We start from the raw sequence: 65,318 nt of genomic DNA on the forward strand, positions 1-65,318 counted from the left end.
ACACACCCATAACCCTCACACCCATAACCCACACACTCACACACCCATAACCCTCACACTCATAACAAACACCCATAACCCTCACACCCATAACCCTCACACCCATAACCCACACACCCATAATCCACACACCCATATCCCACACCCATAACCCTCACACCCATAACCCACACACCCATAACCCACACACTCACACACCCATCACCCACACACCCATAACCCACACACCCATAACCCTCACACCCACACACCCATCACCCACACACCCATAACCCACACACCCATAACCCACACACCCATCACCCACACACCCATAACCCACACAACCATAACCCTCACACCCACACACCCATCACCCACACACTCATAACCCACACACTCATAACCCACACACTCACACACCCATCACCCACACACCCATAACCCACAAACCCATAACCCTCACACCCACACACCCATCACCCACACACCCATTACCCACACACTCACACACCCATCACCCACACACCCATCACCCACACAGCCATAACCCACACAAGGACACACCCATCACCCATAACCCACACACTCACACCCATGACCCACACACCCATAACCCACACACTCACACACCCATCACCCACACACCCATAACCCACACACTCACACACCATAACCCTCACACCCATAACCCACACACTCACACACCCATAACCCACACACTCACACATCCATCACCCACACAGCCATAACCCACACACTCACACACCCATCACCCACACACCCATAACCCACACACTCACACACCCATAACCCTCAGACCCGTCACCCACACACTCACACACTCATAACTCTCACACCCATAACCCACACACTCACACACCCATCACCCACACACCCATAACCCACACACTCACACACCATAACCCTCACACCCATAACCCACACACTCACACACCCATAACCCTCACACCCATAACCCACACACTCACACACCCATAACCCACACACTCACACATCCATCACCCACACAGCCATAACCCACACACTCACACACCCATCACCCACACACACATAACCCACACACTCACACACCCATAACCCTCAGACCCGTCACCCACACACTCACACACTCATAACTCTCACACCCATAACCCACACACTCACACACCCATCACCCACACACCAATAACCCACACACTCACACACCATAACCCTCACACCCATAACCCACACACTCACACACCCATAACCCTCACACCCATAACCCACACACTCACACACCCATAACCCTCACACCCATAACCCACATACTCACACACCCATAACCCTCAGACACATAACCCACACCCATAACCCTCACACCCATAACCCTCACACCCATAACCCACACACCCATAACCCACACACTCACACACCCATCACCCACACACCCATAACCCACACACTCACACACGCATAACCCTCACACCCATAACCCACACACTCACACACCCATAACCCTCACACCCATAACCCACACACTCACACACCCATCACCCACACACCCATAACCCACACACTCACACACCCATCACCCTCACACCCATGACCCACACACTCATAACCCACACACTCACACACCCATAACCCACACTCTCACACACCCATAACCCTCACACCCATAACCCACACACTCACACACGCATAACCCTCACACCCATAACCCACACACTCACACACCCATAAGTCTCACACCCATAACCCACACACTCACACACCCATAACCCACACACCCATAACCCACACACTCACACACCCATCACCCACACACCCATAACCCACACACTCACACACGCATAACCCTCACACCCATAACCCACACACTCACACACGCATAACCCTCACACCCATAACCCACACACTCACACACCCATAACCCTCACACCCATAACCCACACACTCACACACCCATCACCCACACACCCATAACCCACACACTCACACACCCATCACCCTCACACCCATAACCCACACACTCATAACCCATAACCCACACACCCATAACCCACACACTCATACACCCATCACCCACACACCCATAACCCACACACTCACACATCCATAACCCACACAGCCATAACCCACACACTCACACACCCATCACCCACACACCCATAACCCACACACTCACACACCCATAACACTCAGACCCGTCACCCACACACTCACACACTCATAACTCTCACACCCATAACCCACACACTCACACACCCATAACCCTCACACCCATAACCCACACACTCACACACCCATCACCCACACACCCATAACCCACACACTCACACACCATAACCCTCACACCCATAACCCACACACTCACACACCCATAACCCTCACACTCATAACAAACACCCATAATCCACACACCCATTTCCCACAACCATAACCCTCTCACCCATAACCCACACACCCATAACCCACACACTCACACACCCATCACCCACACACCCATAACCCACACACCCATAACCCTCACACCCACACACCCATCACCCACACACCCACACACCCATCACCCACACACCCATAACCCACACAACCATAACCCTCACACCCACACACCCATCACCCACACACTCATAACCCACACACTCATAACCCACACACTCACACACCCATCACCCACACACCCATAACCCACACACCCATAACCCTCACACCCACACACCAATCACCCACACCCCCATGACCCACACACTCACACACCCATCACCCACACACCCATCACCCACACAGCCATAACCCACACAAGCACACACCCATCACCCATAACCCACACACTCACACCCATGACCCACACACCCATAACCCACACACTCACACACCCATCACCCACACACCCATAACCCACACACTCACACACGCATAACCCTCACACCCATAACCCACACACTCACACACCCATAACCCTCACACCCATAACCCACACACTCACACACCCATAACCCTCACACCCATAACCCACATACTCACACACCCATAACCCTCAGACTCATAACCCACACCCATAACCCTCACACCCATAACCCTCACACCCATAACCCACACACCCATAACCCACACCCATAACCCTCACACCCATAACCCACACACCCATAATCCACACACCCACACACCCATCACCCACACGCCCATAACCCACACGCCCATAACCCACACACTCATAACCCATCACCCACACACTCACATACTCATCACCCACACTCCCATAACCCACACGCCCATAACCCACACACTCACACACCCATCACCCACACACCCATAACCCACACACTCATAACCCACACACTCATAACCCACACACTCACACACCCATAACCCACACACCCATAACCCACACGCCCATAACCCATAACCCTCACACCCATAACCCATAACCCTCACACCCATAACCCATAACCCACACACCCATAACCCACACACCCACACACCCATAAACCACACAGCCATAACCCACACAAGCACACACCCATCACCCACACACCCATAACCCACACGCCCATAACCCACACACACACACACCCATAAACCTCACACCCATAACCCATAACCCTCACACCCATAACCCATCACCCACACACCCATAAACCACACACTCACACATCCATCACCCACACAGCCATAACCCACACAATCACACACCCATCACCCACACACCCATAACCCACACACCCATAACCCACACACACACACACACCCATAATCCTCACACCCATAACCCATAACCCTCACACCCATAACCCTCACACCCATAACCCACACATCCATAACCCTCACACCCATAACCCACACACCCATAACCCTCACACCCATAACCCACACACGCATAATCCACACACCCATATCCCACACCCATAACCCTCACACCCATAACCCACACACCCACACACCCATCACCCACACACCCATAACCCACACGCCCATAACCCACACACTCATAACCCATCACCCACACACTCACACACCCATCACCCACACATCCATTACCCACACGCCCATACCCCACACACTCACACACCCATCACCCACTCACCCATAACCCACACACTCATAACCCACACACTCATAACCCACACACTCACACACCCATAACCCACACACTCACACACCCATAACCCTCACACTCATAACCCACACACTTATAACCCATAACCCACACACCCATAACCCACACACTCACACACCCATCACCCACACACCCATAACCCACACACTCACACATCCATCACCCACACAGCCATAACCCACACACTCACACACCCATCACCCACACACCCAAAACCCACAGACTCACACACCCATAACCCTCAGTCCCGTCACCCACACACTCACACACTCATAACTCTCACACCCATAACCCACACACTCACACACCCATAACCCTCACACCCATAACCCACACACTCACACACCCATAACCCTCACACTCATAACAAACACCCATAACCCTCACACCCATAACCCTCACACCCATAACCCACACACCCATAATCCACACACCCATATCCCACACCCATAACCCTCACACCCATAACCCACACACCCATAACCCACACACTCACACACCCATCACCCACACACCCATAACCCACACACCCATAACCCTCACACCCACACACCCATCACCCACACACCCATAACCCACACACCCATAACCCACACACCCATCACCCACACCCCCACACACCCATCACCCACACACCCATAACCCACACAACCATAACCCTCACACCCACACACCCATCACCCACACACTCATAACCCACACACTCATAACCCACACACTCACACACCCATCACCCACACACCCATAACCCACAAACCCATAACCCTCACACCCACACACCCATCACCCACACACCCATTACCCACACACTCACACACCCATCACCCACACACCCATCACCCACACAGCCATAACCCACACAAGGACACACCCATCACCCATAACCCACACACTCACACCCATGACCCACACACCCATAACCCACACACTCACACACCCATCACCCACACACCCATAACCCACACACTCACACACCATAACCCTCACACCCATAACCCACACACTCACACACCCATAACCCACACACTCACACATCCATCACCCACACAGCCATAACCCACACACTCACACACCCATCACCCACACACCCATAACCCACACACTCACACACCCATAACCCTCAGACCCGTCACCCACACACTCACACACTCATAACTCTCACACCCATAACCCACACACTCACACACCCATCACCCACACACCCATAACCCACACACTCACACACCATAACCCTCACACCCATAACCCACACACTCACACACCCATAACCCTCACACCCATAACCCACACACTCACACACCCATAACCCACACACTCACACATCCATCACCCACACAGCCATAACCCACACACTCACACACCCATCACCCACACACACATAACCCACACACTCACACACCCATAACCCTCAGACCCGTCACCCACACACTCACACACTCATAACTCTCACACCCATAACCCACACACTCACACACCCATCAACCACACACCCATAACCCACACACTCACACACCATAACCCTCACACCCATAACCCACACACTCACACACCCATAACCCTCACACCCATAACCCACACACTCACACACCCATAACCCTCACACCCATAACCCACATACTCACACACCCATAACCCTCAGACACATAACCCACACCCATAACCCTCACACCCATAACCCTCACACCCATAACCCACACACCCATAACCCACACACTCACACACCCATCACCCACACACCCATAACCCACACACTCACACACGCATAACCCTCACACCCATAACCCACACACTCACACACCCATAACCCTCACACCCATAACCCACACACTCACACACCCTTCACCCACACACCCATAACCCACACACTCACACACCCATCACCCTCACACCCATGACCCACACACTCATAACCCACACACTCACACACCCATAACCCACACTCTCACACACCCATAACCCTCACACCCATAACCCACACACTCACACACGCATAACCCTCACACCCATAACCCACACACTCACACACCCATAAGTCTCACACCCATAACCCACACACTCACACACCCATAACCCACACACCCATAACCCACACACTCACACACCCATCACCCACACACCCATAACCCACACACTCACACACGCATAACCCTCACACCCATAACCCACACACTCACACACGCATAACCCTCACACCCATAACCCACACACTCACACACCCATAACCCTCACACCCATAACCCACACACTCACACACCCATCACCCACACACCCATAACCCACACACTCACACACCCATCACCCTCACACCCATAACCCACACACTCATAACCCATAACCCACACACCCATAACCCACACACTCATACACCCATCACCCACACACCCATAACCCACACACTCACACATCCATAACCCACACAGCCATAACCCACACACTCACACACCCATCACCCACACACCCATAACCCACACACTCACACACCCATAACACTCAGACCCGTCACCCACACACTCACACACTCATAACTCTCACACCCATAACCCACACACTCACACACCCATAACCCTCACACCCATAACCCACACACTCACACACCCATCACCCACACACCCATAACCCACACACTCACACACCATAACCCTCACACCCATAACCCACACACTCACACACCCATAACCCTCACACTCATAACAAACACCCATAATCCACACACCCATTTCCCACAACCATAACCCTCACACCCATAACCCACACACCCATAACCCACACACTCACACACCCATCACCCACACACCCATAACCCACACACCCATAACCCTCACACCCACACACCCATCACCCACACACCCACACACCCATCACCCACACACCCATAACCCACACAACCATAACCCTCACACCCACACACCCATCACCCACACACTCATAACCCACACACTCATAACCCACACACTCACACACCCATCACCCACACACCCATAACCCACACACCCATAACCCTCACACCCACACACCAATCACCCACACCCCCATGACCCACACACTCACACACCCATCACCCACACACCCATCACCCACACAGCCATAACCCACACAAGCACACACCCATCACCCATAACCCACACACTCACACCCATGACCCACACACCCATAACCCACACACTCACACACCCATCACCCACACACCCATAACCCACACACTCACACACGCATAACCCTCACACCCATAACCCACACACTCACACACCCATAACCCTCACACCCATAACCCACACACTCACACACCCATAACCCTCACACCCATAACCCACATACTCACACACCCATAACCCTCAGACTCATAACCCACACCCATAACCCTCACACCCATAACCCTCACACCCATAACCCACACACCCATAACCCACACCCATAACCCTCACACCCATAACCCACACACCCATAATCCACACACCCACACACCCATCACCCACACGCCCATAACCCACACGCCCATAACCCACACACTCATAACCCATCACCCACACACTCACATACTCATCACCCACACTCCCATAACCCACACGCCCATAACCCACACACTCACACACCCATCACCCACACACCCATAACCCACACACTCATAACCCACACACTCATAACCCACACACTCACACACCCATAACCCACACACCCATAACCCACACACTCACACAGCCATAACCTGACACTCTTTCCAGACAGTTCTCTTCCACTAACAGGGAGAGCGAAGTTGGGCCTATTATCCCTGTGTCCCAGATTGTGGCCCTGGTCCGCTGGGGTGTTGAGAAGGCTGTCCGACAAGCTCAACGCCAGGACCCCGGTCCTGGGATGGGTCCACCTGGTCTCTTGTACATTCCACGTCAAACTCAGGCCAAGGTTCTCCAGTGGGGTCATTCGTCCCCTCTCACTGCTCACCCGGGGGCCCGGAGGACCCTGGATTTCTTGAAGAGACGCTTCTGGTGGCCAGACATGGAGAAAGAAGTGAGGTCATTCGTCCTGTCCTGTGAAGTGTGCACCAGAAGCAAGAACCCACAGCAGCGTCCCCAGGGTCTCCTGCACCCTCTGCCCATTCCTCGGCGTCCCTGGTCCCATGTGGCGGTCAACTTCATCACAGGCCTTCCAGCTTCACAAGGTAACACTGTCATTCTAGTTATAGTCGACAGGTTCTCAAAGGCCTGTTGTTTTATACCCTTATGCAAGCTCCCTTCTGCCCTTGAGACTGCCAAATTAATGTTCACTCATGTCTTCCGAGTCTTTGGACTCCCACAGGACATCGTCTCCGACCGGGGGCCCCAGTTCTCCTCCCGAGTGTGGCAGGGGTTCTGCAAGCTGATCGGGGCCACTGCCAGCCTCTCCTCTGGGTTCCATCCCCAGTCTAATGGCCAGACTGAGAGGCTCAACCAGGACCTGGAAACCACCCTGCGAGGCCTGGCTATGGACAACCCGACATCATGGAGCACCTGGTTGCCATGGGCAGAGTACGCCCATAACATCCTTCAGTCATTGGCCATCAGGTTGTCTCCATTCCAATGCCAATTCGGGTTCCAGCCACCTTTGTTTCCTGAACAGGAGGAGGATGCTGGGGTGCCATCGGTCAATCACTTCCTGAGACGGTGTCACAAGACCTGGAACAAAGTTCGGAGGACTCTCATCCATACTTCCAGGGCCAACCAGACTCAGGCCAACCGCCACAGACAGCCTGCCCACAGTTTTCGCCCTGGGCAGCGGGTTTGGTTGTCCGCCAAAGACCTTCCTCTATGGGTGGAGAACCGCAAACTTGCCCCTCATTTTGTTGGCCCCTTCAAGGTGAACCCAGGGTGAACCCTGTTGTCTACCGGCTCCAGTTGCCCTGGTCTCTGAGAATCAATCCCACAGTCCACGTGTCCCTGTTGCAGCCCGTACTGTCGTCCCCTTATGCCCCTGCCCCTAGGAATCCCCTGCCTCCCCGCATCCTCCGTTTTCAGACTGTGTTCACTGTGCACCGCCTGCTGGACTCCTGCCTGGTCCGCAGCGGTCTCCAGTACCTAGTTGACTGGGAGGGCTATGGGCCTGAGGAGCACTGTTGGGTCCCCGCTCGGGACATTTTGGACAAAGGACTTTGTCGGGACTTCCATCTGGCCCACCCTGATCACCCTGGGAACGTCAGGAGATGCTCCTTGGGGGGGGGTCCTGTTAGGCTTTGTAACTATCCTGGCCTCTAGAGGCCGCTATGGTATCTTTGTCATGTCATGTTTGTTTTGACAGCTAGGGGATTTGTGTTTGTTTTGACAGCCATGTGCTTCTTTGTTTTGTTAGTCATGTGCCTCGTGCCCCACCTGTTCTTAGTTAACTGTCCCGCCTAGTCTTAATTGCCAATTCTGACCTGGTCATGTGTTCTATTACTTTGGGTATTTATACTACCCCATTTTGTGTTTTCTAGTCACTGAGTCTTTGTGCTGTTTGATGGTTAGTCACTTTTGTACTGCGTACCTTTGCCTGTTGACTTTTATTTTTGGAATACTGCTCTTTTGGGACATTTGGACTGTTTTTGTTTTCTTGGAACTTTGCCCTTTTTGTATCTTCTGAGCGTTTGGATTTTCTCTCCCTTGGTGTTGGATTTTTTGGACTGTTGGAACTTTTGGATTTTTTTTCTTGTATCTCCTGTGTGTTTGGATTTGCCTGACTGGAAGATATTTTACCTTTGTGGATTTTGCTTTATCACAAGCTGTGGATTTATCTGGACTTCTGAACTTTGGCAAATAAACTTTATTGAACTCTAGCTTTGATCTCACTCCTCTACACTTGAGTAATTCCTCTGCTTAGCCTAGTGGGTGTTTGCTGGGTTACTACACCAGTGACCCAGGTTCAATTCCCAGCCTAACAATTATAGTACTCGAACTATAGCATTACTATAGTCTGGTGAACTATAGCATTACTATAGTCTAGAGAACTATAGTTTCTATAACTATAGTCTGTAATACTATAGTCTCCAGAACTATAGTATTACTATAGTATAGTCCTATAGTGATGAAAATACCATCAAAATACTATAGTCACGATGACTATAGTATATAACTATAGGATTTTTTCATAAGGGTCACATGAAGCCAGCTGGGATTGGCTCCAGCTTCCCTCACGACCCGTAATGGATAAGTGGCATAGACAATGGATGGATTTATTCCTTTAAGCTTTTACAGTGACTCGAGAAAGTATTGACCCCCTGTGATTATTAATCTTTTTAATTTAAGTGTATTAGTATAGGATTTTTTTCTTGCTCCTTCAGAAATGATTCTCTACAGAAACAGGTTTAAATAAATTATTTTATCAAATCACTGGATTTTTTTTTCCATTTCCGGTTGAGAGTACGTCGTGCGCATTCTGGCTGCCGCTTCTCACCAGAGCTTTTTTAATTTTATTTTTCTTTTCTTTTTTTTTCAATTTTTCATTTTATTTATTTATTTTTTTTTTTCTGTGTGTTTGTCTAGTTTGATGTTTGTTTGAGTGTTTTGTCTGCCGGTTGTGGTGTAGTTCTGGATCCAGTTTTGGGCGTTGGTTCCCTCTACGCCTTGGTTCGCCGTGGGCGATGCCTGCACTCCCAGCTGTGGACTGCAGTGAGCTCGTTGCTCATTTAACATTCGTGGTTGTCCAGCGCTCTGTGCTTTAACGCTTGGCGTGATGTTCCGAGCGATGTTGCTCGGTGGCATCGCGGCAGCTGTGCAGGCGGTTTGGGACACACCAGCGCTCTGCGTGGCGGAGCTTCTGTGCTCGCTTTGTGGATCCACGGCATGGTGTTCGCACGATGTGGCTGACGACGTCACGGCGGCTGTGCTGGAGATGTGGGACTCGTTTTCATGCGCCTTTTGGTGGGACTGTGGCTGCTCCACCACTGGAATTACATCTTGACCCCTACTTGGTGGACTTTTTACTTTTATTTTTTATTATTTATTCATTTATTTATTTATTATTTTTTATTGTTATTTTTTTTTCTTTCTCTATAATTGTAAAGCGTCCTTGGGTTTTTTGAAAGGCGCTATATAAATTGAACTTATTATTATTATTATTATAATTATTATCTCCTCAGATTTATTTGAATATAAAACATAAAAATGGCTCAGTTGATTTTTCTTCACCCCGTCAGTGTGAACTGTGCTTTTGCACTGATTATTAATGAGATGTTTCAGATTTGTTTTATTTTTAAATATAGAAAAGTTGCAAATTGTGATTTTGGTATTTTCTTCCATAACTCACTGCAAAATTCCAACTCTGAAAAGGAAATGGAGAATGTTGTTGAACAGAAGGTTTTCAGTTCATGCCGCAGAGTCTCTCCTGGATTGAAGTCCAAACCCTGGTGTCCTGTTCACTGCTGGACACTGATGATCCACTTTAACATGAATAAGGGCAGGTGATGATGATCACAGAGATCCGCTTCTCATCATCAGGGAGGCAGAGACAGGGCAGGGTTCGGGCAGGTGCAGATGTTAGTTTAGGAGAATGTGATCTTGACTTTTGTAAGAATCTGTTATCTTGTTGGATCTACAGAATAAAGAACATTTAGATGTTTAGATATTTTTTAGGATTTGCAGGATTGCCAAAGGTCTGAGATGCGCTGTTTTTTAAAGATGAAATGTGTTTCCTCAGTGAGGGAATGAAGCTAAAGATGTGTGGAGAAGAGCTCGACAGGAGCACTGACACTTCTGGGAGTCGCTTTTGGTTCTCGGTGAAGAGGAGCTGCCCACAGGAGGAGAACTGAGGAGAACTGCAGAGAGTTATAAAGGTGATGAGCAGTGGCGGCTGCTGGTTTTTAAAACAGGGGAAGCCCATTTTACGCATTCATCGTAAAACCTGTAGGCCGGATATCAAAGCATAGAAAGGTGTGCCCCATTAGCATAGTGAACTAGACAACCCCACCTAGTGGCAGAAAGTATTTTTGCTTGTACATTTCATGTTATAGGCCCAATCCCAATTCTAATTTCTACCCCTACCCCTCCCCCTTCCCCTTCCCCTTGGCCTTTCCCCTTGAAACTGAGCTACAAGGGATAGGGCTTGAAATTCAACCCTTACGTATTGGGATAGCCCTTCAACGATCGCATACGTCATCGCGTACCTCCGTCAGCGTTTATGTTAGCAAAACGCGACCAAATGCGTCATTGGCTGCGACCAGCCACTACAGTCAGAGCCAGAACCAGAAATCTCTGCTGGCAGGGTGTGATTTGTTAACTAACACCACTGAATGGGATATCTTTGGCGCTTCGTGCACCACATCCGACAGAATGAGGTGTCAGAACACTCATGTAAACAATAAAAGCGAGAATAACAGAACAAAACGTATGTAGTCAAGCAACCGAAAACAATACTCACTCCCAAAGCTTTTTAGCAGCAGCTTGGATTTCAGAAATCGCTGCTCATTCTCAGTTCGAAAGCGAATCAAGCGGCGTGTTTCCTCTGGATAACAACTTAAAACACGTAAATAATGGAGAAAATACATTTATGACAATCTTTCGCCGCGGGAACCGCCATCTTTCTGAAATCCGCATGAAATCTCGCTGAAATCCGCATGGCATTGTGGGAAATCACTCAAACCCCTTCGTTCTGAGTCAGCTCCAGGAAAATCTCCGTTTGGAGGGGTACAGAAGCCCTACCCCTTCCCCTACCCCTCCGCGTTAACTGGGATTGGGATACCCCTACCCCTTCATGTGAACGCGCAAAATGGAGGGGAAGGGCCAAGGGGTTGGTCCAAGGGGTGAAATGGGATTCGGCCATAGTCTGGCTTGCCAGGCTAGTGCCTCATATCCTTAATCAAAAATATCAAACATCCAAAAATCACTGGCTATTCAACGAAGAGCCTTGAACATCATACCCTGATATGCAACACAGAGTCTTTAACACAACACCCAGCTGTGCAACACATCCTTGACCATCTTCTGCAACACAGTCTGGAAATTCATAACCAGGTAGGCTATGCAACACACAGAACCTTGAATATTATACCCAGGTATAACCTATAACACAGAGCCCACCATTCTCTTAACATTACTGAACAATATACACACTTCACATTCATGAACATTATATGATGCACACTATTTATACACAAATTCTGCCCTCCGCTCCTTTTCCAGAAAATGGTCTGTGACCCTGTCATACCAGCTGGTTGTGCTTTCCAGAGACTTCACCAATTTCTGTTAGCAGCTAGCACTGCAGATCCCAATAAGGCTCAAGCTAGCCTACAACCAGATTGAACTACAAATGAAATAAACAAGTGAATTCACGAATGATCAAACTGATAGAATGGATGAAAGTTAACAGAGCACAACGAGTAATATTTACATTTATTTACAGAGTAATGTACAGAGACATCAATGAGAAGAAACGTTTATATGAAAAGAAATTCGGACAGCACTTTGGCACACGACTGCACTTTCTCGACATCCGCTAGGGACTGACTGATCATGCTTCCGTGTTCCTCGCCAACGCCGAAGTACAGAGGCTGCCCTCCTCACTACCTCCAATAATCCTTCATCAGCCCGGCTTCTTGCCCCTCCCACTGTCTCGTTTAGTCCCAGAGAAGCCTGGCTTCCCTGGAAGTGACGATTTTGTCGATTTTAACCAATAACAACTAGCTGAAATTGGCTGTTCAGAGCCATCTCATAGACTGCAACGGAAACCTGGCTGCCAGCACATAGAGCCCATTGAAATAAGAAAGGTTACAGCCAGTGTTGCCAGATTGGGCTGTTTTAAGTGCATTTTAGCGGGTTTTGAACATATTTTGGCTGGAAAACGTCAGCAGTATCTGGCAACGCTGGTTACCCAGATAGTAAAAGGGCGTTGATTCGACGGGGAATCATCGGCATGTTCTTCGACCATACGCCGTCAAATCATCGTGGATCACCGGCGTTGATTCAACACCGCTTTGCTCATACGAGTTTGCATTGAAACGACGTTGAAAAGTGGATGGTGGCCGACAGAGAATAGACCCCCTTTCACCCTTTATTCAACTACGGATTTCAGTCGATTTATAGTTTAATTTTCGGCGATGATTCATCCAACTTTACTTCCTGTTTTATGTACAACAGGAAGGCTACAAATTAAGCAAAACAGGCTAAATTAAACTAGCTAACAATAAAGCATCGGGGCTCTTGCCTAGAATGAACACACACATGCATACTTCAACCATGAAAGTGAAACTTAATTTATATCAATGTGCGTAGGCTACGTCCTGTTTAATGTACAACAGGATATAAAAATGCATGCAACAATGCACCTCTCCTAATGTTTGTCAAGCTATCTAATGAGGCATAACTTTTAACATTTATAAGGAACAGAACACACTTGAACAAGTTCTTAGAAACATTTTATGATTTATTTATAATTTATAATTGTGGCCTATATTCCTCCTGCGGCACAGACACCCGTACATGGAAACAGAAAAACATAACCAAAATTAATTTGATGCAGCATTGATAAAGAAAGTCAGCAGTAGGCTATGGGTTTCTAAATGCCACCCTACCTCACGTCTCCTCATCCCTCCCTCTCTCTCTGGCGCATACTTAAGCCACTTCTTGATTGCGTCACTAAAAGTAGCGTGTGTGCTCCCTGGCAGCTGCTTTTGTAGAGCATCTGAAAGAAAAAGAACAAAACAACATTGAGACTTTGCATGGTGATAATTGTTAAAGTTTGAGTTGTTAAGACTATGCACGTCACACTCTAGTGGTAGGTGGCAAGTAATGGTACTAGTACAGAAAATATATGTAAAAATCAGAAACCATAGATGTGAATCTTGTGACAATTTAAACGGGATTAAAAAAAAAAAACATTTTAATTTCCCCATTGACACAAAGCGGAAATAGAAATGCCACTACCTGACCGTTCGTCACTCAGTCAGCCTCCCTGGACTTGCCTGCACACCTGCTTTTTCTGAGTAAGGCACCTGGTGAGTTTCTTAATCCTTTTTAATCCTTTGCATCTTTCACAATATGTTTGTCATTGTCGTTATAATCGTAATGTTACAGTTAGTGAAGGAGTTATCAAAGAACGTTTAGAAGTAGTGTGCAAGTACTTGCGACAGCTTACTATTTTACCCTCTTTTACAGCTTTGTGCACATGCATAACCTACCAAACAGGACATCATGGATCTTGGTGTCCTTAAACGCAGTTTTTTCCCCCTTTCCAGCCCAGTTAAATTGGCTGGCCAAGCTGTTGACCAGGAGGCTACGCAGCATCCGCCTCACTGTGACCCCTACGTCGGTTCCTCCACAAAGGGCTAAGGTAGACACCTGATAGAATAAAATGTAGCATGAAGACAATAATGAGAAAGTATTCAGTGTTTATCATAATATCATTGTGAATCAATGAAACAAAGTATTTGTGTTTCTTTTTGCAGGTGTTGCAGATGACTGGAAAGGAAAGGTAAGACTCAATAAGTACCATTAGCTGCTTTTGTTTGGCATCTTCCTTCACCAGGGCCTCTGCTGCCAAAAACTCCTCCATGGTGGAGAGTGGGAGCTTGATTAGGGGTGATGTCTGGGGTGTGTCTTGTCTCCCCATCTCTCTCCTTAGGGCCCTGACCTCTTGCGCCAGCCTTCCTACTTCCCCCTTCAGCTCCCTGTTTTCCTCCCTCAGCTGGTCAAGGAGAGCGATGACTGTGCTGATGCCCATGTCTGTTAAGTAACACCAAACATTAGGACTTTTATTTCATATTGCTGGTCATTTTTGAACAGTGATTACAGTTGATGACTCACCACGCAGCAACTGATTGTTCCCCTGTTGCGATGGCAGAGGTGTGGCTGAAATATCAGAGAGTACAATTTAGTTCACTTCAAGGTGCGCCTTAATTTAATTTCTGTTCTAAATTCACAATTTTCATGTTGATTGATTGATTTCCTCTTTGACTTACCATGGAAGCGGTGACGTGGCTGGGGTGAATCTGAAAAATTGTATAGTCAGTTGATCAAAACGCATCTACATAGATATTTGTTTGTTGTTTTGTTTTGTTTTTTTAGTCGTTTATGGCATAAATCAAGGCAATGCATAGTTACCATGGGTTAGTGGCTGGCTGTGAAGGAAAGGGCCTGGCGGGGTTTCTGACGACGGTGAATCTGAAAAATAGTAAGCAGTCAGTTGATCAAAACATATCTTCACTTACTCATTGGTATTTTAATTTCTGGCATAAATAAAGGAAATGCATAGTTACCATGAGTTAATGGCTGGCTGTGAAGAAACAGGCCTGGCTGGGTGTCTGAAGACGGAAATGAAAGCATTATTACTTCAGACAACTTCTAGGTCTTTAGTAGAACAACAACAACAAGTGGTACAGATAGTCACCTTCATTAAGGGAGGGGAATTGCCACTCGCTGTCCAGCTGAGTGGCGTCAATAGATGGTGGCCTCCTCCCCCTACGGCTTGGTCCTGCCTCCTCCTCGCTGTCCTCCTCCAAATACCTTTTGTTTGGTCTTAAAAACAAACCCAGGACCTTACTGACACAGCTCAAAACACAAACAAAACCGTAATTGAACTTATAACTGCAAGTTGTGATTTAAAAAAGAAAACATTTTTACCGTCTTTTCCTTGGCCCCATCTCACCATCATCCGATTGCAGGTCTGCTGTAAGGCAGCCTTCCTCAAGCGATTGGGTCAGGTAACGTCTTGCTTTGGCAAAGGTGCCTGAAAGGGAAGGCAGTCTTAATGAAATTGGCTTAATGCAGTATTGAAGTATTGTCACTGGTTTAATGAAGTAGCTATGCAGCTCACCACAGGTTGCCAGCACCCTTATTTTTTGATGGAATCACCATCCTTGTCCCGAGGGGGTGCAGTTCATGGCGGCCTTCACAGCTTTGTTTCCGCCAAAGGGTGGCCAGTAGCATCCCACTTCTCCGTCAACATCGACTACCCAGCTGGACGACACAACTGCTGCACTCCGGTCTTGGAATTCCACAACTTTCCAAATCTGTGCCATCTATAATAAAAAAAAATAAAAAAGTACTCCATGGAAAGGATAGTTAGTGCCTGCCATCCAGCTGGAGTACTCCAACTGTCCAGATTCCTTCTAATGCATAAGTAAAGATGTGTTTCTTTGTGTGTGTGTGTGTGTGTGTGTGTGTGTGGTTTTTTTTGTGTTTTTTTTTTTTTTTCTTCCCATATAGGTTTACGAATGGTGATGAAGAGGGATTGCCACAAAGGTCTCTCCATCTGGGAACAACACACATTTGCCCTGGACAACCTCAAGCTGGTCAACGTTAAGGCAGCTGTCTATGCCAAATACTCTGTAGCAGCCAATGCTTGTGGAGGGGCAAGGATAGTGGAAATATGACTCCCTCCTCTTGAATTTCATGTAAACCACAAAGACAGAGTCACCATGTTTAATTATGTTTTTCACCATTACGATTTCATTTTTAATCACTAGGCAATCATCGCCCTGCTTTGAAGAAAAACAGAAATCATTGAAATGCACTTTTTTAAATTGCTGGCCAGAACTTAAGTGTTGGGGTAATGGGCCCTCCTGGTGTGGGTGTAACAACTGTGGTTGTGTAGGTGGTGGTGGAAATAAACAAACTGGCTCCTCTGAAAGGCATTTGACAACCTGTTGTAAAGGTTGAGATGGCTTGCGTAGCATTTTTTTTTAGTTTACCCAAATAATTCTCGTAAGAAAAGGATGAGATGTTGTCTAGGGAACCATACTGGCGGTACTCATGTGTCAGATGTATTGTTTGATGTACGCTAAACACAATCTCGTCTTTACCATACACCTCTCCAAAATGCTTTACAAAAGCCATTAACAATTTTTCGGAAAAACAAACCATACTTTCAGAAATGTTTGGTGTGAGTAGCAAAAACATGGCCACAGAAAACATGAAGTTTTCATAGAGATCTTGTGGAAGAATGTCCCTCAGAACTAATGGCCCACTGTAAATCATAAATTGGCGCAGCTCTGCCGCTTTCCACCTATCAGTTTTGGCGAGTTCACGGGGTTTCCGTGCAAATTCAGCTGGAGTATAGGGACGAAGCTGTATTAACTTTTCGGAGATGGCTTTAATGGCTCTTGTAGGCTGCCTTGTAGAGTTTTTCCCTCTCATCCAAAAATGTATCAACTTTTTCATAACGCCAAGGCAACATAAATGCATATAATCTATTGGGAAGGCAGACACCATTTTCACCAGACCCGTCAGAAGACTTCTGTTGATGTGGTGGTCCTCATCTACCATATTTTCAAACTCCTCGTCTGACCTTAGCCTAACATCAGTCTCAGGATACGTCATTTTTTTTCTGCCAAATACCAGTCTGATGGCATTTATCGCATCCAGAGTACCCATTATGGCATTTAATTTGTTTTACAAATGCTCGAGCAGGAGCATCACAAATGAAGGATGAAATGGCCACCCTCAGCTTTCTACCTCCAAATGTTAACCCATTGCAAAGCAGATCAGAGAGATCTTTAACAAACTGCGTCAGATAATCAAACACATTGGAGGGTTTTCCAGGGCCACAAAAGATGCCAACTAAAAACGGTGTTCTGGTGTAATCGCAATCAATCAGTGCCAAAATAGGCCAAACCTGAAGCCTGGTGCTTTTGAAAATAGGGAGACCATCGATGTTAAATTGAACTCTTATTGTTTGAATAACATCTGGTAAATGGATGGTGCTTAATTTGGACAAAATTCCCTTTGCCAAGCCAAAATGGAAGTATTCCCCATTACCTACGGTCTGTAATGGTACTGCAGGCTTAGTGCCCAATAAGGTCCTAGCATCCTTGGGCAGTTCAGGGTGGCTTGTTCTCAAAATGGTCAACAGAGCAGTAATGGCAATCAAAGGCACAGAGAATGATGCAGCCCAGTGTTTTAATTTTTGGTGAAGCCCTGACTCTTCAAAAGAGTCACCATCAATATGACTGTCACTGTCACCCTCTGAAGACATGCTACTGCTGTCAGACTCTGCATCACTGCACCCTCCCAACTCAACAGAATCCCCACCATCCTCATCTAAACCCATTGATGATGCAGGCCTGGGTGATGCAATTGAAGGAGAGACTTGAGCAGCAGGATTACCCAGAGCTGACTCAAAATCGGACAGAATCTGCCTTTCTGACATTTCAGTAGCTGTCACAACACGTCTTCTTTTTGACCAATAAGAAGCCATGTTCTCTCCCCTAAAGAAATAAATGTCTGCAGTACCTTTTGAGGGAATGACGGGGTAGTGGTCTTCAGGTTCCATTGAGGTAAACATGGGGGGAACAAAGACAACATTTACGTCATTACATTTGAAATAACCTTACACACACACACACACACACACACACACACACACACACACACAGAGTTCAAACAATTGTTTTATAGAAAGTTCTGTTTTAATACCAACAATGTTTTAACAATGTCTGGAGTCATGTTCTAATGGCTGCGACCCATACTGCCCTACAAAGCCAAAAGACCTTAATATCACTCAAGGTCAACATGAGTTATTGCCATTTTTGGAACAGAGGACATCAGTTGTATCATGTGATGAATTATTTCGAGTCATTTCTGTTTTTTTCTGGTAACAATAAGATGTCGTTTTTACCGTAACTTCCAAAAGCAAAGGGAAAACCAAGGCAGAAGCCTGTAATGAGTCTGATGAGTTAAGGTCTTTTGGCTTTGTAGGGCAGTATAGGCCTACAGCGTTACAAAGCCCAGCCCCCTCAAGCCGGGTATAGAGCTACCGGTTATAACCACGGCCTATATACTCGATTGAAATGCTTTTTCTTCACTCCATCAAGACCACTACTTTGACTAGTTTTCGACTAAACAATGCATCTGCATGTTTATTGTATTAGTTGAGGGAATATAAGCAATTTCGTTCGTGGTACCTCAAACAAAGTGGTCACTACAGAAGCATTGGTAGCCTGGATAATCTTTAAAGTTCATGGCCGCGAGGCACGACCCATGGCTACACAAAAGAACAGGTCAGCTCGAAACGACATGCGACCTAGGCCTACATGCTCGATTTAACGCTAAGTTTTCACTCCAACAAGACAAGTACTTCGACTCGTTTTTCAATTGAATAATGCATCTGCATTGTTGTTGTTTCAAATGGATACTAGTTGAGGGAAATTTCTCCAACGCGTGATATTACTGAAGTTCATCATAACTTCTTAAACTGCTTGAAACTGTATTCAAAATTCCCTTTATTAATAGTGACTGAATAATGGTACGTACCAGATGTCCAGGGATGAATGGAAATGTAGCGTGGTCCAGTGTTTTTCTCAATGTTGTTTCAATGGTCCAAGTGTAACAGCAGGCCGATCCACAAGAGAGTCGCGATCCAACCGAGTGGTGTGGGAGTTTCACGTGCACCCAGGTATATAACGAAAATGATGTCATCCAGTAAACAGCAGTGGTAATCGCACTGCATTATGGGACATTATGAATTAAATAATTATAATTATAAATTATAATTATAAATTAGAATTAATTTATGATCATCTTGGAAATGTTAAGTTATTTGCAAAAAAACTTTAAAAGATAGGTCAAATCCATTGCTGAGTGTGGGTGCAATCAGTTAATTATTGATATTAAGTGATCAATCTCGTTAAATCAGTCTCATTAAATTTTGAAGGTTAATAATTAAAATGAATCAATCCCATTGAATCGTTTAATTTGACTCGTTTGAATTGAATCATACCATAGAATCAGTCTCATTCAGTGAATCATTTAGTGAATCGTTCAATGATTCGTTTAGTGAATCATACCATTAATCCTGGTGCTTAATAATAAATTACCAAACAGCTAAATTATGGTATATTTCCAAATTATTACGATCACTTACCATATTACATAACTTGTATATGCACCCTTTTGAATTCGAGGGAGACTGGGGACTCCATGTATATATTGTTGTTCACACAAATAAACACAGTTTGTTTAATAAATGAATTTATTATACAAAGATAAAAAGAAAAATAATAAATCAATATATACAAGCAGTGAGGGGTGTGTGTGTGTGTAGGACTTGACCATGTGTTTAGCCTCATGTAGCTAACATGGTGGAGGCCTAGCTTGTTGGTAGCTAAACAAAAGAATGTTATCTAAACAGAACAAAGGATTAGCTCTGTGTTTAGCCTTGTGTTGCTAGTGTGAGTTTGCTAAAGGCCCTTTGGCCTAGCTAAAGTGTGTTTGTTAGGCCTGGTGAGGCCTACTGAGCACGTGTTGCTAAAGACAAGGGTATTAGCCGTAGCTAACTAAAAGCTAGCTTGTAGATTTCTAGCTGAGGTGTGGTTTATCAGGCCTGATGGCCTGCTGAGCACATGGTAGGCCTTGATTAGCTTTGTGTTGCTAAGCAGACAAAAGGGAAGCTGTAGCTAACCCACTAGCTCATAACCATACTGAGTCCACTGAAATCTTGAGATCAAGATGTATAATAATGAAATTATAATGTTAGTAAGAATAAAAGAGAGAGAAGCATGCGCAGCCTATCTATTAAACAATTGAGAGAACATAGAACCAAAATAAATCAACACGCTGCGTGTCTAACAGTGTAACAGATAAACCTGGGTTTAAATTCACACTATTTCAAATAAAAGCAAATTCCTAAGACTATCCTAATTATGCCCAAATGCCAAAATCTTACTTAATCCTGCCTTTAGCAAGATATGAAGAACTATTCGCCGGTGTAGTTTCGGGCCTCGCCGTGGGAGCACGTGAGCCGCTCGTGATGGAGGCGCAGAAAACTTTCGGGTCCAGCGGAGCACTTGGGTGGTTCCCGTGGAAAGCAGAGGATTCTTGGTCCGAACCTCAGCGTTCGTGAGGAAAAGTCTCTGATCAGAATAAGATGCACAGCGCTTTTGAGTTAAAAAGGATTCAATCGCTTCTTAACTTTTGACTGCCTGGGCTGCGGTCGTGACGTCACTTCTAATGCAAGTAAACCGGTTGTAACTCAGGTTGAGTTTAAAGATCGCGCGACTCTAGAGTTTACCTTTGCCAAGGGTAAGAAAGAAAACCGCGCTGAGTGATGGATCTTACAAGAAAGAAGACGTCTTTCTGGGTGGAGAGCGCCTCTTTATACGTCCAGATTCATCGGAAGCCAAACGTGAGAGACAAAGATGGTGGCGCTTCCGCTTGGATTTATGCGTGCATGGCAGACTGACGTAGGTGGTGACGTAGGTCACACGGAAGTTGCCTGGGAATTGTAGTTCTGACACAAGATGGTGGCATGATACCTACACTGAGTTAAGAAAGTAAACTAGTTTTTGTTCTTTTTTTTATCATTTACTTATCATTATCACTTATATCATTTACTCGTGTAAGCAGGATAAGACAAACAGTGGCAATTTATATTCTGAACAATTAGTTGCTCATCCTACCAATGTTGAAAACTGGCCTGCAAAAGTGACGATGGTTCAACATCGTATATTCGACCTTCTCTGACGGTCGACAGATCAACCTTTACCCACGGTGATTCAACAGTGATAAATCGACCTTCTCCGACGGCGGAGAAATCGACGTTTCACGGCGCCGTTTCAGCGTTGATTTTCTGACTTACGATGGAAACCGACCATTCTGACCAAGAATCGGCACCGTTTCAACGTCCCTCTGCTATCTGGGTACAGCCTGGCAGCAAAGGTGATTCTCGTAGCGAACTGCAAGTTCGTCAGACATCACTCAAATAAGTTACAGGATAGTTATGAACGTAAATATAATCTTGGGCATATATTATGTTATGCAAGTTATTGTTTTAATGAGAATTCAACGTCATAGATGCCGCAGTTTGGGGAGAGAATTTTAGGGGAAGCTCGGCTTCCCTTGTTGTCTCTGAGAAATTGCCCCTGGTGATGAGATGTTCCACTGATAGAGGTTGGGTGAGAGCGTGTGTTGTTAGATTAGATTAGATTAGATTAGATTAGATTAGATTGGGTCGGGTCGGGTCGGGTCAGTTCGTCTCTGGTTCACTCTCCGGAGCAGAAGGTGGCGGTAATGCACCAGGAAGCTGGAGACCAACCGCCCAGCAGAAGAAAAAGCAGAACCCTGGTCCCCGTGTCTCGTGAACGCGCACTCGTGTCCTGTGCACGCGCCCGGCAGCGCTGTGGGTGGTTTTCCTGCTCCGGTTCCGGAATCTGGATTATTTTATGATCATAAATAACCGGAATGCGGATTTTCACACCGAGGAGTTCACACCGCGGGAGCAGCGCGTGCGCTTAAAGTGCAGAGACACTCCAACTGAGAGCTTTTGTTCACCGGGACAGCGCGCGCTCACAGTCTCTATATAGCTCTCTCAATCTCTCTCTCTCTCTCTCTCACACTCACTCTCTCTCTCTCACACTCTCTCAATCTCTGTCTCTCTCTCTCTCACACTCTCTCAATCTCTGTCTCTCTCTCTAAATCCCTCTCTATATCTCACTCACACTCTCACTCTCACACACACACTCTCTCTCTCTCTCTAAATCCTTCTCTTTATCTCACTCTCACACACCCTCACACTCTCACTCACACTGTCACACACACACTCTCACTCTGTCTCTCTCACACACTCACTCGCTCTCTATATATCTCTATATCTCTCTCTCACACACACTATATCTCACACTCTCTCCCACTTTCTCTCTCTCTCTCTCTCTCATCATGTCCTCCTCTGAACTGGATTATATCCCTCCGTGGTGGATTTATTGGCTTCACCAGTTTCCTCACATCAATCTGAGACTCCAACAAATCAACAACAGCTTCAACCCTCAGGAGGAAAACTACCAGCAGGTCAGTGTTTCACATCCTAAACTACCAGCAGGTCAGCGTTTCACATCCTAAACTACCAGCAGGTCAGCGTTTCACATCCTAACTACCAGCAGGTCAGCGTTTCACATCCTAAACTACCAGCAGGTCAGCGTTTCACATCCTAAACTACCAGCAGGTCAGCGTTTCACATCCTAAACTACCAGCAGGTCAGCGTTTCACATCCTAAACTACCAGCAGGTCAGCGTTTCACATCCTAAACTACCAGCAGGTCAGCATTTCATATCCTAAACTACGAGCAGGTCAGTGTTTCATATCCTAAACTACCAGCAGGTCAGCATTTCACATCCTAAACTACCAGCAGGTCAGCATTTCACATCCTAAACTACCAGCAGGTCAGCGTTTCACATCCTAAACTACCGGCAGGTCAGCGTTTCACATCCTAAACTGCCGGCAGGTCAGCGTTTCACATCCTAAACTACCGACGGGTCAGCGTTTCACATCCTAAACTACCGGCAGGTCAGCGTTTCACATCCTAAACTCCCGGCGGGTCAGCGTTTCACATCCTAAACTACCGGCGGGTCAGCGTTTCACATCCTAAACTACCGGCGGGTCAGCGTTTCACATCCTAAACTACCGGCGGGTCAGCGTTTCACGTCCTAAACTACCGACGGGTCAGCGTTTCACATCCTAAACTCCCAGCGGGTCAGCGTTTCACATCCTAAACTACTGGCGGGTCAGCGTTTCACATCCTAAACTCCCGGCGGGTCAGCGTTTCACATCCTAAACTCCCGGCGGGTCAGCGTTTCACATCCTAAACTACCGGCAGGTCAACGTTTCACATCCTAAACTCCCAGCGGGTCAGCATTTCACATCCTAAACTACCGACGGGTCAGCGTTTCACATCCTAAACTACCGACGGGTCAGCGTTTCACATCCTAAACTACCGGCGGGTCAGGGTTTCACATCCTAAACTACTGGTGGGTCAGCGTTTCACATCCTAAACTACCGGCGGGTCAGCGTTTCACATCCTAAACTCCCAGCGGGTCAGCGTTTCACATCCTAAACTCCCAGCGGGTCAGCGTTTCACATCCTAAACTCCCGGCGGGTCAGCGTTTCACATCCTAAACTACCGGCGGGTCAGCGTTTCACATCCTAAACTACCGGCAGGTCAGCGTTTCACATCCTAAACTACCGGCAGGTCAGCGTTTCACATCCTAAACTCCCGGCGGGTCAGCGTTTCACATCCTAAACTCCCAGCGGGTCAGGGTTTCACATCCTAAACTACTGGTGGGTCAGCGTTTCACATCCTAAACTCCCGGCAGGGTCAGGGTTTCACATCCTAAACTACTGGTGGGTCAGCGTTTCACATCCTAAACTCCCGGCGGGTCAGCGTTTCACATCCTAAACTACCGGCAGGTCAACGTTTCACATCCTAAACTCCCAGCGGGTCAGGGTTTCACATCCTAAACTCCCGGCGGGTCTGTGTTTCACGTCCTAAACTCCCAGCGGGTCAGGGTTTCACGTCCTAAACTCCCGGCGGGTCAGCGTTTCACATCCTAAACTACCGGCAGGTCAACGTTTCACATCCTAAACTCCCAGCGGGTCAGCGTTTCACATCCTAACCTCCCGGCGGGTCAGTGTTTCACGTCCTAAATTACCAGCAGGTCAGCGTTTCACATCCTAAACTACCGGCAGGTCAGTGTTTCACATCCTAAATTACCGGCAGGTCAGTGTTTCACATCCTAAATTACCGGCGGGTCAGCGTTTCACATCCTAAACTACCGGCGGGTCAGTGTTTCACATCCTAAACTCCCAGTGGGTCAGTGTTTCACATCCTAAACTCCCAGCGGGTCAGTGTTTCACATCCTAAACTACCGGCAGGTCAACGTTTCACATCCTAAACTCCCAGCGGGTCAGGGTTTCACATCCTAAACTACCGGTGGGTCAGCGTTTCACATCCTAAACTCCCGGCGGGTCAGCGTTTCACATCCTAAACTACCGGCAGGTCAACGTTTCACATACTAAACTCCCAGCGGGTCAGGGTTTCACATCCTAAACTACCGGCAGGTCAACGTTTCACATCCTAAACTCCCAGCGGGTCAGCGTTTCACATCCTAGACTACCGGCGGGTCAGCGTTTCACGTCCTAAACTACCGGCAGGTCAACGTTTCACATCCTAAACTCCCAGCGGGTCAGGGTTTCACATCCTAAACTACAGGCGGTTCAGCGTTTCACATGCTAAACTACCGGCAGGTCAAAGTTTCACATCCTAAACTCCCAGCGGGTCAGGGTTTCACATCCTAAACTACTGGTGGGTCAGCGTTTCACATCCTAAACTCCCGGCGGGTCAGCGTTTCACATCCTAAACTACCGGCTGGTCAACGTTTCACATCCTAAACTCCCAGCGGGTCAGGGTTTCACATCCTAAACTACTGGCGGGTCAGGGTTTCACATCCTAAACTCCTGGCGGGTCAGCGTTTCACATCCTAAACTACCGGCAGGTCAGCGTTTCACATCCTAAACTACCGGCAGGTCAACGTTTCACATCCTAAACTCCCAGCGGGTCAGGGTTTCACATCCTAAACTACAGGCGGGTCAGCGTTTCACATCCTAAACTACCGGCGGGTCAGCGTTTCACATCCTAAACTCCCGGCGGGTCAGCGTTTCACATCCTAAACTACCGGCAGGTCAGCGTTTCACATCCTAAACTACCGGCGGGTCAGCGTTTCACATCCTAAACTACCGGCGGGTCAGCGTTTCACATCCTAAACTACCGGCGGGTCAGCGTTTCACATCCTAAACTACCGGCGGGTCAGCGTTTCACATCCTAAACTACCGGCGGGTCAGCGTTTCACATCCTAAACTACCGGCGGGTCAGCGTTTCACATCCTAAACTACCGGCGGGTCAGCGTTTCACATCCTAAACTCCCAGCGGGTCAGCGTTTCACATCCTAAACTCCCAGCGGGTCAGCGTTTCACATCCTAAACTACCGGCGGGTCAGCGTTTCACATCCTAAACTACCGGCGGGTCAGCGTTTCACATCCTAAACTCCCAGCGGGTCAGCGTTTCACATCCTAAACTACCGGCAGGTCAGCGTTTCACATCCTAAACTACCGGCGGGTCAGCGTTTCACATCCTAAACTACCGGCGGGTCAGCGTTTCACATCCTAAATTACCGGCGGGTCAGCGTTTCACATCCTAAACTACCGGCGGGTCAGCGTTTCACATCCTAAACTCCCAGCGGGTCAGCGTTTCACATCCTAAACTACCGGCAGGTCAGCGTTTCACATCCTAAACTACCGGCAGGTCAGCGTTTCACATCCTAAACTACCGGCAGGTCAGCGTTTCACATCCTAAACTCCCGGCAGGTCAGCGTTTCACGTCCTAAACTACCTACGGGTCAGCGTTTCACATCCTAAACACCCAGCGGGTCAGCGTTTCACATCCTAAACTCCCAGCGGGTCAGGGTTTCACATCCTAAACTCCCAGCGGGTCAGGGTTTCACATCCTAAACTCCCGGCGGGTCAACGTTTCACATCCTAAACTCCCAGCGGGTCAGCGTTTCACATCCTAGACTACCGGCGGGTCAGCGTTTCACGTCCTAAACTACCGGCAGGTCAACGTTTCACATCCTAAACTCCCAGCGGGTCAGGGTTTCACATCCTAAACTACAGGCGGTTCAGCGTTTCACATGCTAAACTACCGGCAGGTCAACGTTTCACATCCTAAACTCCCAGCGGGTCAGGGTTTCACATCCTAAACTCCCGGCGGGTCAACGTTTCACATCCTAAACTCCCAGCGGGTCAGCGTTTCACATCCTAGACTACCGGCGGGTCAGCGTTTCACGTCCTAAACTACCGGCAGGTCAACGTTTCACATCCTAAACTCCCAGCGGGTCAGGGTTTCACATCCTAAACTACAGGCGGTTCAGCGTTTCACATGCTAAACTACCGGCAGGTCAACGTTTCACATCCTAAACTCCCAGCGGGTCAGGGTTTCACATCCTAAACTACTGGTGGGTCAGCGTTTCACATCCTAAACTCCCAGCGGGTCAGCGTTTCACATCCTAAACTACCGGCAGGTCAGCGTTTCACATCCTAAACTACCGGCAGGTCAGCGTTTCACATCCTAAACTACCGGCAGGTCAGCGTTTCACATCCTAAACTCCCGGCAGGTCAGCGTTTCACGTCCTAAACTACCTACGGGTCAGCGTTTCACATCCTAAACACCCAGCGGGTCAGCGTTTCACATCCTAAACTCCCAGCGGGTCAGGGTTTCACATCCTAAACTCCCGGCGGGTCAACGTTTCACATCCTAAACTCCCAGCGGGTCAGCGTTTCACATCCTAGACTACCGGCGGGTCAGCGTTTCACGTCCTAAACTACCGGCAGGTCAACGTTTCACATCCTAAACTCCCAGCGGGTCAGGGTTTCACATCCTAAACTACAGGCGGTTCAGCGTTTCACATGCTAAACTACCGGCAGGTCAACGTTTCACATCCTAAACTCCCAGCGGGTCAGGGTTTCACATCCTAAACTACTGGTGGGTCAGCGTTTCACATCCTAAACTCCCGGCGGGTCAGCGTTTCACATCCTAAACTACCGGCTGGTCAACGTTTCACATCCTAAACTCCCAGCGGGTCAGGGTTTCACATCCTAAACTCCTGGCGGGTCAGCGTTTCACATCCTAAACTACCGGCAGGTCAACGTTTCACATCCTAAACTCCCAGCGGGTCAGGGTTTCACATCCTAAACTCCTGGCGGGTCAGCGTTTCACATCCTAAACTACCGGCAGGTCAGCGTTTCACATCCTAAACTACCGGCAGGTCAACGTTTCACATCCTAAACTCCCAGCGGGTCAGGGTTTCACATCCTAAACTACAGGCGGGTCAGCGTTTCACATCCTAAACTACCGGCGGGTCAGCGTTTCACATCCTAAACTCCCGGCGGGTCAGCGTTTCACATCCTAAACTCCCGGCGGGTCAGCGTTTCACATCCTAAACTACCGGCAGGTCAGCGTTTCACATCCTAAACTACCGGCGGGTCAGCGTTTCACATCCTAAACTACCGGCGGGTCAGCGTTTCACATCCTAAACTACCGGCGGGTCAGCGTTTCACATCCTAAACTACCGGCGGGTCAGCGTTTCACATCCTAAACTCCCGGCGGGTCAGCGTTTCACATCCTAGACTACCGGCGGGTCAACGTTTCACATCCTAAACTACCGGCGGGTCAGCGTTTCACATCCTAAACTCCCAGCGGGTCAGGGTTTCACATCCTAAACTACCGGCAGGTCAACGTTTCACATCCTAAACTCCCAGCGGGTCAGCGTTTCACATCCTAGACTACCGGCGGGTCAGCGTTTCACGTCCTAAACTACCGGCAGGTCAACGTTTCACGTCCTAAACTCCCAGCGGGTCAGGGTTTCACATCCTAAACTACAGGCGGTTCAGCGTTTCACATCCTAAACTCCCGGCGGGTCAGCGTTTCACATGCTAAACTACCGGCAGGTCAACGTTTCACATCCTAAACTCGCAGCGGGTCAGGGTTTCACATCCTAAACTACTGGTGGGTCAGCGTTTCACATCCTAAACTCCCGGCGGGTCAGCGTTTCACATCCTAAACTACCGGCAGGTCAACGTTTCACATCCTAAACTTCCAGCGGGTCAGGGTTTCACATCCTAAACTACTGGCGGGTCAGCGTTTCACATCCTAATCTCCCAGCGGGTCAGGGTTTCACATCCTAAACTCCCGGCGGGTCAGCGTTTCACATCCTAAACTACCGGCAGGTCAGCGTTTCACATCCTAAACTACCGGCAGTTCAACGTTTCACATCCTAAACTCCCAGCGGGTCAGGGTTTCACATCCTAAACTACAGGCGGTTCAGCATTTCACATCCTAAACTCCCGGCGGGTCAGCGTTTCACGTCCTAAACTACCGGCAGGTCAACGTTTCACATCCTAAACTCCCAGCGGGTCAGCGTTTCACATCCTAAACTCCCGGTGGGTCAGCGTTTCACATCCTAAACTACCGGCAGGTCAGCATTTCACATCCTAAACTACCGGCGGGTCAGCGTTTCACGTCCTAAACTACCGGCAGGTCAATGTTTCACATCCTAAACTCCCGGCGGGTCAGCGTTTCACATCCTAAACTCCCGGCGGGTCAGCGTTTCACATCCTAAACTCCCGGCGGGTCAGCGTTTCACATCCTAAATTCCCGGCGGGTCAGCGTTTCACGTCCTAAACTACCGGCGGGTCAGCGTTTCACATCCTAAACTCCCGGCGGGTCAGCGTTTCACATCCTAAACTCCCGGCGGGTCAGCGTTTCACATCCTAAACTCCCGGCGGGTCAGCGTTTCACATCCTAAACTACAGGCGGTTCAGCGTTTCACATCCTAAACTCCCAGCGGGTCAGCGTTTCACATCCTAAACTCCCAGCGGGTCAGGGTTTCACATCCTAAACTACAGGCGGTTCAGCGTTTCACATCCTAAACTCCCAGCGGGTCAGCGTTTCACGTCCTAAACTACCGGCAGGTCAATGTTTCACATCCTAATCTCCCAGCGGGTCAGGGTTTCACATCCTAAACTCCCGGCGGGTCAGCGTTTCACATCCTAAACTACCGGCAGGTCAGCGTTTCACATCCTAAACTACCGGCAGGTCAGCGTTTCACATCCTAAACTACAGGCGGTTCAGGGTTTCACATCCTAAACTACAGGCGGTTCAGCGTTTCACATCCTAAACTCCCAGCGGGTCAGGGTTTCACATCCTAAACTACAGGCGGTTCAGGGTTTCACATCCTAAACTACAGGCGGTTCAGCGTTTCACATCCTAAACTCCCGGCGGGTCAGCGTTTCACATCCTAAACTACCGGCAGGTCAACGTTTCACATCTTAAACTCCCAGCGGGTCAGCGTTTCACATCCTAAACTACCGGCGGGTCAGCGTTTCACGTCCTAAACTACCGGCAGGTCAACGTTTCACATCCTAATCTCCCAGCGGGTCAGGGTTTCACATCCTAAACTACAGGCGGTTCAGCGTTTCACATCCTAAACTCCTGGTGGGTCAGCGTTTCACATCCTAAACTACCAGCAGGTCAACGTTTCACATCCTAAACTCCCAGCGGGTCAGGGTTTCACATCCTAAACTCCCGGCGGGTCAGCGTTTCACGTCCTAAACTCCCGGCGGGTCAGCGTTTTACGTCCTAAACTCCCGGCGGGTCAGCGTTTCACATCCTAAACTACCGGCAGGTCAGCGTTTCACATCCTAAACTACCGGCAGTTCAACGTTTCACATCCTAAACTCCCAGCGGGTCAGGGTTTCACATCCTAAACTACAGGCGGTTCAGCATTTCACATCCTAAACTCCCGGCGGGTCAGCGTTTCACGTCCTAAACTACCGGCAGGTCAACGTTTCACATCCTAAACTCCCAGCGGGTCAGCGTTTCACATCCTAAACTCCCGGTGGGTCAGCGTTTCACGTCCTAAATTACCAGCAGGTCAGCGTTTCACATCCTAAACTACCGGCAGGTCAGCGTTTCACATCCTAAACTACCGGCGGGTCAGCGTTTCACGTCCTAAACTACCGGCAGGTCAATGTTTCACATCCTAAACTCCCGGCGGGTCAGCGTTTCACATCCTAAACTACAGGCGGTTCAGCGTTTCACATCCTAAACTCCCGGCTGGTCAGCGTTTCACATCCTAAACTCCCGGCGGGTCAGCGTTTCACATCCTAAACTCCCGGCTGGTCAGCGTTTCACATCCTAAACTCCCGGCGGGTCAGCGTTTCACATCCTAAACTACCGGCGGGTCAGCGTTTCACGTCCTAAACTACCGGCAGGTCAATGTTTCACATCCTAAACTCCCGGCGGGTCAGGGTTTCACATCCTAAACTACAGGCGGGTCAGGGTTTCACATCCTAAACTACAGGCGGTTCAGCGTTTCACATCCTAAACTCCCGGCTGGTCAGCGTTTCACATCCTAAACTCCCGGCGGGTCAGCGTTTCACATCCTAAACTCCCGGCTGGTCAGCGTTTCACATCCTAAACTCCCGGCGGGTCAGCGTTTCACATCCTAAACTCCCAGCGGGTCAGCGTTCCACATCCTAAACTCCCGGCGGGTCAGCGTTTCACATCCTAAACTCCCGGCGGGTCAGCGTTTCACATCCTAAACTACCGGCAGGTCAGCGTTTCACATCCTAAACTACCGGCGGGTCAGCGTTTCACGTCCTAAATTACCGGCAGGTCAACGTTTCACATCCTAAACTACCGGCAGGTCAGCGTTTCACATCCTAAACTCCCAGCGGGTCAGGGTTTCACATCCTAAACTACCGGCGGGTCAGAGTTTCACATCCTAAACTACCGTCGGGTCAGCGTTTCACATCCTAAACTACCGTCGGGTCAGCGTTTCACATCCTAAACTACCGTCGGGTCAGCGTTTCACATCCTAAACTCCCGGCGGTTCAGCGTTCCACATCCTAAACTCCCGGCGGGTCAGCGTTTCACATCCTAAACTCCGGGCGGGTCAGGGTTTCACATCCTAAACTCCTGGCGGGTCAGCGTTTCACGTCCTAAACTCCCGGCGGGTCAGGGTTTCACATCCTAAACTCCCGGCGGGTCAGCGTTTCACGTCCTAAACTCCCGGCGGGTCAGGGTTTCACATCCTAAACTACCGGCGGGTCAGCGTTTCACATCCTAAACTACTGGCAGGTCAGCGTTTCACATCCTAAACTACTGGCAGGTCAGCGTTTCACATCCTAAACTACTGGCAGGTCAGGGTTTCACATCCTAAACTCCCAGCGGGTCAGGGTTTCACATCCTAAACTCCCAGCGGGTCAGGGTTTCACATCCTAAACTACCGGCTGGTCAGGGTTTCACGTCCTAAACTCCCGGCGGGTCAGCGTTTCACGTCCTAAACTCCCGGCGGGCGGGTCAGCGTTTCGCGCCCTAAACTCCCGGCGGGTCAGCGTTTCACGTCCTAAACTCCCGGCGCGTCAGCGTTTCACGTCCTAAACTCCCGGCTCGTCAGTGTTTCGCGTCCTAAACTCCCGGCGGGCGGGTCAGCGTTTCGCGTCCTAAACTCCCGGCGGGCGGGTCAGCGTTTCGCGCCCTAAACTCCCGGCGGGCGGGTCAGCGTTTCGCGCCCTAAACTCCCGGCGGGCGGGTCAGCGTTTCGCGCCCTAAACTCCCGGCGGGCGGGTCAGCGTTCCGCGCCCTAAACTACCGGCGGGCGGGTCAGCGTTCCGCGCCCTAAACTACCGGCGGGCGGGTCAGCGTTCCGCGCCCTAAACTCCCGGCGGGCGGGTCAGCGTTCCGCGCCCTAAACTCCCGGCGGGCGGGTCAGCGTTTCGCGTCCTAAACTACCGGCGTTTCGCGTCCTAAACTCCCGGCGGGTCGGCGTTTCACGTCCGCAGAATGTGTTTATTCTCTAAAATAAACCATCAGCACTTCAGCTGTGAAAAACGGTTCGTGTTCCATCATTAAGACGTGTCTGATGCTGTAATGCAGGTGATAAACGTTTCTCTGAGTGCGGAGTGTGTTGGTCGTCTGACTTCCTGTCGGTCTGAAGGGTGAGAACGAGCTCATCCATGTGATTCCCCCGATTCATGAGGGAGTGGAGCTGTTTCCTGTGGAAGACAGGAAGAGGAAATGACTGGTATTTAACCCACGGAGCTCCTGGGATCCGTTTGGACTGAAATGTGTCCGTTAGTGTTCATTAGCATCCCGGTGTGTTTTTGTTTACTTTTTCCTGTTCATTTGACCGCCTTTTTAAAATTAAACACGTAAACTATTCAAATATTTCTAAAAATATTTTCAGATATCTTTTTTCATCACTCCATCACCTTCAGACTCTTCAGTGTTCAGTATTTCTTTGCAAAATTCAGGAGTATTCCTGATCTCTCTCTCTCTCTCTCTCTCTCTCTGTATTAATCCCTCCTTTCACTCATCCCAGGACAACAAGGGCACCAAGAAACCTGGAGGTTGCCATAGTAATCGTGTGTGTGTGTGTGTGTGAGAGAGAGAGAGAGAGAGAGAGAACACTTCCTTTGTCTTGTCTCTCAACAAAAGCATTGAATCCTCATCACCATGCCAACCATTCCTCTCCTTATTCTTACACACACACACCGGTCCTGTACTTCCTCTCCTTATTCTTACACACACACACACACACACACACACACACACACACACACCGGTCCTGTACTTCCTCTTGTCTGAGGATGAACTGAAGGAAGGTGAACAGGAACAGAACTCTGATCAGAGATTTGGGATTTTACTTCCTGTGTGTGTCTCTGTGTGTGTGTGTCTCTGTGTGTGTCTCTGTGTGTCTGTGTGTGTGTCTGTGTGTGTGTGTGTGTGTGTCTGTCTCTGTGTCTCTGTGTCTGTCTTTGTGTCTCTGTGTGTGTCTGTCTCTGTGTCTCTGTGTGTGTCTGTCTCTGTGTGTCTCTCTGTGTGTGTGTGTCTCTCTCTGTGTGTGTGTGTGTCTCTGTGTGTGTGTGGTTCTCGTCCTCCTTCTCCACGCTGAGGTCTGTGAGGACGGAGTGTGAGACGGTTTCTGATGATTCTTTCACACCTTCAAATTATTTAAAGCTCATATCCACATTCTTTAGATTTTTTTAAAATTTGAAATTACAGACGAGATAAACGTCGACTTTTTTTCCCTGAACATCACGTGGATTAGAAATAAACAGATTGTCGATGTTTAGAAACATCAGGAGTTTAAAAAAAAGGATCTAATGTTATACCTGAAATAAAAAAATACCTATTTTAAAGTCTGTTATGTGTTTTTATTTATTTTATATTATTCCTGAGATGCTTTTTTATGAACTTTATTTATTTATTTATTTATTTATTTATTTTAATGGAAAGCAGTTAATGTTTTTTCTCATGCCCTTTGATGATGGTATGAAACCCCTCCAGGAGAAAGTGGGCTGTTTCTTACAGCTGTGCTTTTAAATATTAAATATGTAAATAGCATTGCTCTGATTGGTAAACATCTTTAAACCAGACCCGTCAGCCACGCCCTCTCCACCAACGCATATGGAATTGGGGCTAAACTCCGAGGTAAGGAATGGATTCTGCACCAGGATGACAGTCGTACACGTACGAACCCGAGTCGGAGGAGGAAAATGAAGGCGTGGACACCGAACCAATGCCACAACCAAGACGACAGAGGCTCCCCATGGAGACCTGCTGCAGATCCGGTTAGGGCCCGGTGCCAGAGTTACACCTGAGGTACAGCGAGAGCTCACCGGACGCTTTGGAAGAATCTGCAGACTCGGGTTTTCTTTTGTGACTCCTGGAACAGGACGCTTGTTTTCTTCCTGACGTCTCCGCTTGTTCCTGACGGGTTTCGCTGCTGAGGAACTCGGTAGCTGGCTCCGTGTTCTTGGTAAAGATTGTTATGGGCGGTCATATGTTAATGAGGGGGTGGTACCATAAAAAATGAGGAGATTCTATGTAAGATGAAAAGCTGTTAACATTCGGCTCAGATGTTTAATATTTAATACTGATGACCACAGCGTGCGAATCGTAGGAGTGAATGCAGTCTGGCACAGATGTGGACTTTTCCATATGTTTTTGGTAATTTGTGTCTAAAGCGGGTAAAAATCTGTGAGTGACGTGCTGCAGTGAGAATAGACTCCGTGGAGAGAGTAACAGGAATCAGGAGAATGGTTTCTATTAAATTACTGTAATGATGTTGAGGGATTCGAAGCTGACTTGATCTTAGATGTTCCTAAATTGTGTGAACTCTGCATTTAAAGGGTTAAAGTAACACGAGTTCCAGTCGATTCTTTAACGTAAACTCTTCTCCAGTTCTGTGAAGAGGTTGATTGTGTCTGTTTGAGGGCGTGTTCCAGCCATTTCCTCTCGTGTCCTGTCACGTCTCATGATCGAGGCTTGTCGGCTGTATGGCTTTGACAATTGCAGATTTTTTTAATTTTTTTTAGATAAAATCAATAAACGTTTTTTTTTAATCCAGAAAACTAGAGGGATGCTACTAGCACTGAATGAAGTGTCCTAATCTATAATATAATATCCTGTGTGTGTGTTGCAGTCTCTGCTCTTCCTGGTGTGTGTATCCTCGGCTGCGTTGGGTGTGAATCTCCTCGCGCTCGCTCTCTATCTGAGTTTCCTGTGCTGCTGTCGGAGGAACAGCGAGGCTGATGAGGAGGAGACGAAGAAGCCGAGCTCACACTGTGTCACCTGGACAGCCGTCACTGCTGGACTTCTCAGCTGGTGTGTGTGTGTGTGTGTGTGTGTGATGATCCCATGATGCTCATTAGTGTGTGTGATTGAATTAGCTGCTCTGGTATTCCTGCTGCTCCTGAACGTGGTTCATTGTTGATGTCATGTGGAATCTGACCATCCTGAAATCCTGGGTTTATTTTAAAGAAAGATCCCACAAGCGCAGTTTTCCAGCAGAACATTCCCCAAAGAAAGGGTTTGTTTAAAAATATAAAAATAATAGACATCCTGGTGATAATTACACAAGACGTATTAAGACACTCCGTATTGATTTCATTAAAGATCAGCCTTTGTTTCTCAGAACCTCGGAGTGTCTGGGTCTGAAATCATCCAGGTTCTGGAGCAGTGGTGATGGAAAGGTCCTCCAAGTTTCAACCAACAAACCTTTCCATTCATCCTCACAAGTGCATCAACAATCTGCTCATTTAGTCTTCATTAAAGCCCACAGATGCTCTACAGGGTTCAGGGCGGGGCTGTAGGGTATAGGGTGGGACTGTGGGGGGGGTTATGCTACGAAGTTGTGGGGTTTAGGGGTTTAGGGCGGGTCTGTAGGGGTTTAGGGCGGGTCTGTAGGGGTTGAGGGCGGGTCTGTAGGGGTTTAGGGCGGGTCTGTAGGGGTTTAGGGCGGGTCTCTGGGAAGTGTTCTTACAAAAGACAGCTGAAGGATCATCATCCTGATGAAAAATCCACTTCTGTCTTTTGAATAATTTCTTTGCTGATTTCTGCAGAGTTTCTTCCAGAACGTTTCTGTAAACTTCGACATTTATGATGCCATCAGTGAACACGAGCTCCTCAAACCCCTGTAGGAAAACCAGCCCCCGACTCCTCTGTGATCTGTAGAACCCTTACTACCCTTCCTGCAGGTTGTTTGAAATTCTTCTCCTGGCTTTCAGATCTTATCAGATCCGTCCAAGCTGTGTTTGACTTTATCTGAAAATTAGACGGTTCTCCAGAAGCTGCTGTCTGCCTGTGCATGTTCTGCATGTTCTTTTGCAGAGCCTTTGTGATTCTGGAGGCTGATGAATGGTTTGTGCTGCGTTACTCTCCCTGCGTACTCGAGCTCGTTGAGCCTGTTTTGAATCGTTTGTGCTCTCGCTGTGTCTCGTAAATCTCATTGATGCTGTTTTTCTTGATTTGTCTCGCGGTGATTCCTGTCTGTTACATTACAGGTCTTTAACAGACACTTTAATCCAGAGCAACACACACACACACACACACACACACACACACACACACACACACACACACACAGTTTAGTACTTTTATTTGGATCACAGCACAAGAAAAATCCACAGATCCAAACATTACTGGAAACCACTGCAGATTTGTAAAAGTGATCATTCAATTAGTCAATCCAACAATATCTATGGAAAAATATGACATCTCCGTCTCCAAATGGACAAGCGACCTATTATGGCAGATATGGAACAGTACTTCGCCAGTCTCTTTGCGGTTGTTTTTCGTAGCCCACATAGTTGCATTCCTGATAGAACAAGTTTGTGTACATGTCCAAGACTCCCAAATACTAGAACAACTAGTTTACATTGAAATCCAAGGCCCATGATAGTATTGACAAGTGTCTGGTATTTCAACATTTTATAATTAAAGCATGTGTCCATATACAGATCAAAAGAGCAACCTACTTCCACAAGTATTGCTATTCTATTGTTTTTGTCTATGATGGTTATATCTGGAGTGTTTTGGAAATTATCTAATAGTACATTAGTAATGTCAGAGTTAAACCACGCAATTTGCACAGCACTATGTTTATACATACTGGTGGGCGCTTCAGATGTTCCTTTAATGCTATCTGCAATTATGTCAACCAATCGGTCATGCCTAGCTGTATAAAGGCCCTTGTAAAAATGACAGCCATTAAGGATGTGCTATTGTTTCGTTTTCACGAGTGGAGGTATGGAGAATGCAGTATGGGTCTTGATTGGACGGATACCAGGTAGCTAGATTATATTTTTTTGGGAGGACTTGAAGGCGAGCACACATTATTTTTATTTGGACCCAAGAGAAAAACAAAGAATACAAGATCCAAATAACTTGGAAGAGGTTATTGACCGGCTGACAGATCTTAATGGCTTACACACTTATACTAATATTGTTGTTAATAAATCAATCGACTTTCAAGGATAAACAAAACATCTTCGTTTCCATATTTGCATGCTACCAATGATAGCTGAAACAGAACAATATTTTGCCAATACTTTTGCGCTCCCCTTTTGCAGTCCCCCTATCTGCAATCCTCTAACAACATTCTTATGTATATGACCTAAGCTCCCAAAAACCAATACTATTAACTTGCATTCATATCCCAGCTGGAGGATGCGTTCCTGTAATGGTTGGTATTTTAGTAGCTTGGAATAATAGCAAGTGTCCATGTAGGAATCAAAGCAGCACCCCACTTCTGTAATAAGCACAGAGTTCTCTAATTTATTTACAATCACAATATCTGGGGTATTTGGAATGTTTTTGAAATAATCATTATCTGTGTTTTGATTAAACCAGTTTGTTTTTACAGTACTGTGTAGAAAAACATTACAATCATTTCCTTGATTTATATTTTTTAAATCCTTTGCAACCAAACTGACTAGACAGTCATGCCTGGCTACATACTGTCCCTTGTAGTAATTACATCCGGTTAATATGTGGGCTACTGTTTCATTTTCTTGATCATTTATGTGCAGTATACAATTGGGGTATATTTGGAAGGATACCATGTTGCCAGGTTATATCTTGTTGGGAGGCATTGAAGTCTTGCCTTAATTGTAAAGGTAAGGATTTCTTCTGAGATGAAGTTGTTTTTTAAAACAGAATGTGAAGTTAAATGATCAGCAAATGGTAAATGTGCTAGCTTTCCCTGTAATTTAAGGCTTTTCCAATGTTGTGCGCTTTGTGTTTGTCTGTGATGTAGAAGTGAATGTCTAATGTTTTTAAGATGTAAATGACAGGGTGGGGCGTTATTTGTATTCAGGACCACCAGCGTGGAGATTTGATGGTTAGATAAGATGTCCTCAAGCGCTGCTGCTGCTCCATCGGGTCCTAGCCAGGAGAGTTCTACTCCTGTACGTTGGCAAAGGTCATTGAGATCGATCCAGTCCGAGCGCACACCGAATCCAGCCGCCTTCATGTCTAGCTTTCCGTTTGCTTTTAGTTTGAACCCAAGAAACTGGGGCTCATTTAGGGAGGCGACAGGAATTTTACGTCGCTGTAGATGTAAGAGAAGCGATTCGTGCGCCAGCTCTCTGACAGCTGGGTCGTCATTGTTCAGCATATTAATCAGATGGGCAATTCTAACCGAGGTGTAAAGCCATTCAATATTTGGGACACCTAGGCCCCCGCTTCTGCGCGGTTGGTAAATAATGTCTCTTGTCGTATGACTATTTAGTCCAAGCCATTTTCGCGTCAATCTCACGGTTTCATTATTCAACATTGCCAGCGTCTGTTGTGCAATATGGACATTAGAGAAGAGATGCTGGATTTTAGCCAGGGCTATGACACTAATGGCCTCGATTTTCATCAGGATGGAAAGGGGAGAAGAATCTATCATTGCGAGCCTTTTAGTGTACTCCTGGCACAGCTCTATCACTTGTTCCTCCCAATCGCCAGCAACATATCCTTATTTGGGACACAAATTCAATGTTTCGTGGCGTTCGTACACACGAATGGGATTATTCAATATCGAAAAGGCAGGGGGTTTATCAGACTTTGATTTATACCATCTATTTCCTCCACTTCGCCTCTCATAGAATGCAGCGCATTTTGTGTGTTTGATGTCCAGGCCTGACCACTGTATGAACTGCTCAGTGCGTATGAGCATGTTGTGAATCGTGTGCTCATCCCTAGATGATATTTCCACGTCATCTGTGTAACCTTGCACGGGGTTCGGGGAGCGCGCACCTGCTGGCGCGCACTGGCACATCCACTTAAGCCAGGAGTTTATTGCCAGTACAAAGTTAATGGCGCTCCATGGGCACCCAGTCTTTATGCCAATTTTGAGTGGAACTGGACTGGTCAATGCATTTCCACATATCACTTGAATGAAGGAGTTTTCGTATATATCTTTGATAATGTTCATATACAGTCGAGGCAGTCTTATTTCTTCTAATGCATGATACATTACATTGTGGGGAAGTGTACCAAATGCATCACGGAAATCAAGAAAAACAGTAAAAAGTTTAGCAGAAGAGTGTTTAAAGTCATCTATTCCAGTTTTAAGAGAAAAGACGTGCTCGTTCATTCCTTGTCTGTTAATGTATGCTTTTTGTTTTGGTGAAAGTATCTCAGTCTCTACTAACCATGGCAGGATTCAAGACAGAAGGCATTTCATAAACAATTTATATACTGTTGGCAGTAGGGAAATGTCTCTCCAGGTTGAGGGATCATTTGGTATATTGTCTTTTTTGGGGATGCGATAAATCAAAGCCCCTTTCCATGATTCCGGAACTTTACCATTCCTCAGACAGATGTTAAATATGTTGGTTAGAACTGGACACAATACCCCTTTGTTTGTTTGTTTTTAATGTTTCATATGTGACTCCATCAAGTCCACAAGCTTTGATATTGGGCAAGTTGTTAATTACTTTCTCTACCTCGGGGACAGTGAACAGTGAGGTGTTCAATTGGTGGCACTCTATCGGGGTTACAATCTCTGGCCATGGAGGCATGTCTAATGCAGATTCGAGCCCTTCGGGCGCGCATTTGGAGATATAGTAATCGTGCACAATTTGTACATCGTTCACGCAGGCAGGTGTGTTTGGATAAACGCTGTTGTTCAGAATAATCTGAATGGCCTTAGATTTTCTATTTTGCCAAAGATATACCAGTTTTTCTTTGCCCACCTGCTTTTGTTGGTGTCCTCCATTCCACTCTGCTCCAAGCGCTGGCTGAACCACCTCTCGCAAAAAGCGCAGCTCCGCCTCAATCCAGCCAGCCAGGGAGTCTGTGGTTTGGGCCTCGGGCAACTTTGTTTTGGTTGTTGGCATTTTCTTCAATATACGGATTGTGAATTTCAAAAATTGCACTCCCAGTGGCTTTCCGTTCCTCTTGGTGATAGTAAAGATTCCATTTTTGAAGTAAACTCCGTTCAAAATACGGAAGAGTTTTATCCACTTAGTAGGCGTTTCTCCTGAGAAGAGGAAGTTGTGTTTATCCTCGAAATGTTTAGTATCCAGGGACTTTCGAAACCCTCTCTCTTGGTTTTGGAATATAATCCACTCATCCTTGTCCAGTGTTCTGACCATCGTGGAGAAAGGGTCCGGGTGAGTAGAATTCCCCTCTCCTGTGCTTTTAGGCACGGGGTCATGAATGGCCCATTTTCGTTTGTAGATTCTGCCAGTCTGCAGAGCGTCTTTGAACGCGCTCTTCACAATTGCTAATAGGCACATTGTTAAGAGTAAAAGCCTTATGTCAGCCATGTCAAAAGTTTGACCTTTTCCCTACATTAACGCTGGCAGTTACAACGGGTGTGGTGGCTGGATAATCACAGGTGCGTGCAGGTAACCCTGACGCGCTCCACCGTGGCCATGTTGTGTGCGGCCATCTTGCCAATACTTTTATTTTATTACTTATATTTTGTTGGGAGGACTTGAAGGCGAGCGCGCACACACACACACACACACAGCACCTGGGGAGCAGATGGGGGTTCGGTGCCTTTTAAGGGCACTTCAGCCAGGGATTTCCATCGAACCAGCGACCCTTTGGGCCCAACACTGCTTCTCTCCCCTTTGGGCCGTAACTGTTGGCTGCTTGCAAGTTCTTCATCCTCGAGCTATTTTTTTGTACAGTATATCCAGCTGTGGATGGATGTCGTCTTTGTGCAAACAGATGATGCGAGAAATTTTCTCTAATCTTCCATCCCTCCACTTAATTATTTATATTTCAGTGATTTTTAACCAGCTGCTCCTGAGGTCATTTATCGCGGATGTTTGTAGTCGACTATCTTCACTTTCACTTTCCTCCAGGAGCCCGAGCACAAAACCACGTGGTGCGTTTCACCACACGAACTGTGGATTATCTGCGACAACCAGAACAGACTTCAGTGTCTGAATACTTTTTAATTTCTCAATAGTAATCTGCTGTTATTTTTATATTTTTAAACAGAATCAGTTTTTGGAAGTGGTTGTGCTTGTGGTATCTTTCTTTAAAATAATTACCCCTTGGTTTAACGCGTTGTTTACTAAAGCAGTGAAAAGTCAGCGGCTCGGTCTCAGATCTTTACATTTATATCCCGTTAGTGTTCTTATTAAAACCTGGCTGTTTCAGGGCTTTGTTTTAAAGGACGAGGAAACGGTCATGACGGGGAAGTGGAGGAAGTGACTTGAACACTAAAGCAGTGCGTTAAAGCCCTTTGGCTGAGTTTGGATGGCTGGAGCAGAACATGTTGTGGTGAAAGTGCTGAGTGCGGTGATGGATTACGGTGTCGTGTCGTTACTTTGCGCTGTAAACAGCCGTGTTAATGGATTTGAGACACGAGCAGGACGTTGGAGACTCTTTTGTTCTGCCTGGATTTTTTCCCAGTGACAGACAATACAGCACTGTGGGTCGTGTCCCAAATGATTATTCTCCGCCTCCTCCCCCACCCTGTCCCGAGGCCTGTCCTCAAGTGTCCCTGGTGGTGTTTGGTGAAGAAGAATTCCTCTGGAATGATGAAGGAGCGCCACAAAGTGATCAGTGTTGAATATTTCATTTATTCCACAGCGCTGCTGAGTTCTGGACTCTGATTGGTCAGAAGAGAAGGTGTTGATTAATTCTCTCTAACAGCAGCTCTGACAGTAGCGCAGGTTTATATTAATGTTATCGTTTCTATAGTAACCGATCATTCACAGGGCTGTGTCCAGCAGACGCTCTACTGATGGTAAACAGATTAAAAATGGTTGATATGGTGAAGTTTTCTAAGAGGAGAAGTGTGTGTGTGTGTGTGTGTGTGTGTGTGTGTGTGTGTGTGTGTGTGTGTGTTTTGTCTCTGGAAGGAGTCTCCAGTCAGAAATAAAGCTGGAACTTGAGGTTTCTGACGTCTTCAGGACCGAGGAGGAGTTTACTCTTCTTTACGGTTTCTCAGGAACACGGTGGAACAGGCTGTGATTATAATAATAATTCCACGTCGTGGGAAAACGGTGCCGCTTTCGCTGGCAGATTTACGGCGTTGTGTCTATTACACTGTCCGAGAAAGAAAACACCAGCTTATCTCCTGCTCCTCTCTGGTCAGAAGAACCTTTTTATGCTCCTGCAGAACCAGCTATGATGATGTGTTTATAAAACCCAGCGGATCAGGAAACCCTGACACGAACCCGGTAAAGTGGCTGCGGCTGGCCGGGTCGCTTCAGGGTTCTGTTTCACACCTCGCTTTACTCACGGTTTATTCAGCAGGATTCACACGGAGAGGGAAAATCTGGACTCTGTCAGGAGATGATTTGTGCATGTTCTGTTCAATTAATTAAAGTGATTTTATACTAACAATCAATAGTATCACCAAAAGTATGTACCCCCCCCCCCCCCCCCCCGACGATCATACCCATGGCCTTGTTGAACGTATCGTTCCAGATTTATTCCCCTTTTCCTGTTATAATGAGCTCCACTCTTCTGCGAAGTCTTTCCACTAGACTTTGGGGCGTGGCTGTGGGGATTTACGTTCAGGAGTGAAATCAGACCCTGATCAGAGCTTTCCCTAAGGCGCGGATACGTGGCGCTTTGCCGCACTGTGCATCGTCAGGACCGCGCTGTCACTTGCACACCAAAAAAAAAAAATCCATACCATAAATTGAAGAATGCAGAGTACTTTCTGCACCTAAATGTCTCCTATTCCCCTCTGAAACCTATCGAAATAGGAAGATATTGTAATGTATAGGTCTAGACGATCCTGGTACTCAACCCAGAAGTGAAAATAAAGGGTTTCGCTGCGTGCACTGACTGCCGTTCACAGCCAGACATAAAACCACATTCTCTGGTCACTAGATGGCGCTGTTGCATGATTTGACCTCGATTCTGTTCCTGGCCTCCTGGAATTGGAAAATGAAGAGGCGTGCTATATTGTTCAGTATTATGTTTTTTTTTGTGCGATGAAATTAAATATTTCTGTGAATTGACTGTTTCCAGTGTTTTTCATTTCAAATCTAATTTTGCCCCTTGCAGATTTGACAAGGTAAAAAACAATGGTGAATTGTGCCTCAATCAGCCCTAAATGCCACCAGAGTGCACCATTTGAAGTCTTTAATTTCAGCATTTTCCGGGGGAGTTTGCCCGGAAGGCGCCTACAACATGGCCGGCCTTCCTGATGATCTTACTGAGTCTGTTCATGTCCTTCACCCTCAAGCTGCTGCCCCAGCAGACGACAGCGTACAGGATGGCGCTGGCCACCACAGACTCATAGAACATCCACAGCATCGTTCGGCAGATGTTGAAGGACCTCAGCCGTCTCAGAAAATAGAGACGACTCTGGCTCTTTTTATATACAGTGTCCACGTTTTTGGACCAGTCCAGTTTATTATCCAAGTACACCCCCAGGTACTTATATTCCTCCACCATGTCCACACTGACCCCATGGATGTTAACAGGGTTCACCGGAGCCCCGATTCTCTTCAGATCGACCACCAGTTCTTTTGTCTTCGTCACGTTGAGCTGTAGGTGGTTCTTCCTGCTCCAAGTGACAAAGTTGTCCACCACCGTCCTGTACTCGCTCTCATCACCACCAGTAATACGTCCAACCACTGCAGAGTCATCAGAAAATTTCTGGAGGTGGCAGGTCTCTGTGCAGCAGTTGAAATCAGTGGTGTAGAGAGTGAAAAGGAAAGGAGAAAGGACAGTCCCTTGTGGAGCCCCGGTGTTGCTGATCACTCTGTCCGACACGCAGTACTGCAAGCGCACGTACTGTGGTCTACCAGTCAAATAATCCACCATCCAGGACACCAGTGGGGCATCCACCTGCATCGCTGTCAACTTCTCACCCAGCAGAGCCAGCCAGATGGTGTCAAAAGCACTGGAGAAATCAAAAAACATGATCCTCACAGTGCTGGCTGGCTTGTCCAGGTGGCCGTAGACTTTGTTGAGTGGGTAGATGATTGCGTCCTCTACTCCAAGACGGGGCTGGTAAGCGAATTGAAGGGGGTCAAGAAGTGGTTGGACCATAGGTTGGATCTGCTCCAGGATGAGTCTCTCAAGGGTCTTCATGATGTGTGACGTCAATGCCACGGGCCTGTAGTCTTTGAGGTCACTGGGACGCGGCTTCTTTGGTACAAGGACGAGGCATGACGTCTTCCACAGTACGGGGACCCTCTGAAGGCCCAGGCTCATGTTGAAGACCTGCTGAAGTACTCCACTTAGCTGGAGGGCACAGGTCTTCAGGGCCCTGGGGCTAACATCATCCGGGCCTGCTGATTTTCCTGCATGGAGTCTCTTTAGCTGTCTTCTCACTTGCTCCTCGCTGATGATCAGTGTGGAGGTGATGGGTGGGGGGGGGATGAAGGTGTTTCTTGGGGGGGGTGCTCAGCCAGGGGGTCTGTTGAGGAGGTGCGAGCAAGGTCCTGAAATGGGGATGAGGTTGGACAAGAAGAAGCGGGGGAGGGGAGAGAATGTGAAGTGTGTGGTTGTAGCCATCCCGCAGAAGAGTGGTGGTGGTGGGTTGGAATCACGCCATCAAATCTGTTGAAGTAGAGATTCAGCTCATTCGCCCTTTCCGCATTGCCATCCACTCCTTCACTGTTGGTTGGCTTGTAATCAGTGATGGTCTTCATTCCACTCCACACCTCTCTCATGTTGTTCTGTTGGAGTTTCCACTCCAGCTTTCTCCGGTACTTTTCCTTGGCCTCCCTGATCGTTGCTCTCAGTTCACGTTGTACTCCTCGCACCTCCTCCTTGTTGCCGGCTCTGAAATATTTCTTTCTTGTTCAGGGCAGGCATATTCCTCTCTGATTTTAAATAATAATACAAAAAAGTTTAGGCTAAACACATAGCCTACGTGTTCAATTAATTAAAGAAAATGACCCAAAAATGTTGGCTACAACTGTGCACTACTAAAAGACATAGGCATATAGAAAACGATAGCCTGATTTTAATAATACAAAAAAACTTAGGCTAAACACACAGCCTACATGTTCAATAAATTCAGAAAATTACCCCAAAATGTACAACTGCACTGCACTAGCCTACTTAAACACAGGCATAGTATAGAAAACGATAGCCTGAACTGAAATAATAAATTTCGCTTTGCAATGAACTCGTGGCTCAATATTTCTTTAAGTTTACAATTAATTTCTCACCCTGACCCTGTCCTTCTTTCTTTTTCTTCTGGAAGTGTGCTTTCAAGAAACAGAGAGCGTCGATAGACTCTGCGCTAAGGCAGTTTCGGATTTTCGTGACAAATTGGCCGCAGATAGAAAATGCTCTCTCCGCCTCCACGGAAGTAGACATCTAGCGTTCATGAACGTTTCGAACCTTTCGATGGGCTTTCTTTGGGACATTTCTCATGCTGAGTTTCTAAATGTCTGCGCAATCCACTTGTTGATCCCCCAGAACACTTGATAACCCGGTCACACAACATACACTTAGCGCTGTCATTCTCTACTTTTTGAAAATGCCCCCATACAAAACTGGTCGAAGACCCAGACATCATTGGCAGAGTATAGGCCTAGCCTACTGCTGGTGGTTCTGTATTACCGTCACTACTGCGGCACCGTCGCCTCCATCAACGTTACTGTATGTCAACAAATAGACGCGCACCATTGATTATTTTTTTTTATATTAGGCTATTTTCCCGGTTTCCCGTCATAACCTTTCCCGGGAATCTAGAAATAGTTTTGATCAGATTTCCCGGGAACCCCGGGTCCCGGGATTGAACCCTAGTGTGGAGTTGTTGCGTGGCTGCGCTGAAAAAAAAGTTTTGCAACTGCAAGCAAAAACACCAAAACTCTTGTAACCCTCATAGTGGCTTGATTACAGTGTTATGGTAACGGGGGAAAAACCCCCGAAGATAAGACAAGTAGGAAAAATAGAGAAAAAGGATCAGGAGCATTCGTTGCAGGCTGCATGCGAGCTGGCGCATGCGCACTTAGCAAGGCAAATTTGAATTTCCCTCCAGGGATTAATAAAGTGATTCTGATTCATTCTATAAAGACATCAAAAACGTTTCTCAGCAGTGTGTGTGATGAAAAACTACGTTTCTGCTTCTTTCTTTTTTTTCACAGTATCGCAGTTGGCGTGGGTTTCTATGGTAACAGTGAGACCAATGATGGAGTGTATCAGCTGACCTACTCCCTGTACAACACCAATCACACACTGGTGGGCAGAGCATTTTTTTAAGGATTTTCCACTAGGAGACCAACTGGTCTGGGCAATACAATCACAGGCCCCAGAGTCCATGCGGCTGCACCGCTGCGGCATATTCTGTGATGCAAAGTGGTTCACCAATCACCATCCAGACAAACACACTACAGTGACTACACAGCTATCAAGAGCAATTACCAAGCACAAATGTTATGTCAAAGACACTCAGAGTTACACAGTAATGACATCGGATTCTGACATCAGCCGTCTCGGTAACCAAATTTTAGTTTTGTTTTTCTTAACCAACATGATCTTGTGTGTATATCTTATAGATCTTCGTTTTCCTTGTTAAATGTATACTTACATGGTACTTGGTTAATTAATTGCAACTGATTGAACCAAAGGATAATTGGTCTCCCAGTAACTATGTTAAAAAATGCTCTGCTGGTGGGAGTGGAGAACCTGGTGAGGAAAAAATGCATCTCTGTTCTCCATCGCGCACACTGACGCTGTGTGATTAGCATTAGCAACGCTCACTGTGGGGTCTATTACATAATTATCAGTAAGAACACGGTGTTGTGGAAATATGATTGGATGGGTCTTGGGTCTTGTTCCTCTTGTGACAGCTTTCGTCTACTTTGGGCGGGATTCAGAGCGGGATGAAGGAACACTTGTCCCGATTGGACGAGATATTCGCCACGCGAGGTGACTTTGTTAAATCGCTGACGTTTGTGCAGCAGATGGCGGAGAACCTTATTAAACAGTTGTTGGGTTTGCCGGATTGGGACCGGGCCAAAGTGGATCTGACGCACATCGCTGACCGCACTGCGACTGTTGAGTACTACAGGTACACACACACACCCTGTTCAGAGTCATTTATACACTACAGAGTCACTCAGCACGGACCTCGTTGATTCAGTGAATCAGTAGCAGATTGATGAAGTGAGTCAGTGCTTTAGTGATGCAGAGAATGAGTACGTGTTTAATTTAAGTGAGTCGGTATCTTTATTTGAGTCAGTCTGGCCATTCTCTGTCTCCTGAGAGTCAGCAAGTTTGGCTTTGATTCAGTAATTAACTGAATTTGTTGCTGCAGAAAGTCAGTACGTTATTGATTCAGCAAGTTAATCTGTTTATTGATTCATTGAATCAGTAAGTTATTGCGTCATTGACTCAGGACAGTATTAGTGAGTTAGTGCCTTGTTGATACAGTCAGTGTCTCAATTATTCAGTGATTCAGTGAGTGTAAAACATTTGTAGGTTTCAGTAAAAATGCATCGCTGTTGGTTTAGTAAGGTGTGTGTGTGTGTGTGTGTGTGTGTAGGTGGCTGACGTATCTGCTGATTCTGATCGTTGATCTGCTGATCTGTCTGTTGGCGTGTCTCGGTCTGGCCAAGAAATCACGCTGCCTTCTCACAACGTAATGTTTATCACATGCACGTACGCACTGTTTCATTCACACAGATTTCCTGCATAAATACCATCATCCTGCACACACACACACACACACACACACACACTCCCCGATTCCAAAAAAGTTGGGACAAAGTACAAATTGTAAATAAAAACGGAATGCAATAATTTACAAATCTCAAAAACTGATATTGTATTCACAATAGAACATAGACAACATATCAAATGTCGAAAGTGAGACATTTTGAAATTTCATGACAGCAACACATCTCAAAAAAGTTGGGACAGGGGCAATAAGAGGCTGGAAAAGTTAAAGGTACAAAAAAGGAACAGCTGGAGGACCAAATTGCAACGCCTTAGGTCAATTGGCAATAGGTCATTAACATGACTGGGTATAAAAAGAGCATCTTGGAGTGGCAGCGGCTCTCAGAAGTAAAGATGGGAAGAGGATCACCAATCCCCCTAATTCTGTGCCGACAAATAGTGGAGCAATATCAGAAAGGAGTTCGACAGTGTAAAATTGCAAAGAGTTTGAACATATCATCATCTACAGTGCATAATATCATCAAAAGATTCAGAGAATCTGGAAGAATCTCTGTGCGTAAGGGTCAAGGCCGGAAAACCATACTGGGTGCCCGTGATCTTCGGGCCCTTAGACGGCACTGCATCACATACAGGCATGCTTCTGTATTGGAAATCACAAAATGGGCTCAGGAATATTTCCAGAGAACATTATCTGTGATCACAATTCACCGTGCCATCCGCCGTTGCCAGCTAAAACTCTATAGTTCAAAGAAGAAGCCGTATCTAAACACGATCCAGAAGCGCAGACGTCTTCTCTGGGCCAAGGCTCATTTAAAATGGACTGTGGCAAAGTGGAAAACTGTTCTGTGGTCAGACGAATCAAAATTTGAAGTTCTTTATGGAAATCAGGGACGCCGTGTCATTCGGACTAAAGAGGAGAAGGACGACCCGAGTTGTTATCAGCGCTCAGTTCAGAAGCCTGCATCTCTGATGGTATGGGGTTGCATTAGTGCGTGTGGCATGGGCAGCTTACACATCTGGAAAGACACCATCAATGCTGAAAGGTATATCCAGGTTCTAGAGCAACATATGCTCCCATCCAGACGACGTCTCTTTCAGGGAAGACCTTGCGTTTTCCAACATGACAATGCCAAACCACATACTGCATCAATTACAGCATCATGGCTGCGTAGAAGAAGGGTCCGGGTACTGAACTGGCCAGCCTGCAGTCCAGATCTTTCACCCATAGAAAACATTTGGCGCATCATAAAACGGAAGATACGACAAAAAAGACCTAAGACAGTTGAGCAACTAGAATCCTACATTAGACAAGAATGGGTTAACATTCCTATCCCTAAACTTGAGCAACTTGTCTCCTCAGTCCCCAGACGTTTACAGACTGTTGTAAAGAGAAAAGGGGATGTCTCACAGGGGTAAACATGGCCTTGTCCCAACTTTTTTGAGATGTGTTGTTGTCATGAAATTTAAAATCACCTAATTTTTCTCTTTAAATGATACATTTTCTCAGTTTAAACATTTGATATGTCATCTATGTTCTATTCTGAATAAAATATGGAATTTTGAAACTTCCACATCATTGCATTCCGTTTTTATTTACAATTTGTACTTTGTCCCAACTTTTGGAATCAGGTGTGTGTGTGTGTGTGTGTGTGTGTGTGTGTGTGTGTGTAATATATATACAGTTGTGTCTATGAATGAATCATGATTTTATCTGTGTGTGTGTTGCAGGATGATGGTGTTTAGCATGCTAATTCTGATAGTGAGCTGGGAGTCGATATAGCAACAGCTGTGGTGAGTGTTAACACACTTCACAAACTAACTCCTGTGTTACTCAGTACACTGTGCAGTTTGGGACATGATGCCTGTTTATTTAAATCAGAGCAGGGATGTACATTTAGTCTGGTGTGTGTGTGTGTGTGTGTGTGTGTGTGTGTGTGTGTGTGTGTGTGTGTGTGTGTGTCTTTCAGGGCGTCAGTGATTTCTGTGTCTCTCCAGACAAATTCATCATGAACCAGACTAAAGACACAATCAGCTCAGGTCTCTCTCTGACACACACACCCCGACCTATAAACCTACATTCACAGTCCCATGTGACGAATGCCATCTTTAGTTTGTCTCTTGTGGGCAAGGCGAGTTTATTTCTATAGCGCATTTCATACCCAGTGGCAGTTCAATGTGCTTTACAGAGGTAAAGGCAAAACAGTAAACAATAGAAAATAAAATTATATAAAATAAAGGGGGAAGAAGAGAAAAAAATAATAATTAAACAATAGTAGAAATAAAATAATAAAATGAAGTAAAAGTTCAGTAAAAACAGCAGAATAAAATACAATAAAAGTTAAGTAAAGTTTAAAACGTAAAGATGATGATATTTATCAGTTAGCAGAAAGCATCTGAGAACAGCTTGGTCTTTAGTCTAGATTTGAAGCTGCCAACAGCAGGAGCATTTTTAATGTCCTCTGGCAGTTGGTTCCATAGCTGCACTGCATAGTAGCTAAAAGCTGCTTCACCACACTTTGTTTTAACAACAGGTTTTACCAGTAAATTTTTCTGCTGCGATCTGGTAGATCTGATTGGGTTAGGCCGCCGCAACATATCAGAGAGGTAATTGGGCCCTGTACCATTTAGAGATTTGTACACCAGCAGCAATGCTTTAAAGTCAATTCTGTAGCTTACTGGAAGCCAGTGAAGGGACCTTAGAATTGGAGTAATGTGCTCTGTTCTTTTTGTTCGTGTGAGAACCCTCGCCGCTGCATTTTGAACCAGCTGAAGTCGTTTGATGGTCTTTTTTGGCAGGCCTGTGAAAAGGCCATTGCAGTAATCAACCCTACTAGAGATGAAGGCATGTATTAGTTTTTCCAGATCATTTTTTGACATAAGTCCTCTTAATTTGGAAATGTTTTTTAGGTGATAAAATGCCGTTTTAGTGATTGCTTTCATGTGACTGTCAAAGTTTAGCTCGCTGTCAATGAAAACACCAAGATTTTTAACCATATCTTTTGTTTTAATCCCCTTTGTGTCAAGAATAGTGGTAATCCTGAGTCTTTCATCTTTTTCCCCAAATAGAATTACTTCTGTTTTATCTGTGTTCAGCTGGAGAAAATTTTGTGACATCCAGTTGTTGATTTGGTCGATACACTGGTAGAGACATTCAAGGGGGGCATAATCATTAGGTGATAGAGCAAAATAAATTTGGGTGTCATCTGCATAGCAGTGATACAAAATTGAGTTGTTCTTAATAATTTGTCCAAGTGGGAGCATATAAAGGTTGAATAGTAACGGTCCAAGGATCGACCCCTGGGGGACACCACAGGTCAAGGACATTGATGTTGAGGTACAATTTCCCAGGGTAACAAAGAAGCTTCTATCTTTTAAGTATGATTTTAACCAATTGATAACTTTACCAGTCAACCCAACCCAGTGTTCAAGTCGATATAGCAGTATGTTGTGATCAACAGTATCAAAAGCTGCACTGAGGTCCAGTAACACCAGGACCGATGTTTTGCCTGCATCAGTATTAAGACGTATGTCATTTATAACTTTAATCAGCGCTGTTTCAGTGCTGTGATTGGCACGAAATCCTGACTGAAAGTTATCAAAACAGCTGTTTGATATCAAGAAGGCAGTTAATTGAATGAAGACAATTTTTTCAGGGATTTTCCTGATGAATGGTAGATTTGATATTGGTCTGTAGTTATTTAACACTGAAGGATCCAGATTATTCTTTTTAAGTCGGGGCTTTACAACGGCTTTTTTCAGGGACACAGGAACAATGCCAGTCTCTAGGGATGTATTTATGATCTGAAGCACATCTGTAATTATGAGGTGAAGAACAGACTTAAAGTTGGTGGGCAGAATGTCCAATTCAGATGTTGAGGAACTGAGATTTTGTACAGTTTTTTCAAGAGTCTCGTAATCAATTAAACAAAATTCTGACATTGTGTTGAAACTGTCTGTCTGTGTCACTGGTGATTGCAGCTTTTCAGTTATTTGCAACTGAGATATATTATGAGCAATATTCTGCCGTATTTTATCAATTTTACCTTTGAATAAGGATGCAAACTCATTGCATTTATTAACTGAGAGAAGTTCAGGTGCTAATTGTGGTGGGGGATTAGTTAGCTTCTCTACTGTTGAAAATAGCACACGGGCATTGTTCATATTCCTGTTGATGATGTTGGAGAAGAAAGACTGTCTTGCTTTACCAATTTCATAATTATATTTACAAAGCATCTCTTTATGGATTTGATAATGAATGTGAAGTTTAGATTTGCGCCATTTTCTTTCAGTCTTCCTACATTCTCTCTTTAACAGTTTAACAGCTGGGTGTTGCTTCCATGGTGCTTTCTGCTTATCATTGACTCTTTTGATTTTGAATGGAGCAATATCATCCATAATTTGGGTCATATTTAAATTAAAAATTTCCAGTAAATAATCTACAGAGTCTGACATTTTAGTTGAGATCCGAGAGAGAGCTTGCTCAAAGAGAACACGTGTTGTCGTTTATGACTCTCCTACCCATAGTCATTGAGCTGTTCTGAATGTGAGGAGACATAGAAACATCAGAGAAAACACAGAAATGATCAGATAAGGCCAGGTCAACAACAGTAGTAGAAACAGTAAGACCCTTTGCGATAACGAGGTCAAGGGTATGACCACGAGAGTGGGCCGGCCCCTGTACATATTGTACTAGCTTGAAATTGTCAGTAAATAAATAAACTGGGCGTGGCCTGTCCAGTTTTTTTTTTTAGTTGTGATGAGACGCAGCAGTAGCTGTACTGTATATACTGTACATCTTCTAAAGCTAATAACTGAAACACACATTAAATAACGCTGTAATCAGTGTGAAAATCAGTCGTGATTTATGTGCTACGTGCTCGGCTTCGTGCTCACTTCATTCTCGGATTAGATTAGCAAAGTGAGCTAACTGTCCTCGTGACGTACACTCACCAGAGACACCAGTGATCTCTGCTACTTCCTGCCAAGCTTTATTTTTATTCTTCCTAACGTCTGTGTCCACATTTAACGAGAGTTAATTACAGAAAGCTGAAGAAAATCCAGTTTAAACATCGCAGAACTCGAGGCTCCACTTCACACATGTATATAGAAACTGAACAGACGTTCATCACTTGGTCACTCGCTCGTGTGAACCGTGTTAGTGTTGATGTGTAAAGTACGAGTGTGTGTTACTGACCTGTAACTGTGTGTGTGTTACTGACCTGTAACTGTGTGTGTGTGTGTGTGTGTGTGTGTGTGCAGATGTTGTTCATTATTATCTGTACTGCAGTCAGACGCTTCCCAATCCGTTCCAGCAGGTCTGTATAATTCTCTCTCACTGTATTAATCGTGTATCTCATTAGCGATTTGAATAACGCACTTAACACTCCAAACATTTAACGAGTCTCTGATTCACTTCACTAGTAATCGGACTCACCGAGTCGTCCCAGTCTAACTCTCTCTCCAGTTACTATTTTATGATTCTGAATGTCACGAGATTAACAAGCATTAAGTTAGCTTTTTTTTTTTTGTATTATGACCTCGAGAGGAAGTGACATCACTGTGACTGCCTGCTGATCCTGTATCAGTTTCTCCTGCAGTCTCTGACGATCGTCCAGAGATCTCTGACCGCCAAGCAGATTCAGGTTCAGGGGTTATTACAGTTCGCCGTGCCGCTCTTCCCTACTGCTGAGGTACACACACACACACACACACACACACTATACATCTATGTCACACTTTGATTCACATCAATTTACAAACAACCAAAATACTGACTCACTGACGAAATAACATGTTGAATCACATCTCAGTGACTCGGTACAGTACTGAATGATGAGATTCGGGTCGGTACTGATTCACTGACTTGTAGGTCAGTTAGGAATGGCTCGGTACAGTACTGAGTCACTCACTCAACAAGGTACTAAACTGCTAATTCTCGGACTCCTTCAGTCCTGACTCACTCAACAAGGTACTGTATTATGAATAACTGAATCACTGGCTTGAGAAGTGCTGATTTACTCTCTTAAAGTAAGACACTACTGGCTCATTGACGATACAATTTTCAGTCACTGATTTATTGAATCAATACGGTACTGAATCACTGGCCAAGAATCAGTACTGTACTGAATCATGGACTTATTGAATCAATACGGTACGGAATCACTGACAGAATCAGTACGGTACTGAATCACTGACTTATTGAATCAATACAGTACTGAATCACTGACAATCAGTACTGTACTGAATCACTGGCCAAGAATCAGTACTGTACTGAATCACAGACTTATTGAATCAATACGATACTGAATCACAGACTTATTGAATCAATACGGTACTGAATCACAGACTTATTGAATCAATACGGTACTGAATCACAGACTTATTGAATCAGTATGGTACGGAATTACGGACTTATTGAATCAGTATGGTACGGAATTACGGACTTATTGAATCAATACGGTACTGAATCACTGACAGAATCAGTAAGGTACTGAATCACGGACTTATTGAATCGATACGGTACTGAATCATGGACTTATTGAATCAATACAGTACTGAATCACTGACAGAATCAGTAAGGTACTGAATCACGGACTTATTGAATCAATACGGTACTGAATCACGGACTTATTGAATCGATACGGTACTGAATCACGGACTTATTGAATCGATACGGTACTGAATCACGGACTTATTGAATCGATACGGTACTGAATCACGGACTTATTGAATCAATACGGTACTGAATCACGGACTTATTGAATCAATACGGTACTGAATCACTGACTTATTGAATCAATACGGTACTGAATCACTGACCAAGAATCAGTACTGTACTGAATCACTGACTTATTGAATCAGTACAGTACTGAATCACGGACTTATTGAATCAATATGGTACTGAATCACTGACAGAATCAGTACGGTACTGAATCACTGGCCAAGAATCAGTACTGTACTGAATCACAGACTTATTGAATCAGTATGGTACTGAATCACGGACTTATTGAATCAATACAGTACTGAATCACGGACTTATTGAATCAATACGGTACTGAATCACGGACTTATTGAATCAATACAGTACTGAATCACTGACAATCAGTACGGTACTGAATCACTGGCCAAGAATCAGTACTGTACTGAATCACAGACTTATTGAATCAGTATGGTACTGAATCACGGACTTATTGAATCAATACAGTACTGAATCACGGACTTATTGAATCAATACGGTACTGAATCACGGACTTATTGAATCAATACAGTACTGAATCACTGACAATCAGTACGGTACTGAATCACTGGCCAAGAATCAGTACTGTACTGAATCAGAGACTTATTGAATCAGTCTCGTCTCGTCTTCTTCCGCTTATCCAGGACCGGGTCGCGGAGGCAGCAGTCTAAGCATGGAAGCCCAAACTTCCCTTTCCCCAGACACCTCGGCCAGCTCCTCGGGAAGAACACCGAGGCGTTCCCAGGCCAGCCGAGAGACATAGTCCCTCCAGCATGTCCTGGGTCTTCCCCGGGGCCTCCTCCCGGGGGGACATGCCTGGAACACCTCCCCAGGGAGGCGTCCAGGAGGCATCCGAAAAAGATGCCCGAGCCACCTCAGCTGGTTCCTCTCGATGTGGAGGAGCAGCGGCTCTACTCCGAGCTCCTCCCGAGTGACTGTGCTTCTCACCCTATCTCTAAGGGAGCGCCCAGCCAGTCAATACGGTATTGAATCAATACGGTACTGAATCACAGACTTATTGAATCAATATGGTACTGAATCATGGACTTATTGAATCAATACGGTACTGAATCACTGACAGAATCAGTAAGGTACTGAATCACGGACTTATTGAATCAATACGATACTGAATCACGGACTTATTGAATCAATACGGTACTGAATCACTGGCCAAGAATCAGTATTGTACTGAATCACAGACTTATTGAATCAATATGGTACTGAATCACGGACTTATTGAATCAGTGCGGTACTGAATCACTGACAGAATCAGTAAGGTACTGAATCACGGACTTATTGAATCGATAAGGTACTGAATCATGGACTTATTGAATCAATACAGTACTGAATCACTGACAGAATCAGTAAGGTACTGAATCACGGACTTATTGAATCGATAAGGTACTGAATCATGGACTTATTGAATCAATACAGTACTGAATCACTGACTGAATCAGTACGGTACTGAATCACTGGCCAAGAATCAGTACTGTACTGAATCACATACTTATTGAATCATTATGGTACTGAATTACGGACTTATTGAATCAATACGGTACTGAATCACGGACTTATTGAATCAATACGGTACTGAATCACTGGCCAAGAATCAGTATTGTACTGAATCACAGACTTATTGAATCAATATGGTACTGAATCACGGACTTATTGAATCAGTGCGGTACTGAATCACTGACAGAATCAGTAAGGTACTGAATCACGGACTTATTGAATCGATAAGGTACTGAATCATGGACTTATTGAATCAATACAGTACTGAATCACTGACAGAATCAGTAAGGTACTGAATCACGGACTTATTGAATCGATAAGGTACTGAATCATGGACTTATTGAATCAATACAGTACTGAATCACTGACTGAATCAGTACGGTACTGAATCACTGGCCAAGAATCAGTACTGTACTGAATCACATACTTATTGAATCATTATGGTACTGAATCACGGACTTATTGAATCAATACGGTACTGAATCACGGACTTATTGAATCAATACGGTACTGAATCACTGGCCAAGAATCAGTATTGTACTGAATCACAGACGTATTGAATCAATACGGTACTGAATCACGGACTTATTGAATCAATACGGTACTGAATCACTGACAGAATCAGTAAGGTACTGAATCACGGACTTATTGAATCGATACGGTACTGAATCACGGACTTATTGAATCGATACGGTACTGAATCACGGACTTATTGAATCAATATGGTACTGAATCACTGACAGAATCAGTACGGTACTGAATCACTGGCCAAGAATCAGTACTGTACTGAATCACAGACTTATTGAATCAGTATGGTACTGAATCACGGACTTATTGAATCAATACGGTACTGAATCACGGACTTATTGAATCAATACAGTACTGAATCACGGACTTATTGAATCAATACAGTACTGAATCACTGACAATCAATATGGTACTGAATCATGGACTTATTGAATCAATACGGTACTGAATCACTGACAATCAGTAAGGTATTGAATCAATATGGTACTGAATCATGGACTTATTGAATCAATACGGTACTGAATCACTGACAGAATCAGTAAGGTACTGAATCACGGACTTATTGAATCAATACGGTACTGAATCACTGACAGAATCAGTATTGTACTGAATCACAGACTTATTGAATCAATACGGTACTGAATCACGGACTTATTGAATCAATACGGTACTGAATCACGGACTTATTGAATCAATACGGTACTGAATCACTGACAGAATCAGTACGGTACTGAATCACTGGCCAAGAATCAGTACTGTACTGAATCACAGACTTATTGAATCGATACAGTACTGAATCATGGACTTATTGAATCAATACGGTACTGAATCACTGACAGAATCACTAAGGTACTGAATCACAGACTTATTGAATCAATACGGTACTGAATCACGGACTTATTGAATCAATACAGTACTGAATCATGGACTTATTGAATCAATACAGTACTGAATCACTGACAATCAATAAGGTACTGAATCACGGACTTATTGAATCGATACGGTACTGAATCATGGACTTATTGAATCAATACGGTACTGAATCACGGACTTATTGAATCAATACGGTACTGAATCACGGACTTATTGAATCAATACAGTACTGAATCACGGACTTATTGAATCGATACAGTACTGAATCATGGACTTATTGAATCAATACAGTACTGAATCACTGACAGAATCACTAAGGTACTGAATCACAGACTTATTGAATCAATACGGTACTGAATCACGGACTTATTGAATCAATACAGTACTGAATCATGGACTTATTGAATCAATACAGTACTGAATCACTGACAGAATCAATAAGGTACTGAATCACGGACTTATTGAATTGATACGGTACTGAATCATGGACTTATTGAATCAATACGGTACTGAATCACGGACTTATTGAATCAATACGGTACTGAATCACGGACTTATTGAATCATTATGGTACTGAATTACGGACTTATTGAATCAATACGGTACTGAATCACAGACTTATTGAATCAATATGGTACTGAATCATGGACTTATTGAATCAATACGGTACTGAATCACTGACAGAATCAGTAAGGTACTGAATCACGGACTTATTGAATCAATACCGTACTGAATCACGGACTTATTGAATCAATACGGTACTGAATCACTGGCCAAGAATCAGTATTGTACTGAATCACAGACGTATTGAATCAATACGGTACTGAATCACGGACTTATTGAATCAATACGGTACTGAATCACTGACAGAATCAGTAAGGTACTGAATCACGGACTTATTGAATCGATACGGTACTGAATCACGGACTTATTGAATCGATACGGTACTGAATCACGGACTTATTGAATCAATATGGTACTGAATCACTGACAGAATCAGTACGGTACTGAATCACTGGCCAAGAATCAGTACTGTACTGAATCACAGACTTATTGAATCAGTATGGTACTGAATTACAGACTTATTGAATCAATACGGTACTGAATCACAGACTTATTGAATCAATATGGTACTGAATCATGGACTTATTGAATCAATACGGTACTGAATCACTGACAGAATCAGTAAGGTACTGAATCACGGACTTATTGAATCAATACGGTACTGAATCACGGACTTATTGAATCAATACGGTACTGAATCACTGACAGAATCAGTAAGGTACTGAATCACGGACTTATTGAATCGATACAGTACTGAATCATGGACTTATTGAATCAATACGGTACTGAATCACTGACAGAATCAGTATGGTACTGAATCACAGACTTATTGAATCAATATGGTACTGAATCATGGACTTATTGAATCAATATGGTACTGAATCACTGACAGAATCAGTAAGGTACTGAATCACGGACTTATTGAATCAATACGGTACTGAATCACGGACTTATTGAATCAATACGGTACTGAATCATGGACTTATTTCAGCTTTTTTCAGCCTTTTTTAATATTTTTCATTCTCATCCCTGATCATGAAGCAACTCGACTAGAATAGTGTTGATTGTGTCTAACAGTGAGTTTAGATGTTGTAAAAGTACAGATACTGGACTATGATTCACTCACGCCACATCAGTGGGCTGGAACTGACCCCATCTTGGTGTTTCAGTGGAACAGGATGTGTTTCAGCATCTCCATCAGAGGATTCAGCTCAGTCTGTGTGTTTGTGCCTCCTGCTCTGACTGCTTGTTAATGTACTGCATGGCCGTGTCCCACATTAATGACCTTCAGCAGCCGCTCTTATCCAGAGTGACGGACACCACAGCTGGGGTTTGGTGCCTTGCTCAAGGGCACTTCAGCCTTTCCTGTTGTTCCAGGGAATCAAACTGGCAACCTTTTGGTCCCAAAGCTACTTCTCTAACCATTCGGCCACGCCTTCCCTCCACCTCATGAGATTAGCTTTGCACAGTTGTTTTCCAAGTTATTTTACCCCACATACGTTAAGTGAATTGTGTGTTTTTTTTTTTTTAATTTCCTCTTGTTTGATGAAGAATACACAACTCTGCACAATACAAGGTTGTGTAAATTCATTAAAGTGTGAATGTGGGAGATTCAGTGATTTGCAGTGCAAGTTGTCCAAACTCCCTGGGCCGGAGCGGTGCTCACGGTGTATTTACACACTTGCTAAAACAAAAGACGAACCAAGTGCTGAATTTCTGCTTTCTATAGAAACTTCAGTTCCACCGGTTCACCAACATTTACCCTGAAACACTTTCAGTCTGATAAACTGATTCACAGCAGCGCAGCGTCAGTTACTGGGTGTGACGTTCAATTAGAGCTCTAAACATCTCTCTCTCTCTCTCTCAGGTCTGGCGGTGAAGGAGCTGAAGTAGACTCTTCACTTGTACAAAAATGTTGTAATAAAAATGTAAAATCCTCATGTGCTGTGTTTTGACTCCTTTCTGTCGATGGTGCAGGACAGCAGGAATCTTTATTCTCTGTAATACTGAGTTCAGGTGAAAAATAAAAATGGTGTGAAGCTGCAGCACACCTCGTCATGACCAGTGGAGATCCACATCCTGTTTCCCCAGTGACCGAAGAGCAGCCTTGATCTCCGCGATGAGCTGAACATCTCACACATGGAGTTCATGTGATTCATGAAGATGAAACTGTACACGTCATGTCTACAGTGTGGAGTAGTTTTAGAGTGTAACTGGGAGAATTCACTTCATGCAGGATTGATTTTTTTTTTTGATCGTCTTTTTTTATTTTTCAAATATAACAAAGAAAATACAATTCACACATGAGACAATCAAATCTAGTTCCTGTCCATACAAACAAACCTCCCAATGCCCCCCACCCACATGTACTGGACCCCAAGCAAATTTCAATACATCCAGACATCGACACACACAAACTACTGTAGGTAAATAAAGACCATAACGGAGAGAGGTAAAAAAAAAACAGGTACAAATCGACATTTGGGTTACATAGATATGTTAATAGCTGCCGTGCCTTCAATAAAGGAAATAAATGGCTGCCAAATGAGAGTTTCCTGGTGGTCCCTCTTACAGTATATCTAATTTTTTTCTAAATGAACATGACTCATGACCTCCCTAATCCACTGGCCATGTGTTGGGGGGGAAGCATCTTTCCATTTAAACAGGATAAGTCTCCTGGCCAACAAAGAGCAAAAGGCCATCATGCCTAGGTGGCTCCCAGAAAAAGAGGCCCCCACTGGGGCCACAGCAAATAGTGAAATCAGAGGAGATGGGTGCACAGTTTTCCCACATGTTCCGGAGAATGCCTCAAAGATAGAATGCCAAAAACTGTATAGCATAGGGCACGACCAAAACCTGTGCAGTAATGTGGCAGGAGCCCGTCTGCATCGATCACATGTAGGGTCGATATCCATCTCAATCCTAGACAATCTCTCTTTGGTCCAATGAAGACGGTGGACTATCTTGAGTTGAACCACAGTGTGTCTGAGGCATATGGAGGAAGAATAAATTTGCTGAATAATTTTTTTGCCATATTTCCTCTGAAATCGTTTCATCTACAGTTAGGTCCATAAATATTTGGACAGAGACAACATTTTTCTAATTTTGGTTCTGTACATTACCACAATGAATTGTGAACAAAACAATTCAGACGCAGTTGAAGTTCAGACTTTCAGCTTTAATTCAGTGGGTTGAACAAAATGATTGCATAAAAATGTGAGGAACTAAAGCATTTTTTAACACAATCCCTTCATTTCAGGGGCTCAAAAGTAATTGGACAAATTAAATAATTGTAAATAAAATGTTCATTTCTAATACTTGGTTGAAAACCCTTTGTTGGCAATGACTGCCTGAAGTCTTGAACTCATGGACATCAGCAGACGCTGTGTTTCCTCCTTTTTAATGCTCTGCCAGGCCTTTACTGCAGCGGTTTTCAGTTGCTGTTTGTTTGTGGGCCTTTCTGTCTGAAGTTTAGTCTTTAACAAGTGAAATGCTGCTCAACTGGGTTGAGATCAGGTGACTGACTTGGCCATTCAAGAATATTCCACTTCTTTGCTTTAATAAACTCCTGGGTTGCTTTGGCTTTATGTTTTGGGTCATTGTCCATGTTGGGGTTCAACCCAGTCTGAAACGGTCAATCGGTCAACTTATTTCTCGGGACCCCCGCCCTCGTACCACCCAGACGTCTGGGACGGAACACCGCAAAAAAAACAGAGAACCAGAGATCGGTTTAACTGCTGTTTATTCACAGTATTCTCACCAAAGATGAAAGATTACAAACACCTTTTATAACAAATCATAATCTCTCCAAACGGCTATTGTGTCTGTCGAATGTGTGTGTGTTTGTATATACAAACACACACATACACACACACACATTCGACAGACACAATAGCCGTTTGGAGAGATTGATTTGTTGCCCAGATAGCAAAAGGGCGTTGATTCGACGGGGAATCATCGGCATGTTCTTCGACCATACGCCGTCGAATCATCGTGGATCACCGGCGTTGATTCAACACCGCTTTGCTCATACGAGTTTGCGTTGAAACGACGTTGAAAAGTGGATGGTGGCCGACAGAGAATAGACCCCCTTTCACCCTTTATTCAACTACGGATTTTGGTCAATTTATAGTTTAATTTTCGGCGATGATTCATCCAACTTTACTTCCTGTTTTATGTACAACAGGAAGGCTACAAATTAAGCAAAACAGGCTAAATTAAACAATAAAGCATCGGGGCTCTTGCCTAGGATGAACACACACATGCATACTTCAACCATGAAAGTGAAACTTAATTTATATCAATGTGCGTAGGCTACGGCCTGTTTAATGTACAACAGGATATAAAAATGCATGCAACAATGCACCTCTCCTAATGTTTGTCAAGCTATCTAATGAGGCATAACTTTTAACATTTATAAGGAACAGAACACACTTGAACAAGTTCTTAGAAACATTTTATGATTTATTTATAATTTATAATTGTGGCCTATATTCCTCCTGCGGCGCAGACACCTGTACATGGAAACAGAAAAACATAACCAAAATTAATTTGATGCAGCATTGATAAAGAAAGTCAGCAGTAGGCTATGGGTTTCTAAATGCCACCCTACCTCACGTCTCCTCAAACAAAGTGGTCACTACAGAAGCGTTGGTAGCCTGGATAATCTTTAAAGTTCATGGCCGCGAGGCACGACCCATGGCTACACAAAAGAACAGGTCAGCTCGAAACGACATGCGACCTAGGCCTACATGCTCGATTTAACGCTAAGTTTTCACTCCAACGCTAAGTTTTCACTCCAACAAGACAAGTACTTCGACTCGTTTTTCGATTGAATAATGCATCTGCATTGTTGTTGTTTCAAATGGATACTAGTTGAGGGAAATTTCTCCAATGCGTGATATTACTGAAGTTCATCATAACTTCTTAAACTGCTTGAAATTGTATTCGAAATTCCCTTTATTAATAGTGACTGAATAATGGTACGTACCAGATGTCCAGGGATGAATGAAAATGTAGCGTGGTCCAGTGTTTTTCTCAATGTAGTTTCAATGGTCCAAGCGTAACAGCAGGCCGATCCACAAGAGAGTCGCGATCCAACCGAGTGGTGTGGGAGTTTCACGTGCACCCAGGTATATAACGAAAATGACGTCATCCAGTAAACAGCAGTGGTAATCGGACTGCATTATGGGACAACGTGGGACATCCAACCAATGTTGAAAACTGGCCGGCAAAAGTGACGATGGTTCAACATCGTATATTCGACCTTCTCTGACGGTCGACAGATCAACCTTTACCCATGGTGATTCAACAGTGATAAATTGACCTTCTCCGACGGCAGAGAAATCGACGTTTCACAGCGCCGTTTCAGCGTTGATTTTCTGACTTACGACGGAAACCGACCATTCTGACCAAGAATCGGTGCCGTTTCAACGTCCCTCTGCTATCTGGGATGTGACCTCAGAGAAGGGTGTGTGTGTGTGTGTGTCTATGGGAGGGTGTGAGTAAGTGACATTTTGATATCTGTGTCTATGTGTGTGTGTGTGTGTGTGTGTGTGCAGGTCACATCTTAATTACATCACTGCCATAGTATATGCAATAATCCAAAAATATAAAGTCTTAACTCTTTGTTCAGCAATAAGGCTACCATTACATCCAACATTAAAGTGTGTGTGGGTCGATCTGACATCAAAACAGACCTTGGTGTCGTTCAGACACATCTCTGATCAAAAATACACATTTCATATCAAAATAAACAAAATGTTCCCAAACAATGTCCAGCCGAGACAGAAGGTCATTTTTAACTGAACCGAAGTTAATCCTTAATTTTGTCACCATTTTAATAAATTACTGCCTTCTTGGTCAAGAATAATACTTATATAAACCTAACAGTCCATCTGTATTATGAAACGCCGACCAATCAGTTTGGCTGGATTTGAGCACACAGTAGGTCTCTGAATACCTCAGAATTCATCCAGCTGCTTCTGTCCTGTGTCACATCATCAATAAACACTAGTGACCCAGTGCCACTGGCAGCCATGCATGCCCAAGCCATCACACTGCCTCCGCCGTGTTTTACAGATGATGTGGTATGCTTTGGATCATGAGCTGTACCACGCCTTCGCCATACTTTTTTCTTTCCATCATTCTGGTAGAGGTTGATCTTGGTTTCATCTGTCCAAAGAATGTTCTTCCAGAAATGTGCTGGCTTTTTTAGATGTTTTTTTTTAGCAAAGTCCAATCTAGCCTTTTTATTCTTGAGGCTTATGAGTGGCTTGCACCGTGCAGTGAACCCTCTGTATTTACTTTCATGCAGTCTTCTCTTTATGGTAGATTTGGATATTGATACGCCTACCTCCTGGAGAG

The 65,318-nt window shown here is 45.5% G+C and overlaps 1 pseudogene; it reads left to right on the forward strand.

The window, feature by feature from the left end:
* Positions 1-23,473: 23,473 nt before the first annotated feature.
* Positions 23,474-60,205, forward strand: LOC132898643 (protein tweety homolog 2-like; annotated as a pseudogene).
* Positions 60,206-65,318: the final 5,113 nt, after the last annotated feature.

This window comes from Neoarius graeffei, chromosome 14 (genome assembly GCF_027579695.1).
Source record: "Neoarius graeffei isolate fNeoGra1 chromosome 14, fNeoGra1.pri, whole genome shotgun sequence".
NCBI classification, from domain to species: domain Eukaryota; kingdom Metazoa; phylum Chordata; class Actinopteri; order Siluriformes; family Ariidae; genus Neoarius; species Neoarius graeffei.